This window comes from Solanum stenotomum, chromosome 12, assembly GCF_019186545.1.
Source record: "Solanum stenotomum isolate F172 chromosome 12, ASM1918654v1, whole genome shotgun sequence".
In the NCBI taxonomy this organism is placed as follows: Eukaryota; Viridiplantae; Streptophyta; class Magnoliopsida; order Solanales; family Solanaceae; genus Solanum; species Solanum stenotomum.
This window is the reverse complement of record NC_064293.1, coordinates 36411672-36481255: the sequence shown is the minus strand read 5'-3', so window position 1 is coordinate 36481255 and position 69584 is coordinate 36411672. Positions and strand designations below refer to the sequence as shown.

General features: G+C 34.5%; 9 protein-coding genes and 1 non-coding gene across 19 annotated transcripts in view; 4 read left to right on the top strand and 6 right to left on the bottom strand.

Annotated features, from left to right (window-relative positions):
- Window positions 1–2805, bottom strand: part of LOC125849027 (uncharacterized) — a 6003-nt gene extending 3198 nt beyond the window's left edge. The window contains exons 1-3 of one of the 6 annotated variants that reach the window (XM_049529006.1): window positions 2309–2796; window positions 1649–1799; window positions 501–638 (exon numbers count right to left, since the gene is read on the bottom strand). In XM_049529006.1, the coding sequence (XP_049384963.1) occupies window positions 501–638; window positions 1649–1799; window positions 2309–2494 (475 nt within the window). In that variant the 5' untranslated portion in view covers window positions 2495–2796. Of the gene's footprint in view, window positions 1–500; window positions 639–1648; window positions 1800–2308 lie in introns of all 6 variants that reach the window. The other 5 variants (XM_049529008.1, XM_049529007.1, XM_049529009.1 and 2 more) reach the window with 5 other exon arrangements.
- Window positions 2806–4376: 1571 nt separating this feature from the next.
- LOC125848060 (DNA-directed RNA polymerase II subunit RPB2) lies at window positions 4377–11605 on the bottom strand. Its single transcript, XM_049527854.1, has 19 exons — window positions 11162–11605; window positions 10026–10247; window positions 9639–9929; window positions 9332–9529; window positions 9089–9153; window positions 8915–9001; window positions 8677–8797; window positions 8544–8588; window positions 8320–8457; window positions 8163–8235; window positions 7658–7734; window positions 7402–7509; window positions 7157–7273; window positions 6563–6718; window positions 6332–6436; window positions 6122–6247; window positions 5960–6037; window positions 4671–5873; window positions 4377–4504 (listed from the first exon to the last, which is right to left on the bottom strand). The coding sequence occupies exons 1-19, from the start codon at window positions 11405–11407 to the stop codon at window positions 4385–4387; spliced, it is 3576 nt and encodes a 1191-aa protein (XP_049383811.1). The 5' UTR covers window positions 11408–11605; the 3' UTR covers window positions 4377–4384.
- A 6856-nt stretch (window positions 11606–18461) lies between these two features.
- On the top strand, window positions 18462–20009 carry LOC125848065 (CASP-like protein 1C1). Its single transcript, XM_049527858.1, has 3 exons — window positions 18462–18823; window positions 19243–19345; window positions 19635–20009. The coding sequence occupies exons 1-3, from the start codon at window positions 18669–18671 to the stop codon at window positions 19863–19865; spliced, it is 489 nt and encodes a 162-aa protein (XP_049383815.1). The 5' UTR covers window positions 18462–18668; the 3' UTR covers window positions 19866–20009.
- A 379-nt stretch (window positions 20010–20388) lies between these two features.
- LOC125848064 (probable 2-carboxy-D-arabinitol-1-phosphatase) lies at window positions 20389–23042 on the bottom strand. Its single transcript, XM_049527857.1, has 7 exons — window positions 22856–23042; window positions 22529–22680; window positions 21677–21796; window positions 21497–21596; window positions 21185–21324; window positions 21031–21110; window positions 20389–20768 (listed from the first exon to the last, which is right to left on the bottom strand). The coding sequence occupies exons 1-7, from the start codon at window positions 22995–22997 to the stop codon at window positions 20642–20644; spliced, it is 861 nt and encodes a 286-aa protein (XP_049383814.1). The 5' UTR covers window positions 22998–23042; the 3' UTR covers window positions 20389–20641.
- Window positions 23043–29411: 6369 nt separating this feature from the next.
- Window positions 29412–40278, top strand: LOC125848059 (callose synthase 11-like). Of its 4 annotated transcripts, none has more exons than XR_007444486.1 (3): window positions 29412–34869; window positions 39005–39176; window positions 40006–40278. XR_007444486.1 is itself a non-coding variant. In XM_049527853.1 (2 exons), the coding sequence occupies exon 1, from the start codon at window positions 29568–29570 to the stop codon at window positions 34866–34868; it is 5301 nt and encodes a 1766-aa protein (XP_049383810.1). In that variant the 5' UTR covers window positions 29412–29567; the 3' UTR covers window position 34869; window positions 40006–40277. The 4 variants fall into 4 exon arrangements, 2 of the variants coding, with proteins under 2 accessions (XP_049383810.1, XP_049383809.1); XR_007444485.1 differs by having other exon boundaries at window positions 29412–34874; window positions 40006–40277; XM_049527853.1 differs by lacking the exon at window positions 39005–39176 and having other exon boundaries at window positions 40006–40277.
- On the top strand, window positions 32539–32618 carry LOC125849625 (small nucleolar RNA J33). The gene has a single exon (XR_007444700.1). It is a non-coding gene; the product is annotated as a small nucleolar RNA J33 (small nucleolar RNA).
- A 499-nt stretch (window positions 40279–40777) lies between the features above and the next one.
- Window positions 40778–43809, bottom strand: LOC125848061 (uncharacterized). The gene has a single exon (XM_049527855.1). The coding sequence runs from the start codon at window positions 43776–43778 to the stop codon at window positions 40938–40940; it is 2841 nt and encodes a 946-aa protein (XP_049383812.1). The 5' UTR covers window positions 43779–43809; the 3' UTR covers window positions 40778–40937.
- Window positions 43810–44995: 1186 nt separating this feature from the next.
- On the bottom strand, window positions 44996–54338 carry LOC125848062 (probable ubiquitin-conjugating enzyme E2 24). Its single transcript, XM_049527856.1, has 9 exons — window positions 53901–54338; window positions 50743–51579; window positions 48864–50346; window positions 48309–48449; window positions 47706–48134; window positions 47543–47606; window positions 46438–46577; window positions 45848–46159; window positions 44996–45495 (listed from the first exon to the last, which is right to left on the bottom strand). Exons 3-9 carry the CDS (start codon window positions 50319–50321, stop codon window positions 45259–45261), a joined length of 2781 nt encoding a protein of 926 aa, XP_049383813.1. The 5' UTR covers window positions 50322–50346; window positions 50743–51579; window positions 53901–54338; the 3' UTR covers window positions 44996–45258.
- A 6766-nt stretch (window positions 54339–61104) lies between these two features.
- Window positions 61105–66319, bottom strand: LOC125848916 (50S ribosomal protein L21, mitochondrial). Its single transcript, XM_049528879.1, has 5 exons — window positions 65717–66319; window positions 65327–65407; window positions 62028–62129; window positions 61546–61620; window positions 61105–61458 (listed from the first exon to the last, which is right to left on the bottom strand). The coding sequence occupies exons 1-5, from the start codon at window positions 66155–66157 to the stop codon at window positions 61348–61350; spliced, it is 810 nt and encodes a 269-aa protein (XP_049384836.1). The 5' UTR covers window positions 66158–66319; the 3' UTR covers window positions 61105–61347.
- Window positions 66320–66961: 642 nt separating this feature from the next.
- On the top strand, window positions 66962–68111 carry LOC125846645 (V-type proton ATPase subunit G 1-like). Of its 2 annotated transcripts, XM_049526203.1 has the most exons (4): window positions 66962–67046; window positions 67474–67569; window positions 67636–67736; window positions 67897–68111. In XM_049526203.1, exons 2-4 carry the CDS (start codon window positions 67482–67484, stop codon window positions 68038–68040), a joined length of 333 nt encoding a protein of 110 aa, XP_049382160.1. In that variant the 5' UTR covers window positions 66962–67046; window positions 67474–67481; the 3' UTR covers window positions 68041–68111. The 2 variants fall into 2 exon arrangements, with proteins under 2 accessions (XP_049382160.1, XP_049382159.1); XM_049526202.1 differs by lacking the exon at window positions 66962–67046 and having other exon boundaries at window positions 67457–67569.
- Window positions 68112–69584: the final 1473 nt, after the last annotated feature.

Here is a 69584-nt window from a genome sequence, read left to right as displayed (position 1 = left end):
ATGAAGCCAACATCTAAGCACACATGAGGGCATCCATAACACAGAAGATACTAATGCTATCACAAGCCGTGCATAGAATTACTTTCAACTGATTATATTAATCGTTTGGCAAGAATTAACTTTTATTATCTCTTGATTATTCTCTTATCTTAAATATAATAATTCATCACTTATCTTTTCGACATGTTCTATGGAATTAATTTCTTCTCAGTTTGGCACACCTTCAATCACATCCACCTGCAGTTTCAATCAACACAAAGACACTGGGGCATGTCATTTCTCATACCATACTGTTCAATAAATATGAACTTACACTGAAGGTCTGTCACATAAACGAAGCCCGATTGGTATTGTGGACTAATTCAGAAAAAATGAAACACACAAGTACGCATGTACATATGGCAAGTAAAAGAGATTAGTGTATTTTAGCATATACCAAAGCAAAAAGAATTGCACTTGTGAACATGGATACTCATCTGAGTGAAAAGGAAAGGACTCACCTTCAAGAGAAGCTCCTTGTGTCCCTGATGGTGGTGTAGATGTTTGTAGCGGCGGTAGTTTAGGGGTCAACTGCCATCTTGGTGGTGGACCATTATCTTCATTTTTAATGATTTCTTCTTCCTTCTCCATTTCTATATCTGAAAGTCAAAATGTTAAATCTTATGAACCAAACAAATAAAGAAGACTCATCCATCCCGAAGTTCCTCATTATCTTGCTCAACAACTAGATGAAAAAATCATCTAAGCTCATTCATATAAGAGCATCCTTAATACATAAGATACTAATGTGGGACCATAAGCCCTGCATAGTAATACTTCCAATTGGCCAAATTAATTGTTTCGCAAGAATAAGCTAGTGAATTGCAAACCTTGACATTACATAAGAACCAAAAAGAGCATATTATAGTAAGCTTATACTATTTTTTAAAAAACTGGTAATGTTTATTATAATAAGCTTACAGCTTATATTAATTTTCTTTTGAAAACAAATAAGCAAGGAAAAACACTATCAGTATATAGTTAAGTAACATCATAGCAAATGTGACAACCAACAAGCACATAAGTGCAAAAGAAGCTACATAAAATGGTGGTCAGTACGAATGAAGTTACAAGAACCAAATAGTGGTCCCACATGATTATCTCTATAAAACAACAACAACAACAAACGCAGTGTAATCCCAGAAGTGGGATCTAGGGAGGGTGATGTCACACAGACCTTATCCCAACCTTGTGCAAGTGGAGAGGTTGCTTCCGATAAACCCTCGTCTCAAGTAAAGCATTTCAAAATGATTATCTCTTTAAAAGAAGCAAAAAAAAAAAAAAATTGAAAGAAGGCGTCACCAACAGTCTTTATGTTTCCACATGGTTCATGTTCATTGCCTTCCAAAATTACATCTACGCATAATTTGAAGAGTTAAGTTTCAAGAACCAATCTAGCATAGATCTGAAGAAGGCCGACCACTATCTTTTAGAGATTTGTTTACCAAGAAAATAATAGAGGCATAAATCTAGTGGAGCTGACAATTCTATTTAAAAAGCAATTCCAATGCTTTACCTAAGTTGTTTGTGTGCAAGGGGGAAAAGAGAGGGAGCCAGCAAGAGAGGGGGCAGGGAAGAAAGTAATTTGACAGTAAAGTTAACGACTTACCACAAGTAACTGCTTCTATTGTTGGCGGTGAAGATGGCAATTTTTTCTGTGGGATTACAGTGTTCCACCCGGGTGGCGGACCATCTTCATCGTCTTCCAATTCGTGCTCTTTGCCCCCCATCTCTACATCAGTAGTCTGTTTACAAGTTACCTTTGTGTACATGTAGAATCAAATAGTTTTGTATTCACTAAGCAAAATACTTCTTCATTAACTATTTCCTCTTTTATTTTTCCCTTTCAATGTTTTAATGATAGTTATATATAGCCTCAAGTTCTAAGAAATTCCAACCCTTGAGAGCAATCAATTTCACGAGAACAAAACAGGTAATCCATGAAAGCCAATAAAGATCAAATTCAACTATATAGAGAGTCTTCAAATAAATCAAAGACAAATTCCCACAAAATTAACGACATAACTTCAAGGAAAATCTTAATGTTCTTTTCATGATTGACAAGTACTCATATGGCACCAAGACTCAACCTTTCACTAATTTCCCATCTTTTGACAGATGAATGTACCTCTTTGCATACATAAACTAAAAGGGGGACAGCACTGAAACTGAATTTCATCAACACAACACAGATAAATCAATACAGATGACTCAAGAGAAAAACAAAATTAAATTGACACCCATTTTAGTGTTTTATGATTAATCTCACCTGGAGATTGAGTTGCTGAGGAATTGATGGCCAACCTGGAGGTGGTCCTTCATCATCATCTTCATCTACGACGACATTGGTGTTTTGCGATGGTACAGCTAATGAGTCGAAACCAGGTGGTGGACCCTCATCTTCTTCTTCATCATCTACTTGCTGATTTTCGATGTTGCTCAACTTTTCTTCCATTTTTTTTTTTTTTGCTCTTACAGCGATTTGGGTTTAGGGATTTAGCACTAATTTACATCTGATGAATATAGGTTTTTACAGAGTAATACTTTTTTTGGTAGAAAACTCAAGTGCTTAAATACATACTTTACTTGTCATTTTATAAACGAGGATCAAAACTACCCTTCAACTATTCGAAATATATTTTTCAGCTTAAAATACTCTTCTTGTGTTACTATAGGACCAGACTTACCCTTCTGTTTAACGGAAGAGCTATGTGGCCTTTCATGTGTGTATTAATATGCCACATAATCCTCCACATGTGCACGTCCACCCGACCCACCTCCACATAGATGTTTTATGAGCCCTAATTTCATCATTTTCTTAAAAAAGACCCACGGAAGATTCCTTTCACCAATAAAAAAGTTTAGATGTCATTTTTCCTTGCTTGTCAATCATCCTTCTTATTTATGAACACTAGTTGCCTCATTTAGTGCCATGCTTTTGTTTACTTTTCTATTTTTTGCTCGTCTTCAGATAAGTTGAAAGCAAAGATTTCATTACGCATAAAGAAAGTTGATAAAGAGGCAGGGTCCAACCAAATTGCAGCCAAAACTTTTATATTTCGTGATTTATCAACTGCAACAAAAACTTTCCAAGGTGATTATCTTCTCGAAGAAGGAAGCTTTGGTAGAGTTTACAATGGGTGATCGAGTCCAATCAGGTCGATTCTCATCAACTCTTTTTGTTTTTTGCTAATAATAGAATGTAACAAAGAAATCTATTAGATTCTGTTGCACACAGATTCTGGTGAAAGGAAGCTTCTTTAGGTCTTTTTAAGAAAAGGATGACATGTGGGAAAAGGGTAAAATTAGGGCTCTTAGAACGTCTATGTGGAGGTGGGTGGGGTTGAGCGTGCACACGTGGAGGTCTATGTGGCATATTAATACACACATGGGATACCACATGCTCTTCCATTAAATAAAAGGTAAATCTGGTCCAATAGTAAGACAGAAAGGGTACTTTGAACCGAAAAACATACTTAATTCATTTTGAATAGTTAAAGGGTAGTTTTGAACCTTTCCATTTTATAAAATCAAGATATTATTAATTATTTTTATATTATTTTTGTTTTAGTATTAAATATTTTTTAAATGAAATTAGTTTAGCGTTATTCATAAATAAAGTATAATTTCTTGGGGAGAGATAAAGAATAAATTCGTAGTAAATAGTTAGTATTTTTCATTTATAACTCTTAATGAATATACAAAGGAAAAGTGTGTCAACTAATATAAAACCAACGACGTAGTTGATCTGTTAATAGATTATTTATAAAAGATAAAGAGAATGGGATTAAGCTCCATTTTGTAATCAAAACTTGTAATTATACGACATCCCAATCCATTTTAACTTTGCTTGTTTCCCATTTTCTATTTTTCATTCTTATGGTTTTATCATATGATATAACATATCTTGTTCACTGTTCATACATGTAAACTAGAAATACATTCATGTGCAATAGTCATAACATCTCTGGACTCTAATTACAGGATTTAGTAAAGCAAAAACAGTTGCATTCATTTTTCATTGTCAAAACTGAAAAGCTTCAACTCATTCAATTTGATGCAAGACTAACGAAGAGCCTCTTATACATGAAAAGCAGGAGTTTTTCGAAGAGAAACTTCAGATATAAATATTACTTATATTTTACATGTGAGAATTACTCCGTCCTTGAAACCACAGTACCTGCTGGGTCCATAAGGATGTTGTTCTCACTAGATACTACAACCATTCTAAAACCAATAAGTAGTAGTAGATCCACATATTGTGGATGAAAAACTGACTACTGGTAAAGTAAGACCTTTCAATCTATAAAATAGGTAACTTTTTTCTCGGAATGGACTAAATTAATCAAGCTGCTTTCTTCTTTTGATCTTTGGCTAGCTTGACATCCTTTGTAAGCATTCTTGGAGCTATAGCCATAGCCATTAGCTCCTGGAAAAGCAATTTGCATGCATAGGGAATGTGAACCTGCACCAACAGAGGCGACCGTAAGTTTTAAGACCACAACAGAAAAGAACGACTATTTGACATGTGAGGTGTAAACTGTAAAGAGCAGAGCATCCCTGAGCCAGTCCAGTGTACATGTATCCGTGTTGTGGGTGCGCAAAAGTAGGAGCAGAGAGAAAATGTTTACCTGGACGATATCAGTTTTGTTCTTGCAACCTCTGCATTCGAAAGAATTCTTCTTGAGGTTGGCAATGGCTATCAGCCCACAGCGCTCACAAACGTGAACTCTGTATGCATCGCTTTGGTCAAATAACCGCTCCTTGAGAAAATGAGCAGCACCGTGAGCAATCATACAATCTCGCTCCATCTCTCCAAAACGAAGACCACCATCACGTGACCGACCTTCCGCAGGCTGCCTTGTGAGGATTTGCACAGGGCCTCTGCCTCTAGAATGAATCTTGTCATCAACCATATGCTTCAGGCGCTGGTAGTACGTGGGACCAAGGAATATCATTGCACTAAGCCGCCGCCCAGTATGACCATTGTACATGGTCTCAAAACCACGCATCTGGTAACCACATTTATGCAGAGCTTTGCTGATGTTATCGACAGTAACATCTGTAAAGGGAGTGGCATCGCCTTCTTTTCCCATGTGTGCAGCAACCTTCCCCATAATACATTCAATCAGCTGACCAATAGTCATTCGAGAAGGAATAGCATGAGGATTCACAATAATATCAGGACTAATGCCTTCCACGGTCCATGGCATATCTTCTTGTGTATATGTCATGCCGACTGTTCCCTTCTGACCATGTCTACTGCTAAACTTGTCCCCAATTTGAGGAATACGGACTGATCTGACCCTCACTTTAACAAATCTGAGCCCATCAGCATTTGTAGTTAATAGAACCTGATCCACCATTCCAGTTTCACTATGGCGAAGACTGGTACTGTGATCTTTCCTCGTATAGCGAGAGGCTTGCCCTTGCGCATCATCCTGAGAAATGGGAGTTGTCTTCCCAATGATAACATCCTCACCAGAAACTCTAGTTCCTGGAGGGGCAAGACCATCGTCATCCAACTTATCGTACGAACCATGGCGCATACCCATAGTAGTAGCTCTATCAGGACGTCCAAAGTCCTCCTTGACCAATGTCCCCATCTTTTTCTCCTCGTCCCTGTACGAACGGAAAAATAGAGATCGGAAAAACCCACGATCAATCGATGACTGATTCATAATGACAGAATCCTCTTGATTGTATCCAGAATAGCAGGAGATAGCGACAATTGCGTTGATGCCCGCAGGTAGTTGCCTAAAATGCAAGTGTTCCATGGCTCGTGTTGTGACAAGAGGCTTCTGAGGATAATAAAGCACATAGGCCAATGTGTCCTGCCAGAAGAAAATAAAATTGTTACCTTGTCATATTGAAACAAAAACCTCCCAAATATTATGGAGAGAAATAAGTAGCTACCTACCATCCGAAATTGGTAGTTGGTGACATAAATCCCCATGGCTTGCTTACCCATAGCTGACTGATAAGTATTACGGGGAGACTGATAAAACATCAAATAAGCACATTAGATTAGAAGATCAGAGGCAACTTTGACAAGAAAAGTCACAACCAAAACATGACTCACCTGATTATGATCAGGAAACGGAATAATTGATGCACAGACACCCAATATTAGTGATGGATGAATTTCGCAATGAGTATAGGTATCAGAATAAGCGTCGCCAGGATTAAGGCGTGCTTGCACAAGATCCTGGAAACATTAACATATGGTTTCAGTATCTCAGCATAATCAGCAGAAACTGTTAGAATAGGAAGACCTCTGTTGACTTCTCACATTTATAGTCATGCTAATCATCGTTGTCTCTTCCTCTTCAGTGTCAATATACTCGATGTATCCCTTAGCCACCAAATCGTGCCAGCCACCCTCGTCAGGTGATTCCTGAAAAAAGAACACTGAATATGTAAGTACCCGAAGCAGAGAGAAGTTCAAACTTCCAAGCTAACTTGAGTGTGATCGAAGCAACAAAAGATAGCAATGAAGGGGGCAAGAGAGCCATTAGCATACCCGTTGTTGCAATGTTTGAATATCCTTCTTCTTGATCATCAGCCTTTGCTTTTCCACAATAAACAATGGACGACTGCACCTGCCATAGTCGGTATAAATTCGAAGTTCTTTCAAACGGATATCACGGACCACCCCAACCTCAGTATTGACGTCAACCTGCATAAATCAGAATCATGGGCACTTACGCAAAAAAAAAACCCCAAAGAAAATGTAGTGATAATATTTACAAGACCATGAGTGTTTAAAGAGGGTACTTAGGGGTGAGACCAGAGAACTCAGTAGAAGCAATTAGATAGTGTCAGTTTGTAAGGTAGAGTAGCCGCGAGTAGTACATTTCCAAGATCTCTGTTATATCAAAATACATACTTCCAACTCATATGTTTAAAATGGTTGGCCGGGAGCATTGCTATAATGTAAAAAAAATAATCAAAGGTATGTATAACTGACATCATATGGATGTTTTCTAGATTACTATGTAATTATTTTTTTATCAAGAAATTACAATGTAATTATAACACCCTCCGCTATATGCTTTGTAGTTTGTACTGCACAAGTAGTGTCATCCACTCAAAATTAGTGTAGATTGTTTCTTACCCGTCTCCTAAGTCGTCTCAATGTTCTCACCAACATGTCAGGATCACGATGAATTCCCACCCAGGTACCATTGACAAAGATCTTTGTAGCCTGTGGAATAACTGCAGGAGAAATTTCCTAGATTTACAGAAAAAGCAATGGTGAGCAAGGAAAGACCATATCATCATCACACTTAAAATAGTAAAGAAAATACAGCATAATTAAGCTGAACCACAAACATCCTGACACACTGAGATCTTGCTCACCTCAAAGTTCTCAGTACCCCACTCTTCCAAAAACTCCAAAATTGGATATGCCGCTGAACCAACTGTTATATAAACCATTAAAGCTAGATTCTTCACCAGCCCACATGCCTAATAAGATCACAAGGATGAATCAGTCTACGAAGAATCTTATTCCTATTTGCATTATACAGGTTTTTATTTGGGGTGGTAGAAAGGGAGGGGCTAATCTAGCCACATCCTGGCATAACAGAACTTCCACAGGAGAGCAGTTACTTACTTGGCCCTCTGGTGTTTCTGCAGGACACATCATTCCCCACTGTGAATTATGCAATTGCCTTGGTTTGGCCAGTTTCCCTGGTAAACAAACATATAAAATCTAAGTAACAAAGAAAAAAATAAAAGGAAGCTGAACTTGTAATAACTAACTAAAAAAATAATTGACAGGAGTAAGATCCCATGTAAATGAATATAGAGGAATGGGTAGAGTGGGGCAGTGGGCTCTCTGTTTACCACCAACCCACAACTCAACACTTGATTCTTTCCAAATAAACCCACTACTGCTCCCAAGTTCCTTACACCCCTATTGTAACTTCTCCATTTGCTTTGGTGTGTTCTTTGAAAGATTAATAGGACGTGATTTAGCAAAACCCCCTACTAGCATGAGATTAGGTCACAAATGATTGATCCAGAGGAAGCGAGTTACATCAAAATACTATCAGAAAGTAGAACTAGAACCACATATTTCATAGGCAAAACAGTGGTATAGAGGAAAAGTCAATAACCTTCTCGTCCAATAGGGGAATTCAACCGTCGCAAGTGAGACAAAGTAGAGGCATAAGTCAGACGATTCAGCACCTGGGGCATATCAACAAACAAAATTATTTGTCGAGGAGAAGGTTGATCAAATAATGTTGTCAACCAACTGAATAATTAGCTGACCTGCGAAACACCAGCCCTTGTACCCGCTGCATTAGCTTGCCCCCAGTTTCCAGTAGCAAGAGAGTATTTCAGCCCACTGGTAATGGTCTTAGCTTTGATTGCAAATTGGAGATTTACATCTTTTCCATTGTCAACACACTGAAGGACCCACAAACAATAAGAACAGTCGGCACAAAGAAAATATTCACCCAATGACGCCGTAAACAAAAGGTCTGTGCATTTACCTTTTGCACATAGCCTCTAACATCCCTTGTCAACTTTCTAAAGAGCTGCATCGAAAGACGGAACCCAAGAAACAGAGATAAGAAACGATGTGCATAACAGTGTAAACCAAATTATAAATAAGAACAAACCTACCATCCGAAACAGCCCACCAAGCAAAGGACCAGCAAGATCCAGTCTCTTATTTCCATAATGATCCCTATCATCCTCAGCCCTTCGGCCAAGCGCACATAACAAAAGCCGGTGGATGATATACCTGAAATGAGTAGGTTCAAGATCCTGAGAAACACTTCCACTACTAACTAAAAAGGGGGAAAATCACTAATGCATCATTTCTTTAAAAATATGGCTACACAGAAAAAGGATGGCCTACCCAAAATAATAAGCTTTCTTGGTTTCACAATACTCTCCAACCCCAACATGAGGAAGCATTTCTTTCTGAAGAATCTCTTTGGCATACCTACAAAAATTGATTGGGAGCATTTAGTCTCATGCTTCAAAAAGTCAGAAGAACAGTTAGAAGTTTAGGCAACTTCAGTATACATACTTAATCCTTTTTTCCCTTGTAACACCAACTGTAGCCCCTCTTTTCCCGATGTAGTCAAGAGCAACCTAACAATATCACATAATTAAGGAACGAACTCAAAGAAGAGAACAGCATCAAACAACAATAGGTAGAATCGAAATAGCCCATCGTCATATAAGCTTTCTATTTTAGCAGCAACATCATCAAAAAAATGAAAGAGCTTGGACAGGTCAATGGAAGAACCACGAGCACCAATAGAAGTACCTGTTGGTTTTGAATAACAAAAGCTTCTTCCAACGACGGACGTAACAACTCCATCATTTGAGTATCATTGAAATCATAACAGATATGTTCCAATATATCCTTATCAGCAACAAAACCTAGAGCTCGAAACACGATGATAATAGGAATCTCTGTACGGATATATGGAAGTGTCGCTCGAATGTATTGGCCCGAGGAACCCTGAAGCATTAAAAGCAACAGAGAACAGTTACATATATAAGTTTAATCAATTGAAACAAACAACAACTAAAGAGGAATGAAATTGCTTGTCTCAGGCAGTGCCAATTACCCCTTTTGCGCTAGTCCTTGAGAGCATCCTCACGAACATAGTACTTGGCGGGCGGTTTTGAGATTCTGCCATTGACCTGACTTCCGCAACGAAGGCATATTTGTTAGGTTGCCTCTTCTTAAAGACATACACATGGTTCGTGCTCATCTTCTCCTGAGCAATTAAGACCTTTTCACTTCCATTTATAATGAAATACCCGCCTTGATCTAATGGACATTCTCCAAGCTCTGTTAGATCTTTCTCAGAATTTTGATATAATGTGCAGTAACTTGACCGCAGCATTATAGGAACCTGCAAGTGAAGATGATACCAAGTTTAATCATCAATAACAATTTCACAAAACCTCTCAGCATTTCAAATATGGATCCAAAACTACAGTATATTCACCTTTCCAATAAAGACTTTTGTGAAGTCCTGAGTTTCAGTAACTTCTTCACCATCATGTCCTTTCTTGATGACTCGTTTCGTGACATCCACATACAAAGGAGCAGAATATGTCAGATTCCTCAACCTTGCAGCCTTTGGAAATAGGGTAGCAGTTTCACCATCTGACTCTGTCATCATTGGCTTACTCAAATAAATCTGACCAAAATTGATTTTATAGATAGTCTGCACAAAAAGAATGATTAATAAAGTCAAAACTGTAGTCTTTGTATAAAACTTTTGCCATAAGAGACAGAACTATGCATGGCTTGAACAGACTTATTTGTTTACTAGCAGAAGATATATTGCGTTTAGGTCAAAAATCACAACTCTCACCACCATGGTTTGCAATTAGCTAGTACAGGCTGTACCCTATCTCAACCAGGAAAGTATTCACTCAGTATCAAAAAGTCCAGAGTTAATGAACCACATCCGACTAAGCTCAATAAGCTTCATTAGATAATGTTTAACGATTCTGTTGTCAAATAGAATTTAACCTGGGTAAAACATAACATCAGATATGTTGGACAAATTGCCACATCAAATACTTGTCCAGAATTGTTAGAAAGAATGCACTAGTTCATACCACAAAATTCAACTGCAACTAGCCTCACCAACATAAATCACAGAGTTCAAATTTAATACCACAATCAACCTTGATAAAGACTTTAACTTCCTGCAAAATAAGTGCAGTCCTATGTCTAAATTGTTTCAACAAACCCCCAAAACCACTAATGCCTTATAGAGCTGAACCAACACTTTCATAATCCATCCGACCATGTTCTTCTACTTCATTTTCATTAACCCAACTATTTTTCATGTTTTTTCATAGAATGGTTAGTTCTCTAACTACCTAGTATATCTTTTTCCAATTTCGATCAGTTAGTTCAACAAATACTTCCTCCAAGAAAACCCTAACAAAAACCTAACGCCTAATTGAACTGAACCAACAGACAATTCCAGTAAACATAAATCGCCAATCCAAAACAAAACAACACAAACCCTCTCTCCTCACAGACTACTTCCACTCCCATCACTCTAAACCCCTGTATTACTCAGTTTCAAAATTGTTCAAAGAATTCCCAAATTCAAATACGGACCTCAGCAAAGTCAGATTGGTGACCAGGGTTATGCTGGGACTCAGGTCGGATCTCTATATCAGCAGATTCATCAACAATTTCTTGCATCGTGTTCTGAATAAACTCATCAAACGAATCTAGTTGTTGACGAACAAGACCCTTCTCTTCAAAGTAAGCACTAATCACAGCCCAAGCATCTTCTTGGGTTATCTCCTCTTCATCATCGTCAACATTGTATTGGGGTTCATATTCATCCTCCATATCCATCCTGATTCAACAATTCTTTCTCCCTTTTTCAGTTCAAAAATTGAGTCTTTTTTCTTGTTTTTAACAGTTCAAATGGAATCAAGATTCCAAGAAAATCGGAACCCAGATCCTGTCTGCTTTGTTTTAGTAAGATAAATACTGGTTCAACTGATTTTCTCTCTGAGTCCAAAGGGAGAAGAAGAGAAGAACAGAGAGGCAAGAATGAAGAATGTGAAGAATGAGAGGAAGCAGTGCTTTTATATTACTTTTTAGTCCTTAGAGGAGAAATAGGTCAAACCGTAATACGGGAGGCGGTTCTTTTTTTTTCTTTTCTCTTTATTTTATCCGAAATAAAAACGTTTTTGAGAGAAGTCAATTTTCTGAAACTCGTCAGGATATTTTTACTTAGTTAAAACGTGGGAAGAAGGTTAATTATTGGGGAAAAGAATTACCTTTCGTTTCATTATCCAAATTTGAAAAGTCGTTATTATCTGACAGTTCGAAAATATGTTTCTTCTTTAACGGTCATATATCATACAAAAAGATATTGGTAGTTTTTTCACGTGTTGTGTTATGTGAGAATTTGTTAGAAATACAATTATTATTTTTTACGCTAAGAAGGTTAATTATTGAGAAAAAAATAAATTTAACTTTTTTTTATTATTCAAATTTGAAAAGTCGTTACTATCGAAAATATTTTCCTTCTCTAACGGTCATTTGTGGTGGAAAAAGATGGCGGTAGTTTTTTCGCGTGGCGTGCTATGTGAGAATTTGTTAGAAATACAATTATTATTTTTTACGGGACAAAGGTTAATTATTGAAAAAAAATTACCTTTTTTTTATTATTCAAATTTGAAAAGTCGTTATTATCTGAAGGTTCGACAATATACTTCTTCTCTAACGGTCATCTGACGTGGAAAAAAATGTCGGTAAGTTTTTTATGTGGTGTGCTGTGTGAGAATTTGTTAAAAATACCATTTTTTTATGGTAAGAAGGTTAATTATTGGGGAAAAAAATTAAATTTACCTTTTTTTATTATTCAAATTTGAAAAGTCGTTATTATCTGAACGTTCGAAAATATCTTTCTTCTCTAACGGTCATCTGTTGTGGAAAAAAATGTCGGAAATTATTCCACGTGGTGTGTTTTGTGAGAATTTGCTAGAACTATAATTATTATTTTTTACGGGAAGAAGGTTAATTATTGAAAGAAAAAAACTACCTTTTTTAAATTATTTAAATTGGAAAAGTTGTTATTATCTGAAGGTTCGAAAATACCCTTCTTCTCTAATGGTCATCTGATATGGAAAAAATTGCCGGTAAATTTTTCACGTGGTGTGCTATGTGAGAATTTGTTAGAAATACAATTATTATTTTTTATGGGAAGAAGGTTAATTATTAGGGAAAAAAATTAAATTTACCTTTTTTTTACTATTCAAATTTAAAAAGTCATTATTATCTGAAGGTTCGAAAATATCTTTCTTCTCTAACGGTCATCTGTCGTGAAAAAAAATGTTGGTAATTTTTCCACGTGGTGTGCTATGTGAGAATTTGTTAGAAATACAATTTTTATATTTTACAGGAAGAAGGTTAATTATTAGGGAAAAAAATAAATTTACCCTTTTTTTATTATTCAAATTTGAAAAGTCGTTATTATCTGAACGTTTGAAAATATCTTTCTTCTCTAACGGTCATCTGTCGTAGCAAAAGATGTCGGTAATTATTCCACGTGGTATGTTGTGTGAGAATTTGCTAGAAATACAATTATTATTTTTTATGGGAAGAAGGTTAATTATTAAAAAGAAAATTACCTTTTTATTATTATTCAAATTGAGAAAGTTGTTATTATTTGGAGGTTTGAAAATACCCTTCTTTTCTAACGATCATCTGACGTGGAAAAAAAATATCGGTAATATTTTCATGTGGTGTGCTATGTGAGAATTTATTAGAAATACAATTATTAGATTTTATGGGAAGAAGGTTAATTATTGGAGAAAAAATTATATTTACCTTTTTTTAATTATTCAAATTTGAAAAGTCGTTATTATCTTAACATTCGAAAATATCTTTCTTCTTTAACGGTCATCTATTATGGAAAAAGATATTGGTAATTATTCCATGTGGTGTGTTGTGTGAGAATTAGCTAGAACTACAATTATTATTTTTTACGGGAAGAAGGTTAATTATTAGAAAAAAAATTACCTTTTTTTATTATTCAAATTGGAAAGTTGTTATTGTCTGGAGGTTCAAAAATACCCTTCTTCTCTTACGATCATCTAACGTGGAAATGTCGGTAATTTTTTCACGTGGTGTGCTATATAAGAATTTGTTAGAAATACAATTATTATTTTTTACGGGAAGAAGGTTAATTATTGGGGGGGAAATTAAGTTTACCTTTTTTTAATTATTCAAATTTGAAAAGCCGTTATTATTTGAAGGTTCGAAAATATCTTTCTTATCTAAAGGTCATATGTCATGAAAAAAGATGTCGGTAATTTTTTCACGTGGTGTGTTGTGTGAGAATTTGCTAGAAATACGATTATCATTTTTTATGGGAAGAAGGTTAATTATTGAAAAAAAATTACCTTTTTATTATTATTCAAATTGGAAAAGTTGCTATTATCTGAAGGTTTGAAAATACCCTTCTTCTCTAACGATCATTTGACGTGGAAAAAAATATCGATATTTTTTCACGTGGTGTGCTATGTGAGAATTTATTAGAAATACAATTATTATTTTTTACGGGAAGAAGGTTAATTATTGGGGAAAAAATACCTTTTGTTTTATTATTCATATTTGAAAAGTTGTTATTATCTCAATGTTCAAAAATGCAGTTCTTTCCTAATGGTCATCAGACGTGAGAAAAAATATCGATATTTTTTTCACGTGATATACTATGTGAGAATTTGTCAGAAATATAATTATTATTTTTTCTTTAAAGATGCTTATGATTGCTAAGCTTAACTATTCGACTTGATATTTCTTTTTGGCGTGCGATCTAATAGCTATACTATTTAATTTGGAGCAATTTTATGACTCTACTGTTTCATTTAGAATATTTTTGTCCCTCAAATATTTGAAATGAAGATAATACTAAACCATTTTTTTCTCCATATATGCAATAGGGAAGTACCACATTCAATTTATGAGTTATCATTTTATAGTTATGAACAACATTGAAATTAAAAAATTAAAAAATACTTAATGAAAAACATAAACAATACTGAAATGTTAGTTCTTACTAAATACTTTACAAAACTTGATTGGGATAAGTCAATCTTCTATAATTCGTTATGATATCTCTACTAGTTAAAACGAAGGAAGAGAGTTAAATAAATCTCTTAATTATTGAAAAATAATAATTAAATTTCCTTTTGTTATATTATTCAAATTAAAAAGTCGTTGTCATTTTTTGAAGGTTCAAAAACATCCCTCTCTCTTAATGATTATCTAACATGGAAAAAGTTTCGGTAATTTTTTCACATGGTGTACCATGTGAAAACTTATTAGAAACGCAATTATCTTCTTTACCTTAAAGCTACTTAAGATTGTTATACTTAACTATTCGACTTGATGTTTCTATTTGCGGTGCAATCTAATCGCAATATTATTTTATTTGGAGCAATTTTACCACTATACTATTTATGATAGAACATTTTTTATATTCCTTGAAAAGTCGTTGTCATTATCTGAAGGTTAACAATTATCCCTCTCTTCTAACAGTCACCTGATATAAAAGAAGATTTTGACATTTTTCCATGTGGTGTGCCACGTGAAAACTTGTTAGAAACACAATTATATTTTCTTATTTGAGGTGCAATTTAACCGCTACATTATTTATCCCTCGATCTCCCAGTGATGATTTTAAGATGAATTGAAGATAATATCATATTATTTTTTCTTAATATATGCCACAGAAAAGTACCTCATTCAATTTATGAGTTACCATTTTATAGTTATTGCATTTTAAAACAAACAAAAAATTGCCAAATAGATTACTTTTTATTTCAAAAGCCAAAATATGTAAATTTAATATTTTTAAATTTGAAAATATTTATGAACGAATCAAATTTTTAAAAGTTAGACAATAAGTCAAACTCAATTTCAAAACAATATAGTTAAGTCACAAAGAAGAACCTTAATATTGTAAGTATCGAAGAAGCTCGAAAAAAAAAAATATCTACCCAAAATGATACAATAATTTTGATGAATGATATCAAACTTATTTTTATATACAGCGAGAAAAAAAATAAACGAATAAAAAATATACTTAATAATTATATAAACAAAAATAACTTTTATATTTTTTCCAAAAGAAATCAAAACAGAAAATTGCTTACAAAACAAATGCTAAAACTTTACACCCAAATACTGTGAAGTGCTTTAGCAACAAGGAAGACGGGCTTAATGGGCCTTTCCAGTTTGCATTTGTTTCCAATTGGGCTTTTGTGTATCTCAGATTGGGCCAAGGGTTCACTTTCAAATAATCAAATTTCAATTTGGATCAAGTATCATGTGTACTACGAGGGTCGCATTTTTGTCCCTATTTTGTGTATATGTCGTTAATTTTTGTCCATCAAGAGTTAAAAATTATTATTTATTTGCATGACATATGTTTATACTTTCGTAATATAATATCTGATAAGTTATATCTATATATTTCAAGAATTTATGTGTCGCTAGATATAAGTGTGATTTTTGTAGGTAAAAATTAAAGACCAGTCTGTTTGAAGAGAAAATAGTTCAATCAAATGGTACTAAGAAGAGTTTATGGATTTGAAAATATAGACCTAATTTCAATTGCAGCAAATATAGGTAAAATAAGGATATATATATATGACAAGGTCGTGGTTTGAAGCAAACTTTAATGGAATAGCAAAATTTACGATTTTTTTTTTTTTGGAAATTTTCCTTTACGGTAAATTCAAGTCCCCATAATTTGTAATGATATAAAAAATTAGGGGTGCGTTCGCTATGAAAGAACATGTTTTATAGATAAATAATTGAATTTCTTATTTATTTTTGTGTGGATATGTATGAAAAAATATATGTTATTCTAAAATTATTTACATACCGTTTAGATAAATATTATGATAGAATGGGGTTGGGCGGTGGGGGATATATAGGGTGGGGTGAAGATAAGATGTGTTGAAGTGTGAGGATGACATAATCAATATGAAATATCACTTATAGAACATATTTTTCCTACTTTTATTAAAAAGTCATTTACTTTTCTAATAAATTTGACCAACGAAATATAAGAAAATAAAAAAATTATTTTCCTCTGAATCAAGACTTCCTTAATAATAGTGCTCACTCCGTCTAACAATAGTTGTCCACTATACTATTTTGGGATGTCCAACAATGTCGATACTTGTTCACTTAATGAAATCAATAGATAATTTTACATTTAGTTCTTAATTTACCCTTATCATTAATTATAGTTATTTCTCTATTATATTTTTCAAGACATTGTATTTATTATATTCAAAGGGTGATATAATAAAATGACTCTTTTAATTATAGTTTTTTAAGAAGTTTACAAAGTTAATATTGGACAAGTATTGTTGGACAAGGAATAATTTTGTAATATTATTGGTCAATTTCGAGATATTACGGCTTCACGTCATGAAGCGGCTATGGCCATTTACTATAATTCCAATGGCCACCCCAATTTTGTAATGTTCACATTATAAAAGTTTGAATTTGAGTGTAATATATTGAGTGGATAAAAAAAGGTTACATTATCACTTCATCCAAATAATATTCACATGTAAGTCTCTGCAAAATGTAAGATTTATAATTTTAAAAAAGAAAAGGGTCTGATATACCTCTCAATTTTACCATTTAAAGCTAATATGTCTCTCGTTAGGTAAGTGGCACATATATATCCTTATCGTTATACAAACAACTCACATATATCCCTACCGTTACAAAATAAGCTCACATATACCATTAATTTAATGGAAGTACACAAAAATAGTTTTAAATATATATTTTTGACTTTTAATTTGAAAAAATTCATGTAGGGGTATATATGATCCTTCTAGCAAAGTTTAAGGTATATTTTAATTTTTTTTATACATAAAATATTTTTTGACATGTTTGATTATCATTATTTGAGTTTCTTATTTTATTTTTTTCTTTCATTCCTTAGTGTAAAGAGAAAAATTTAAAACTATTTTTTTGTGGCTATATTATAATATAAAACTAATTTTTTCAACTATATTGTTATTTAGTTTTTTGTATTTGAAAAAAAAATTGGGTCATCTATAATGAATTTTACAAGAATATTAGTGAAACATAAATAAATTTGACCATCAAAACAATAACTTTTAAATTAGTCGCTGAAACACAAAAAAAGAAGTCAAAAAGAAATATATGTGAGGAGGATTAAATATACTCATATGGGATTTTATTTTTTTAAAAAAATAATTAAAAAGTTAAATTAAAATTAATTTTTTCACTTCCGTTAGAGGAAAAAGGTATATGTGAGTCATTTGTATAACAATAGGGACATATATGAGCCACTTTCATAACGAGGGATATATAAACTCTAAATGATAAAGTTGAAGGGTATATCAGACCCTTTTCCCTTTTAAAAATACAAAAATTATCTATTATAACAAGTAAAGACAATTTGATAGTGTAAAGCAAAATAATTAACACAAACAAAATATATCACTTAAACTTGAATAAGAAAAAACCAAAAAAGATTGTCCACGTTAGTAACAAATATGGGAGGCGCCGTACACATATATATTAGTTAACTAATTGGTAGTTCAACTGACGATTACACCCCAAGTTGTAACCTTTTTTCTATGCATCAACACAATACAAATTCATATTAAACTTTGCTTATAAATTAAGATTTTAAATAATCTTCTTCCAGCCTACAATTAGAAACACTTATATATTGGTAGATAGAGTCAATGATTTTTTGTCCAAGTGTGCCACTGGAGGTACAAATCTTCCATGAAATTAAGAGGATTAATTAAATATTTAACTCTTTGTTAGTACTAACACTATAAATAAATGTCATTGAGTTTATTTTGTACATTCATTAGGTAACCAAGAACATGACACTTTGTTCCTAAAGAAGACAAGTTTACCACCCACTTATCTGCCTTTTCCTAACACAAAAAAAATATCCCTCTTTATTATTCTACCTATCTTGATCACTTTCTTTAATTCCCCTACACCAATTTTTATGCCTCATTTCTTTAAAAACTAGTGTTTGATTTTGTTAATTGATTATCTCCATTTATCACTTTTCCTATTCATAATGACTTTGGCAAATAGGATTACCATATTTCTGCTTAGGTTTTTGGCCTTGGGGGCTAGTGTTACAGCCATTATTATTATGGTCACTAGCCATGACTCTGCTCAAGTTTTGGGCATGACCTTTGAAGCCAAATTTGCTAACACACCAACATTCAAGTAAGTTCATCGTAATCTTCGGTACTTCTGAAATAATTATTCTTTCTATGGAACTAGAGTTTTCAATAAGGGAATTCAAAATATAAAAAGGTAAGCACACGAAGGAGTCAAGGGAATTCAACATCTACTAGGGATGAACGTGCCATCATCACACATGTCCAATTGATTGAGAGACAATAAGGACAACTGATCCAATCATGAGTTTGTTGGTTCGACAGAACTCAATACTTCACAATCAAACTCCATTTGTATGCACAAAAGAAAATATGATAAGAGTAAAAAAAAATTATATGTGAATATATATATATATATCAGAACCAATTCTTTCAACTTGAAATTCATAACGTCTAAATTTTGAATCAAACACTAGTAAACATGACCTGCAGGTTAAGATAATTAAGTTGTTGATGATGTTTCAGGTACTTTGTTGGAGTGAATATACTAGCAAGTGCCTATTCCCTCATAGTTCTCTTTTTCCCTACCAAGAAGATGCTGGGACGCATTCTGCTTATTACAGATATAGTATGTTCTACTCCCTCCGTTTCAATTTTTTTGTCTTACTTTCTTTTTTGGTCTGTTTAAAAAAGAGCGTCTCTTTTCTTTTTTGTCAACTCTGACATGTTTAAGACCACAAAATTAAAAGACATTTTGATACATTCTACATATCTTTAGTTTAAGACCACAAGATTCAAATGTCTTATAGACTTGGTGCCAAATAAAAACCAGACAAACAAATTAGTATCTTTTCTTGATAGTTTTACATTGATTTTTGTGACTTGAACTGATTTCAACTTTTTAAATTTTGGAGTAGCTTATGACATTGCTTCTGGACTCAAGCATATCAGCATGTTTGGCAATAGCTCAAGTGGGGAAAAAGGGAAATACTCATGCAGGTTGGCTACCAATTTGTGGCCAAGTTCCAAAGTTCTGTGACCGTGTTACCGGATCTCTTATTGCTGGCTTTGCAGCTGCTATACTCTATTTTCTTCTTCTTCTTTTCTCTTTTCACAATGTTCTTAATCTTTACACACTCAAAGCTTAGACTTATTATATCCTCCTCTTTCAATGGAGAGGAGATTTTACTTATTACCCTTATCGCCTTTTATTTTCGTCATTTTTGTACTCATTTATGTGTTTACTAATGACTGCTATAAAATATTATAGTATGAAAAGAGGATTTCAAGACATCTTTGTTGTGTTTTGTATGATTATCTCCTTACTATATACTGCGATTCTTTGTTGGTCAAGATCAGTTTAATGTTGTAAGTAATGCTTTTCAAGATGGTAAAATCAAGAATCTAAGTTGTTATTAGAGTAGTTTATCTAATTCTTGTTGTTACCTCATAAATACCAACAAAGATCTAATCTAATCATGAGAACTTGAAAATATTTGAAGATCAGATTCTTAAGTTTCATTGGCCAAATGGATTTTTGAAGATAAATCTTCAAATTCTGATGTAAGCTCTATGGTCAAACGCTAGCTAAAATGGATCTTAAAGAAATAGTCTCAGTTTCGGTCTGACTTTACCTTCCTGAGTAATGATAGCTGAGAACATAAACATGTAACAGAACAACCTAAATTTCATTCAGGAAGAACTGATGAACTCTGCATTTCCAATCAATTTCATAGTTGTTTAATCACAAGAACATGCTACAACTTCTTGGTGTTCTTAACCTATGATGCTGTTCTAACTAAAAAATTATTTTCGAGAGTTCAACGATTCGTATACTACACAGACACAGTTCTGGTTTATGTGGTTCTATGTCGTTTCAATGGCAGAGTACACAATTGCTGTCCAGTCATTGTACCTGTCGATTTTAATAGTGGTAGACGTGATCAGTATACATATGTGCTGTCATGTTCAGGGATTGAAGCATGGCTTCTCCTTCTTTGTTGAATTTGAATACACACAATCCTCCATTATGTATATCCACTGAACGAAACCTGAATCGACACAAAATTAGACATGTCAAGAATAGTGGCTGAAGAACCCAACTTTTATAATGTAATTTACATAATAATGAAAGAAAGTTTTATTAAATTATCATGCTGATCAAAGCAAGTTTACTATACTCTAGCAATGTTTTAACATCCTTACATTTGCCTAAGTCGGCTGTCATATCTAAAGGGTTATTTTAATGTTTATGTGCCTGAAATATCAGAAGATTTTGGAGATAAAAGTATGGTCTTAAACATTATGACATACCGTTCTGGTCCTAGTCCAAGAGCTGTGCAGATCAATGCTCGTAAAATAGATTTGTGTGTCACAACCAAAAAGTGCTCTCCCTGATGAACAATGATCTATATCAGTATATTTTGTTGCGCGAAAAAATCCAAATTAAGCAGTATAAAGAACATACCGGTGTCAATAAAATTTCTTCCCATGCTTCATGTGCTCTTCCCCACAGTTTTTGAAGAGGATATACACCATCTACACAAAAATTAGATGGATCTTCTCTCCAAGTTGTATACTCCTTTGGATATATGCGCTTAGCATCCTCTGCCTCCAAACACTAAACATCATTTAGAAAACTACTAATACTGTTGAGTAATCTAAATGGATGCACAAGCTAAAGTTGATTATACCATCCTGTTTTTGCTATATTGAGGTTATAGTGACTCAAAAGTGGTAATAGTAAAATCACATTATTTCAGCAATGAATGAAACAGACCATTTTTCATGCCTTCAAGAAAAAATAGATGGGCCTCCTTCAGGGAATCAAGAAAAACCAGAGGCTCTTCCTTTCCTTTCCATATGATTTCAGCGGTCGTCTGCAGAAGACATTGCTGATATCACTTAATAACTGCATATGTAGTAAGCAAAAGAAAATTACACAACATCATATTCCAACCTTGGCGCGTGATATCGGACTAGAGAAACATTGGTCAAAGTGCATATCAGACAAGGCCATCTTGCATCTTTCTGCTTGCATTGTTCCTTTTTCAGAAAGTATAGATAAGTTTGAGCTTCCCTACATGTACAACCAACTTGGTTACTGGCTATAGAACAGCCCAAGTCACAAGTAAAAAGAGTAAGTTATGAGATGTGAGTTCCTTACCACAACAATCAGGATTAACATTTTGAGTCATGATAGAACCCGAGTCATTTAGTGAGAGAGAATTAAAAGAAATTGTTAGAAGAAGTGGATGGACTCAAGTCCTAATAAGTAATAAATGGTATTAGAGCTGGGATAAACCAGCTGGAATTATGGGAGTCAAGTCCCATTTGGAGTTAAGTACTACAGTATATAGGCAATAGGAGTTGATCAAAAGTGCGGGAGCCAAGCCCATGCAGGACTAAGTGTTTATACTATGTGAAGCAGGAATTGACTCTAGAATCTTGGATCAGGCCTGAGAGGATGTCAAGGCCTCAAGCGGGAGAATGTTATACCCTGTCCAACATCAGATTAGTACACTTGAATTATTAGCCTTAACATGCTTCACTATTAACACTCCGGTTTTAATTAGAAAAATGTAATGTTCCATAAGTCTTGCATCAGTAATGTAAGATGAATTTGAAGTCCTTAACAAGGCACATGTGTTTAAAACCAATGATAATAAAAACTCTCGAGTGTTTGTAGCTCAAACTAGCAACATCACTCTTGTTACAGAGCCTCCCGGCTTTATACATAACAGCATGGCCTTACACCAGAAAGGAATTAAAAACTTACTCGTAAGAATAAAAATGAGTAGATGAAACAAACCTGAACTCTACTTTCTTCATTCCAAGAGCTGAGACCATGGCGTACAATAGTAACTTTCTTGGGTGAATCTAGCACTTTTTTAGTTAGAGAAGTAGTGGCTTTTTCAAAATCAAATGCTCCACCAGTCAAAGGAGTATCATTCCTAAGTCTTTCTGTTTAAGATTCATGCTAAAAGTTAATTAGTATTCAATATTAATGTCATATACAAGTACTACACCATGTACACAAAAGACTAGCAATAAGTATAAATACTAGTGTTTCCACTTACCCTCCAACACATTCTTGTTTCCTAGTACACAATAACAAACCGAATTTCAAAGATTTTACCTGTTGTAACTGGCAATCCAGGAGTTGAAGTTGAGCAACAAATAACATAATTAATGCCAGCAGGAATAAGTTTAGGGTATGGGGATTTATTGGAAATGGAAATGGGAGGGAAAGAGAAATAAGGGGCCCCAGAAATCATCATACCGAACAACAATAGTTAACAAATTCTCTTTGCTATTTCAAGATTGTTTCCAGTAGTTCTGTTTTCTCATGAATTTCCAGAGCTATTTTAAAGTGACATTGACAGTTGTAACAACTTGTGGTGGGAATTTCACTGGCTTTGCCTTTGCTACCATATAAAATTGTGGATATACTCATTCAAGGTGAAAACAAGATTCCTTTTTTTTTTTTCAAGTAATATAAAAAAAAAAAAGGTCCAATTTGTTATTTACTTTTTTTTAAAAAATTGTATACATAACTTCTATATAAATTATTGAGTAAATTTTAGGTTTAGCAAACATAAAAATTATATTTGTATACTATGACTATAGTTTGTATAATTGCGCTCCATAGCAAACAAAACATCAGATTTGTATAAATCGCAGGCAGACATTCGTTTGTATAAAAGCGCAACAATTATATATGTATATCGGTTAGATAATTGTATATATGTAACTACTATGTATATGTATCAATGATTGTGTTTGTATATCTGCATAAAATTTGAATTTCTATACAATTGAATAGAAATAAAACATTTGTATATCAAATTTCTCTCTCGTGCGCTTTATACTACACAAATTATACATTGTAATTTGTATAATTTGTGTTTGTATAAAGCAAGAAAGAGAGAAAGGCAAAGAGAACTAGTAGGGGATGATCTGTATTTGTATAATTATAAGTGTATATGACGAAAATATATGTATTTGTATTTGTATATACAGTTTTCTCTTGCATTATACAAACACAAACACAATTTATACATTTGTGTTTGTATAAAAGTGAGAGAGGCGAGGGAGATTTCTGGGGAGAGATGTAAACGACAAGTGTTTGCTACATATTAGAATTAAATGAAATTGTGGTTATATCATTTAATTTGAATTAATAGCTTGCTATTTTATACAATTTTTCCTAAATTATAATATATTATACATCTACCAAATGTTTTTAGTTTAAACGGTTGAGTGAGTAGCTATTTGAATTTATTTTTTTTCAAATGTATTTTTACAAATGATTTAATATATAAATAAGTGGTCTTTTTTATCGTTCGGGTGGTCCAGTGATTTGGGCTTGGGACTTCCATGTTGGAGGTCTCAAGTTCGAAAGCCCTTACCAGCGAAAGCAAGGGGTTTACCTTCTGGGTCGAGCTCGTCACATCGGACTTGCCTAGTATGGGTTACCTCTCCTATGTGGTATGCAAGCTATTGCATAAGAGCAAAAGTTTTACCCTGTACGCATCCAAAAGATAGCGACTGTGGGTTTCCCTTATTATAAAAATAAAATAAGAGGTCTTTTTTTATTATTTTTTTCATCCCAAAGTAGACATTTGGGCTTATCAGAAGGTTTTTTTTGCTCATGTGTAATTCTTCTGTTGTTCGCTCAAAAGATAGTGAATCAAACTCAATCCACGTAGTTTATTTAAATTTTATTGACCTGCCCAGTTATTAATTCAATTCATTTTAGATTAATTTATTTCAACTCATTAAAAATTGGGTTGAACTCAAATTGACTAATGAGAAATCTTGTCATAAAATATTTTATTTTAAAATTTGATATGTTATACTATATAATCATAATAAAGAAAAATAACAATTCTATTAGGTACTCAATTCTTTTAAAAAAGCAAAGGAAATAATTAAAACTTACTAAATATTAAACGATTGAACTATGACCCTTTACTTGACCCAAACAATTTTTGATTAGGTTAGATCTTGATCCGTTAATTGTTTTGATCCATTTTAACCCCATCAAATTTAACTTAACCTGTCGAATTACCATTCCAATTTCGAACCAAATTAATTAAAAGGTTGGGAAATCGCTCAATATGAACCAGTGGAAGTGTGTGGCATTAACCTACTCTCTCTCTCTCTCTCTAAATGAAAGTCATGCTTTATGTAATATGTGGATTTATGACTTACGAGAACTTAATAATTTTATTTTTTTAATTAAGATTAAAAATTCTAATAAATAACTATTTTTTTATTTAGTTTATTTATTTTTTGAGAGTCGAGGTATAGGTTGAACTAGGAGGGTGATGATGTTGTTATGAAGTCAGCTCCTGTTTTAAATGTGCATAAAGCAAATAAATTCGCCTATTTTTAAATTATGTATATTAAAACGGACTAATTGCGGTGGCCGTTACATTTCCTCTTCCCCATGTAGCATTTTATATTTTTATCTCTCTCTTTACTTATATTTTTTATAACAAAATAAATTTACACACACCATTTGATATTGTATTATTTTATTTGATTTAGCTATCTTCCCATTGTTTTCAACAATAAGGATGATGAAGGTTTAAGTGTTATAGCTAGACAATGGCACGAACAATAACCACGTTCGTTAAAGTTTAAAGATGAATTTAATAATTTTACATAGTTTAGAAGTAAATTTGAACCGTTTCAAAATTTTAAGGACGTAATTTAATCCCTTTTCCCATTTTAAAAAGGAGGAGAAAAAGGGTGCCTAAAAGCCTTTAATTTTTTATGACACTGATTTATACCGACAGCTAATATTGTCAAATATTGATCATCATGAAGTGTATAATCTTAGATTCTTTTTGCCAGTAGAAAAAGAAACACACTTTATTCTTTGGGTTTGTTTGGTACGAAGGAAAATATTTTTTAATTTTCTAATGTTTGGTCGGATTAAATATTTTGGAAAATATTTTTCAAATCAATTCATTTTTCTCAAATTTAAGGAAAATGATTTCCCTTCAAAACTTAAGAAAAATATTTTTCAAAACTCTCTTCAAACTTCAAATTACAATTTTTTTTTGTTGAAAAAATCAATTTATTTTGTTCCTACCCTCAAACCAGCCCCTAACCATCCCAGAAAAAAATAAAAATAATTTAAAGCTTGTTTTTAACTTCAATTTTTTTACCCCACCCTCACCCCTACCCCAGCCCCCTACCACCACCACCCCCAAAAATAAATAAATTAAAAGTTATTTTTAAAAGATATTTGTTTTCAATTTTTTATTATTTTATCCCCCCCACCCTCTTACCCTCCCCATCAGCCCCTCACCCCTTTCAAAAAAAATAATAATAAAATTTCTTTTTTTAAAAAATATTTTCTACTTCAAATTTTTATTGTTTCACCCCTACGTACCCTCGATCCTCCCCCGCCAACCCCTCCCCTCCTCAAAAAAAATAAAATTAAGTTTCTTTTTAAAAAATATTTTCAACTTTAAAATTTTTTTATTTTTTCACTTCAATCACCGACACCCCCCACCTCCCCAAAAAAATTGAGTTTGTTTTTAAAAAATATCTTCAACTTCAAAATTTTATTTTTTTACCCCTACCCTCGACCCCCCCAACTCCCAAAAACAAATTTTAAGTTTGTTTTTAAAAAATATTTTCAACTTCAAAATTTCATTTTTTCACTCCTATCTTTGACCCTCCACCCACCCACCCTTTACCGGCACCCATTCCCCAAAAAAGTTTTAAGTATGTTTTTAAAAATTCTATATCAAATCTAATTAGGTCATTAGGAGTACTAAAATTAGTGTTGGAAACATTTGTACTCGTGGCCATAATTTTTCATTCATATTTTTGATGTTGTCTAGTAGGATCCACGTCAACTTACATACTACCCACGTCTCCCCCATTCGCTGCTACTGGCGCGTCATCTACATCACCACATTCCGTGATAGTAAATGCTCAAAATAGATTGAATTCTAAGTAGATTAATTTTTAAAAAATAATTCAATTCTTTCAAATATAACATCTTCACGTAAAATAAAATAGAAAAAATAACAGATAAGCTAAATTTATGCAAATTATCCTTGCATCCAAAAACTCTTTGATGGAATGAAACTCTACCATTAATGAATTATTATGAAGTACTCATAGAGGAATGCTTGCAAGTTGCAAACATTTTAGATTGACCTAATATATAAATATAACATTTAACTTAACGTCAACTGACAACTATTTTACCTTTAATTTTGGATTTAATAAGTAGATACTTAAATTTGTATAAAATTGAACAAATAGACATATGCATCTTACATGACAATTTTATGTCCTATTTATATTATGCCACGTAGAACACGTGTGTCTACTTGTTTAATTTATACAAGTTTAAGTGCCTATTTATATACACTCAAACTGAAAAACATAATTATCCACTGAAATTAAATTAATTAATATATTTATGTATTATGCCTTTCAGATACAGTGTGTTAGTAATGTGTTTCCATGTAGAATAAGAGAAGTATATTTGCTTTAGGAATTGCAAACATTGAAGACATACTTATTAAGGGAAAAGTAGACATGCTAAAATTCCAAATTAAGATCCCTATAAGCCTCTCTTTTCCACATCATAGACATGATAATCACTTGATTGTTTCCCTACAAATATGAATTCCCTTATATTTGTATAAATAAATTGATTTAGCTTTTCGATATGATTTTTTTTTTTTTTTAAATAAATACAAGATTTTTCAGAAGCTACTTATAAGCTATTTGTGTGAATTATTTCTTTTTTAAAGCTATACTTAATTGCAAATTCGAGATTTTCTTAAAAAAGATTGTCCGCTCAATTGCAAATTTATCCAAAATTCTATATTTAACTGGACATTCACACTAAGATGTTTTTGATAATGATAGACTATTTTTGTTGTTTTCTCATATATGGACATTCATTTCCTATAAATAATTTGTCCAGTCTTGTGATATTATCCTTTTAGACCTACTTATATTAAAGTTCTGATTAAATTTAAATGTGCACTGTAAAATTCATATGAAATGGTATTCTCTACTTAATTTTTTTTATATCAAGATTTCAAATCAAAATCTCTTATTAAGAATAAGGCCAAACACATATACAGCCCCTCAAACGTGTTCTCATTTTTCATTTTGGCACTCCAACTTAACCTTGTTCCATTTTAATCCTTAAACTCCATTTTTTCTGTACTATTTAAACACTTATACTAATTTTTATGATTTGTTTTTATTTATGTTCTTCAATAGCAATTTCTTATTTTAAAAAAATAGACGTGTGCCTGTTAATTAAAAAAATTAAACATTCGCGAACAAACATAAAAATTTTCAAACAATAATATTATTTTTTGATATTTCTCTGTATTTTTGCATGAAAATAAATTGATGAAAGTTCTTTGATTTTCTTTCTTAAACATTCAATCAAATTAAATAACACTACTTATTTATTTTTTCTTATCATCTAGGCTATCTAAATTTAACGCAAAACTCACTTTTAATTTTTAATATAAATCAATACGAATAAAAAAACCCATCTTCAAAAAGACTCGACTGACTTAGTTAATAACACTACTAAAAAAATACTCTTGTTCATTGCTAATAACACTACTAAACAATGTTAAAATTCGACTGACTTTGTTAGGTTGTCAGTGATTTTAAAGAAAGAAAATCAACACAATTTCGTCGGTTATTTTTCACACAAAAATACATAACACTCTTAAAAAGAAATTATTATTTTTTAAATAGAATTATTTTTTGTTAATTTTTATATTTTAAACTAAAATTAAATGACACATGTCGATTTAAAATAAGAAGTTGCAATTGAAGAATATATATAAAAATAAATAAATCATAAAAATAGTATTTCGTGTTAAGATGGAATATAAAAAATGGAGTTCAATGGTTAAAATAAAACAAGGCTAAGATAAAGTGCCAAAATGAAAAATGTGGACAAGTTAAAGGGATGGTATATGTGTTTGGCCTAAGAATAAATTAGTCCTATCACTGCATGGCCACTCAATCTTAGATATCCCCTTTTGATTTACTCCCTCTGTCCACTTTTATTTGTCATGTTGCGCTTTTCGAAAGTCAATTTGACTAATTTTTAAAGTTAAATTAGATTACGTTAATTCGATATTTTTTTTAAAAAAATTAGATATTCAAATACTATACGAAAAGTACTATAAGTTGCAATTTTTTGCATATCAATATGATGAAAATATACATCGTAAAATGTTGGTCAAAGTTCTTATTGTTTGACTCTAAAAATGGAAACCATGATAATTAATTGTGGACGGAGGGAGTAACAGACATTATGCCTTTTAAGTCATTTTTCTGCATATTTTATTGCCTATTTAAAATTTTATTCAATTTAATGTTAATTTTAATATTTAAAATTTGCTCTTATCCCCATAATACTTGTTTTGAATAATAGCCTTGTCATGTTGTCTTGTAGGTTTCTCACAGAAAGCTGCAACTTCCAAACTTTCGTCCTACACACAAACTCCCACAACCGCAGTTGTTGGCGCGTGGTCTACGTCACTATATTCCCTTTTTTTCTGCAACTCTCTATAAGTTCCTCCGTTTTCCTCTCATTAAAAATCTCACCTTTTACTCCATTAATTAAAGTTACACTGTTGATTCCCTTTACCACTACCCCACGCCCCCTACCCAGAATTCGAATATACCCGTTACTTTATTATATATTATAGTATATGCATATGTGTTTGTTTGTTTGCAAGTGGCAACTTTTGCTGTTTGAAATTTTGGGAGAAAAGTGGTTTTGGAGAGTTACCCATTAGTGAAAAGCTGCTGTAAAACCAAATCCAATGAAACTCCGGCCAAGGCCACAGTTCACGCGCGGTAGTGGTTCTGATGACGCGCCGCCGCGGCAGCAGCAACCTCGAGTCGAGCCATTCAACATTATACCCATCAATAATTTGTTGGCTGACCATCCTTCTTTGAGGTATCCAGAAGTGCGTGCTGCTTCAGCTGCTCTACGCGACGTTGGGGATCTCCGGCTGCCGCCGTTCATGTCATGGCGTGACACCATGGACCTCATGGACTGGCTTGGGCTCTTCTTTGGGTTCCAAGATGATAACGTGAAGAATCAAAGGGAAAACTTGGTTCTCCAGTTGGCTAACTCTCAAATGCGCCTTCATCCACCTCCTTCGTCCCCGGACCGCCTTGACTATGGTGTTCTCCGGCAGTTCCGGCAGAAGCTATTGAAAAATTACTCATCTTGGTGTTCATATCTTGCGAAGAAGTCACAGGTTCGACTACCGAGACGCCAAAATCCTGAAATTTCTCGTCGTGAACTCTTGTATGTATGTCTGTATTTATTGATTTGGGGTGAGGCTGCAAATCTCCGTTTTACTCCTGAATGTTTGTGTTATATTTATCATCATATGGCTATGGAACTAAATTACATTCTTGATGGTCACATTGATGAGAATACTGGACACCCTTTTGTTCCTTACACTTGTAAGCAATTTGGTTTCTTGGATAAAGTTGTCACTCCCATTTATATGACAATTAAAGGTGAAGTTGAGAGGAGTAGATATGGCACTGCCCCTCATTCAGCTTGGAGGAATTATGATGATATTAATGAATTCTTTTGGAGTAGGAAGTGTTTTCGGAGGCTGAAATGGCCGCTTGACTTGTCAAGTGCTTTTCTGGATACTACTGTTGGTAGGAGAGTTGGTAAGACGGGGTTTGTGGAGCAGAGGACCTTCTGGAATATATTTAGGAGCTTTGATAGGTTGTGGGTGATGTTGATACTATTCTTTCAGGCTGCTGTTATTGTTGCTTGGCAAGGTACAGATTTTCCATGGCAGGCTTTGGAAAGGAGGGATGTGCAAGTGCAGTTGCTTACGATCTTCATAACTTGGGCTGGTTTGAGGTTTATTCAGTCGATCCTTGATGCTGGAACTCAGTATAGTTTAGTTACCAGGGATACAGTTTGGATAGGTGTGAGGATGGTCTTGAAAAGTGTAGTTGCTGTGACATGGGCAGTTGTGTTTGGGGTGTTCTATGCAAGAATTTGGATCCAGAAGAATTCTGATAGGAGGTGGTCATACGAGGCTAATCAAAGGATCTTCACATTTCTTAAGATTGCTCTGGTGTTTATCATCCCAGAGTTGTTAGCTCTTGTTCTTTTCATTCTCCCATGGATACGAAATGTGATTGAAAACACAGACTGGCCAATATTTTACTTACTAACATGGTGGTTCCACACCAGGATTTTTGTGGGTCGCGGACTCAGGGAAGGGCTTATTAATAACATAAAGTACACAATGTTTTGGATTGCTGTATTGGCGTCCAAATTTGTCTTCAGTTATTTCTTTCAAATAAGGCCGCTGCTTGGTCCTACACGGGCTCTTTTGAATTTGAATAATGTGAAGTACAAGTGGCATGAGTTTTTTGGTAGCACAAATGAGGTAGCAGCTGTTTTGTTGTGGATTCCAATTGTTCTTATTTATCTAGTTGACCTGCAGATCTGGTACACTATCTATTCTTCTATTGCAGGAGGAGCAGTTGGGTTGTTCTCACATATAGGTGAAATTAGGAACATTAAACAGCTCAGACTCAGATTCCAGTTCTTTGCAAGCGCATTGCAGTTCAGTCTGATGCCCGAGAATCAGCCTATTGATGCTAAGGACACCCTGGTTCACAAGCTTCGGAATGCAATACATCGGATTCAGTTAAGATATGGACTTGGACAGCCATACAAGAAGATTGAATCGAGCCAGGTGGACGCAACTAGGTTTGCCTTAATATGGAATGAGATCATCATAACTATGAGGGAGGAAGACCTCGTGAGTGATCACGAGCTGGAGCTGATGGAGTTGCCACCGAACTGTTGGGATATTAAGGTTATTCGTTGGCCGTGTTTTCTCTTGTGCAACGAGTTGCTTCTTGCTCTCAGCCATGCAAGTGAGCTGGCAGATGCACCTGATAGATGGGTTTGGTTTAGGATATGCAAGAATGAGTATAGGAGGTGTGCAGTGATTGAGGCTTATGACAGCATCAAATACTTGCTACTAGGGATCATTAAACACAACACTGAAGAGCATTCAATAGTCACTGCACTTTTTAATGATATTGATGTTTGCATTCATTCTGAAAAGTTTACTAAAGCCTACAAGATGACCCTCTTGCCACGCATTCATGAAAAGTTGGTATCTCTTATTGAGCTTTTGCTCAGGCCAGAGCCGGATTTGCGTGATATGGTCAATGTATTACAGGCCTTGTATGAGGTTTCAGTTCGGGAATTTCCAAGGGTGAAGAAGAGAACAGAACAACTGATGCAGGAAGGTCTTGCTCCTTCAAATCCAGATACCAATCAGGGGCTTCTTTTTGAAAATGCTATTGAGTTTCCTGATATCCAAGATGCTTTCTTCTTTAGGCAGCTGCGCCGTTTGCAGACAATTCTTACTTCCAGAGATTCAATGCACAATGTTCCAAAAAATAAGGAAGCAAGACGGCGTATTGCTTTCTTCAGTAACTCTCTTTTTATGAATATGCCACGAGCTCCTCAGGTAGAGAAGATGATGGCCTTTAGCGTCTTGACCCCTTACTATGACGAGGAAGTTCTGTTTGGCAAAGAAAGTCTTAGGAGTCCAAATGAAGATGGAGTATCCACCATATTTTATCTGCAGAAGATTTATGATGATGAGTGGGAGAATTTCATGGAACGGATGCGTACAGAAGGAATGAAGGATGAGAAAGAGATATGGAACACTAAAGCAAGGGAGGTTCGTCTCTGGGCGTCGTACAGGGGGCAGACTCTGTCCCGTACTGTAAGAGGCATGATGTACTATTACAAGGCTCTCAAGATGCTTTCCTTCCTTGATTCTGCTTCAGAGGTTGATATAAGGCATGGCTCACAAAGTATTGTTTCACTTGGTAGGGATGGCTCTGGCATGTTACAAACTTCTCGAAAACTTCACAGATCGAGTAGCAGTGTCACCCTTCTTTTCAAAGGACACGAGTTTGGTGCTGCTCTAATGAAATTCACTTACGTGGTGACATGCCAGGTGTATGGTTCTCAGAAGAAGAAGCGTGATCCACGTGCTGAGGAGATCCTAAATTTGATGAAGGATAATGAGGCTCTCCGAATTGCTTATGTAGATGAGGTCTACTTGGGAAGAAATGAAGTAGAATACTTTTCTGTTCTAGTGAAGTATGATCAACAGCTGAAGCAAGAAGTGGAAATTTATCGCATAAAGTTGCCTGGTCCTCTGAAACTTGGGGAGGGTAAGCCGGAGAATCAGAACCATGCCATTATCTTCACCAGAGGTGATGCAGTTCAGACTATAGACATGAATCAAGACAATTACTTTGAAGAGGCACTTAAGATGCGGAATCTATTGGAGGAATTCAAGGAGAATTATGGTATAAGGAAGCCCACCATTCTGGGAGTTCGTGAAAATATCTTTACTGGTTCTGTGTCATCTCTTGCTTGGTTCATGTCTGCTCAGGAGACAAGTTTTGTGACTCTGGGGCAACGCGTTCTTGCCGATCCTCTCAAGGTACGGATGCACTATGGTCATCCAGATGTCTTTGATAGGTTTTGGTTCTTGTCCAGAGGTGGCATCAGCAAGGCTTCCAAGGTGATTAATATAAGTGAGGATATATTTGCTGGATTCAATTGTACCTTGCGAGGTGGCAATGTTACCCACCATGAATACATACAAGTGGGTAAGGGAAGGGATGTTGGATTGAATCAGATCGCCATGTTTGAGGCTAAGGTTGCTAGTGGTAATGGTGAACAAGTTTTGAGCAGAGATGTGTACAGGTTGGGTCATAGACTAGACTTCTTTCGCATGCTTTCATTCTTCTACACAACTGTTGGCTTCTTCTTCAACAACATGATAGTGGTGGTAATGGTCTATATGTTTTTGTGGGGGCGCCTTTATCTTGCACTCAGTGGTGTTGAGGAGTACGCCAGCAAAAATGCCACCAGCAACAAAGCACTTGGTTCAATTTTGAATCAGCAGTTTGTTATCCAGCTTGGTGTGTTCACTGCCCTCCCTATGATTGTCGAGAACTCTTTGGAACATGGTTTCCTTCCGGCAGTCTGGGATTTTATAACTATGCAACTGCAGCTTGCCTCACTATTTTTCACATACTCAATGGGAACCCGTGCACATTTCTTTGGAAGGACCATTCTGCATGGCGGAGCAAAGTATCGAGCAACTGGACGTGGTTTTGTTGTGCAGCGCAAGAGCTTTGGTGAGAACTATCGACTGTATGCTCGCAGCCACTTTGTCAAAGCAATCGAACTTGGAGTGATTCTGGTTGTTTATGCTTCACATAGCCCCTTGACTAAGGATACCTTTGTGTATATAGCTATGACTATATCAAGTTGGTTCCTTGTTGTGTCATGGATAACATCTCCCTTTGTGTTCAATCCTTCTGGGTTTGACTGGTTAAAAACTGTGTATGACTTTGATGATTTCATGCATTGGATTTGGTACAATCGAGGAGTTTTTGTAAGAGCAGATCAAAGTTGGGAGACATGGTGGTATGAAGAACAGGACCACTTGAGAACTACTGGTCTCTGGGGAAAATTACTTGAGATTATTTTAGATCTTCGTTTCTTCTTCTTTCAATATGGAATTGTGTATCAATTGCGCATTGCTGGTGGTAAAACCAGTATTGGTGTTTACTTGCTGTCTTGGATTATTATGGTCGCCGCTGTGGCAATTTACATTGCCATTGCATATGCAAAGGATAAATATGCCATGAAGAGGCACATATATTATCGCCTGGTGCAGTTGCTTGTCATTCTGGTCACGGTATTGGTGATTATTATATTGTTGAGGTTCACCCTGTTTACGCTGTTTGACTTGATCACAAGTTTGTTGGCATTTATTCCAACTGGATGGGGCATAATCCAAATTGCCCTAGTGCTCCGGCCCTTTTTGCAGTCTACTTTGGTTTGGAGCACTGTTGTGTCATTGGCTCGGTTATATGACATGATGCTTGGGTTAATTGTTATGGCTCCCTTGGCATTTCTATCATGGATGCCTGGTTTTCAATCCATGCAGACAAGGATATTATTTAATGAAGCTTTCAGCAGGGGCCTTCAGATTTCTCGTATCCTCACAGGCAAAACTTCATAATGTGAGGTGATACTCTAATTTTAGGTGGTTGTTTTTTCTATTTATTGTATGATTGGAAGTGTAGCTTTTAATTCACATGCTACATTTATCTGTTGGTACCTTTTAAAGTAGTTAAATGACTTGTTTTTTTGTCCAAATTTATAGTGATCTGATTCAATTAAACCAACTTTAAATTCATAGTGGCTTAGATGAAATCCAATTTAATTAACCTTTATTAAAGGTGACAATAATCTTTCTGTATGAGAGGCCTTTGGTGCACTGTTGCTTATGAGGCCAGCAACATGACTCTATCTACAAAATGATGGAACTGACTGAATTACTTAAGAAAGAACCCAAAAAAAAGCGGACGTTCTTACTTTTGACATTTTGTCCACTGCTTGTTAGGCTGTTTTGGACTGATTAATCTGCAGTGCTTTCTTGGCAGAGATTTAATAGTTCTGAATAGTGCTGATGTAGAAACAGGTCCATTGAGAATATATTTGCTACCTTTATATCTGCTGGACTTAAATGCTTTTAAAGTCTTTGCATTTCAAGAGTATAACATGCAGATAAAGTACTTCTCCCTTTATAATATCTTATGTGACACTATTTCCTTTTTAGTCTGTTCCAGCTTCCAAAGAGAATGGCCTATTTATATATTTGGAACAGTCTAACTTTAAACTTTCTATTTTATCCTTAATGACATGATTTTATAGCTATACAAATATCAGGACATGTTTAAGACCACAAGTTCCAAAAGTCTTATTTCTTTTAATTCACTTGCCTAGTCCACATTTTAGTTTACCCTTATTTTTTCTTATCACATTTCTTTCTTAATGATTTGAATAACGCCTTCCCTGACATGTTTTCTGCTGTGAATAGCAAAGCAAAATGTTGATGTTTATAATATCAGTATCCTGTTAGTGGAACCCCCATCCCAAACCTCCCATTCTTTTCTAAGCTTTTGTAAGATGGGCTAAAATTATACTTGTAGAGGGATTTGCATTTACTGTGGAAATTCCTTTTTCTCTACAATTAATATCTTCTTTCGAAGGCAAAAAGATTTTCAAATCTCATAATTTATGATCAATTCATTCATCATTTCCATTTTTAGAGGACATAATTTTCACATCCAAATTATGTATTTGATATACCAAAAAGAGTATTAAGCAAGGAATTTACAATATGGTGTCACTAATGTTCACCATTTTGACTTGTTTGAAAATAACTCTTGAATTTACACCTTTCTCACCAAAAAGATCAAGAATTTACACCATATTGAGTGATCAGCTCCTAATGTTCAAGTCATTCTTTGCTTGATGATAATGTCATCAAGAGTTAGCAACTTTGACACCATGATACTCAACAACCTCTCGGTTAGCTAGAAAGTTTGAGGATACTACTTGATAATTTATTGTTCTACCATCTTTTCTGGGCTTGAAAGCTGACAATGAATCAGATGTCTTACCAATTGGTTACACACTCATTGGTTGCCCTGTGTCTTCTATCATATGATATCGACATTAGTTCTCCATCTTACCTCTAAAAGAACTACTAGACAGTGTAACTCGTTTAGTTTTCTGGTTTCCCTTGCAGTCACGTGTAATTATTAATTAATGAACCATTTTGTTGTCGATTTGCTACCTGAAGCTACAAATTTTGAAAGTTAAAACATCTCAGGACCTAACTTTTCCCCTTTTCGCTCTTAATAAATTCTGCTATACTACAATCTTTCTTCTTCAATCAGCTGATCTACATGCGGAAAACACAGCACTTCCCTAAAAAAAGTTTCACAGCTGATTCTTCTCAACAAGTGCACACCAATAACTATGAAGGGTCTCTTTTTATGTGTAACAATTTGCCAGTTTGTTTAGGAAAATTGCAACTAATGAAGCCTGATGTAATTCAGTTACCACTTATGACATTGCTAACTGGTGTCAAGTCACTAAGTAAGGAATGACTTGTTTGGAAATAACTCTTGAATTTTCACCCTTCTCACCAAAAACAGAGAAAAGGAACAAAAGAATTTTTTTTGATTGAAGGTCCCAGGATGGGTGGGGTATTGTTAGGGGCCTAAAGAGATTATAATTCCATTGTTAGAATATGAATAGGTTTATACAATCCTGTTAGAATATGAATAGGTTTATACAATCCTATAAGAATAGGAATAGGTTTATACAATCCTATTAGAATAGGAATAGGAATAGAAATAGAAATAGGAATACTAAATAGTATCCTACTTGGTAAAGGATTGTATTCTAGGGTCTATAAATAGGGTCTCAATGTAATAATATAGAAATAACAACAATTCAATAATATTTTTCCCTATATTTCTCACATGGTATCAGAGCCTCTACGAACTTGGTAGAGAATTAAAGAGTTTCCACTGCCGGCGGGTGGCACCCATATATGCTGCCCGTCCGGCCAGTGATTATGTTAGCAAAAGTTGGGTCACCATGCATCATTGTAGTGACTACTTTCTTATATCTAATTTGTGTAGCACCGTGCCATCATTCCGGTGACTGCTTTTTCATATTTAAGTTGTGTAGCACCGTGCCATCATTCTGGTGACTACTTTTTCATATCTAGTTTGTGTAGCACTGTGCCATCATTCCAGTGACTCCTTTTTCATATATAATTTGTGTAGCACCGTGCCATCCTTCCGGTGATTACCTTTTTTTGCATATCTGATTTGCGTAGCACCGTGCATCTCTCCGGACTACTTTTCATATTTAATTTGTGTAGTACCGTGGATTTTTTCGAACTATTTCTCATATCTGAGTAGCATAGCATCATGTGTCTTTTCAGTGACTCCTCAGATTTGATTTGCACAGTTTCATTCGTCTTTCCGGTGACTCCTTAAATCTGATTTGCATAGGGTTGTGCCATCATTCCAACCCTACCCGTATAATTTTTCTTTTTCAGTAGGGTCGTGCCATCATTCCGACCCTACCCATATTATTTTTCTTTTTCAGTAGGGTCGTGCCATCATTCCGACCCTACCCATATTATTTCTCTTTTTCAATGGGGTCGTTCCATCAATTCGAACTATCCTATATAATTTCTATTTTCTAGTTGGGTCGTGACATCATTCCGACCCTACCCATATAATTTTATTTCTTAGATTGTGACCACTTTTACCCATCAAATCTAATACTCCGGCATATGAGCATGTTTCGGGCAGTTTTTCGGTGACTTGTTTAATATCGACTGTCTATTGATTCCAACATGAACCATGTACTTTATACTAGATTTTGAGCACTTACAACGTTCGCTGCATTGTGAAGAAATCTATATGGAGTAACCACCTATTTATTGTCAATTTTGTGAAGTCGAGTGATCAACTTGCAGATATCTCACCAAGCCCCTCATCGGTCCTCGTGTTAATTACATTTGTAACAAGCTAGGTACATGAATTGTATGCACTAGCTTGAGGGGGAGTGTTAGAATATGAATAGGTTTATACAATCCTATTAGAATAGGAATAGGAATAGAAATAGAAATAGGAATACTAAATAGTATCCTACTTGGTAAAGGATTGTATTCTAGGGTCTATAAATAGGGTCTCAATGTAATAATATAGAAATAACAACAATTCAATAATATTTTTCCCTATATTTCTCACATCCATGAATTCTGATTTGAGGTAAAAGAATTAGGCATCTTAGGCTTTGTGGTGCCAAATATATGATGCACACCAAGCTGAGAAAATGTTAGAAATAGTCAGATTCTTACAGCAGTTTAGAAGCTAAGTTTTTCCTTTTTGTAAATGTCCAGATGTTGCACATCCTCAGTGCGCTAAGTACATCAATTAAATCATTTGGTACACCTCAATAGGTCATACATTCAAAGATCATGTGCTATTTTTTATTTTTTTTGATAACCGAGAAATCTGTCTGTGACCCGCCGCCCTTTGGACCAATCACAGCCTTCTAAACTCGGTGGATAATGGGCCCACCCCTCTACCCTTCTTCACTTAAATACCGGGCTTCGCTTTGCATGGTGTGGGGCTTGAACCTGCGACTTGAGTCACAAATCCTCCACCTTTTGCCACTCAAGCTAGGCCTTGGGGGCTCTTATCAATATATTTTTTAATGCTTGAGATTATGATTTTCAATGATCATGCTTGTTTTAGTTAACTTTTCTGTTGATTGCAGGAACAAGTTAATTTCAGAGGCATGTGCATCTCTTTTCTAGGTAGATTATATAGGCTGTGTTTCCTGATAAACTCCTTCATTTTTTCGTGGGCTCTTGGATGAGGAAGCTGATTTTGTGCCTTCTACTCAGCCTGGGGTACCCTCTTGTTCTTCAGTCTACCAAGTTGACGAGGTTAATACGACTTCTTTTGTGTATTCTCCTTACTACTTACAACTGTGGTTATTGCTTTATTTATTTTTGGGTTGTATATATGGGTAATTTTGGGTTATATTAATTTTCGGTTGGCTGGGAGGGAGGATGGTCAAAATTTCTACATTGACGGCTAAAAATTTTGATCTGACTGATCAGCTCCTAATGTTCAAGTCATTCTTTGCGTGATGATAATGTCATCAATAGTTAGCACCTTTGACACCATGATACTCAACAACCTCTCAGTTAGCTAGGAAGTTTGACGATACTACTTGATAATTTATTGTTCTACCATCTTTTCTGGGCCTGAAAGCTGACAATGAATCAGATGTCTTACCAATTGGTTACACACTCATTGGTTGCTATAGGTTTGGAATGTTCTTGTGTCTTCTGTCATATGATATCGACATTAGTACACTCCATCTTACCTCTAAAAGAACTACTAGACAGTTAACTCGTTTAGTTTTCTGGTTTCGTTTGCAGTCATGTGTAATTAATGAACCATCTTGTTGTCGATTTGCTACCTGAAGCTACAAATTTTGAAAGCTTAAAACACCTCAGGACCTAACTTTTCCCCTTTTCGCTCTTACTAAATTCTGCTACACCACCATCTTTCTTCTTGAATCAGCTGATCTACATGCGGAAAACACAGCACTTCCCTAAAAAAAGTTTCACAGCCGATTCTTCTCAACAAGTGGACACCAATAACCATGAAGGGTCTCTATATATGTGCAACAATTTACCATTTTGTTTAGGAAAATTGCAACTAATGAAGCTTGATGTAATTCAATTACCACTTATGACATTGCAGGTTTGCACCAGTTTAACTAAGCGGATGTGGAGCAGTTGGGGCTTTTCTTCTTAGTTTTAGTCTTAGTATGGATAGTAGGTTCAGGAGTCATGGTTAGATGATACCACGATTCCAATTTTGTAGTAATGTACATATGGCCGCATGTAAATGGCATAGTTGCTTCTGATAATAACACAATAATGCGTATTTTTGATGGGCTAATGGACCACAGTGGACCGTTCACTAATTATGGTTTGGCTACTGAGCTTGCAGCTGTTTGTTTTTTCAGTAGTAAAGAGACATTGAACTGTACGTGCAAATGTTAGTTGGCTAGCATAAATACGGAGGCTTACTCCATTTTGGGCTAATCTACTCAGTTGCACTAACATTTTCCAAGTAATCAAACTCTCAGACATATACTGAGGAGAAGAGGGGCCATCTAATCTCTTACAAAAACAAACGACTACTTCAGTTTATTCCTACTATGTGATAAGCCTGACTGCGCAGTGTACTGGAGAAACCTGCCGATGCATCGGCGGCGAAACATACAAGGTCAGAGATTGTCACGATTATCTCAGCAAGGCCTAGACTGCAAATGAGCTCACTAGAAAAAGAAATTGATAATTTTGTTGAAGGGAAGAAAACTTTAAAGGATAATATGAGGGCCAAATCAGAAAGCTTAGAGAGATTCCACAAAATTAGAGTATTCTATATATACAAGTCCCACTTAGATTCAAAATGTTTATAGTGATAGTATCTGAAAGAAGAGTTAACTAACAATATGTAGAAACACAGAGTCTTTGCCAGATGTTCACTCTTTAGCAGGCTTAAAGTAAATACTTCATCTATACAATCTTTGACGTATAAATCGCTAGTGTTGAAAGCTAATGAAACTGGTGACAGGAGAAATGAAAGTTTCTTCAGAAATCAAGGATAAAATTTCTACAGACAGTTCATGCTTCTGTAATTGACTCGATGCTGACTACGGGTACTTTCTCATACGTGGAGCTATCTCTATATCTTCTGGGAAGAAAACAACGGCCCCCAAATCTCTGCTGCAAGAAAACGAGAACAGCAAGCAGCAGACCCCCACAACAGATAATGATGTCCCAAGCAGTGGAATAGTAATCCATTTTCGGGTTTCCATATATGTAATCATACGACCACGCATTGCTGTGACTTCTGTAAAGATCATATACATGTGGCATTAGGCGCACAAGGGTAGTTCCTATATAGAAACCAGGGGTGAGAGCCCTCTCAGTGGTGTTGCAGAATAAATTGAACAGAATCTGAGGAAGCAAAAATCCATCCAAGATCAAACCGGCATATGATTTAAGCTCAACCCAGAAAGTTTGCTGTTGGTAATGAAAACGAGGCGACAATCGAAGCTTCAACTGGTGAGGCATTCTTGACAGATGGATAAAATAAGCAATCAATCCACCACAAATATACATTGGCAAAGACAAATACAGAACCTTTTTATCTGATATCCAGTAATTTTTGGGGCTCTCAACACCTGCTCTTGCAGACCATGTGAGTTGAAGAAGACGGAATTCCAACAAGAATGCTATCATCGTCATGATTCTAATTAAAATCTCATTTACTTCAAGCCATCCATCACTACCAAAGTAAACATTCTGCTTCTCCCGGTTGACCAAGAACAGAGCTTCAAAGTTCAGCAACAGAGGGATCATGTGTGCAAGTGTGAGTACAACTAGCATGACAACAGAGATAAATGGAAGCACAGTTGGGTTTTTTCTCACATAAAATAGCTGCAGACCCACAAAGATGCATGCAAGTGTATTGGAAATTAGAACCATGGTCATTTCCAGATCCATTCTCCACATGGAATTTTTGGCTTGGTCAATGTAGACGGAATTTGATATAAGCTCCAAGGGTTCAAAGTAAAGAGGATCAGACTTTTTCCTCAGGCACTCAATGGTACCTCTAACACCACGGGCAACTTTAGCATTCAAAGGAGGATACTGAATATTAACAAGAATTTCACAGTCTAACGAAGAATTTCTCTGTAAAATCTCATGACGTGATGAAAAATACATACAGCCAACCATGCAAAGATGTCCACTCTTCGAATCATATAATCCCTCAGCAGAAATTTCAATTGTCAAAGGAGTATGCTCATCACTGTACAAGAACTGAGATGGAGCAACAAAGTGCAGCACATAGCTTATATTGACCACAGTGCTTTGATTGTCATTCACTTGAACAGTAGAACCAGATACATCCCGGTAAAACTTATCCCCCACAGACAATGGAGATGAATAACTGAAAATATCAATTTTTTTCCTGTTCCTCACCGTCATATCAAATCTCATATCAGATGAATGCACATCGGGATACTTCCCTCCCTTCCCTTTATAAGTCAGTGCCTTGGCACATGACCTCGTCACATTATCAATCACAGTATACTCATATGTCAATCCATCAATTCTGTTAACCAGATTTCTTACGCTGTGCAAGACTACTTTACCATAATTACCTGACTGATTTGAGTCTTTTCCTTTCCAAATCTCCCCAACAACAACACTTCTCTCCTTCAAGGTCCATTGCTTAGGCAACCTCAAACTCAGCCTCACTACACAATCCCCCACAGAACCCTTTTCAGCTGCATCACTTCCATTGAAAATCCGGCAACCAATCATGTCAACTGTTTTAGTCTTCTCATTCCACTTCCCTTCAGCAACTATTGTTTGATTTATCAAATTAGTTGGCCGGGTGTGCACACCATCACCAAAACTTAACAAGAACCTCCCTCTTCCATTATCCCCACACTCAATCGCATTAAACCACATCGAGGTCGGCCTAAAATTTGACAAATTACCACCAAGAAAATCGCAATTCCCATTGCTACAATTACCCAAATACATCATTTCCATAGTCCCGGCACGACCTATAACTGAACACAAGCTGCTATCCTGATCTATTCCCAGCGAAACATCAGACCAATCACCAAATTCACTAAACCCATTATTCTCAACCTCTTTATCAATCAAAGTATAAACATAATTCCTCAAAGACGTACCAAATATTTCAACAGGCTTAGTATATGCATTTTTATCATTCACATCAATTCTTTCCAATGCCCCATTAACCACACTATGCAAAATATCAGATGAATTCAAATAATTCAACTTAAGAACAACATTAATAGAACTTAACCTCCTCAAACCTGATCCGACCATACAAAGCTTTCCAGTACCCGAATCCCAGAAACCGGAAACCCGAATCTCCCTCGAATTCCCGAAGCCTCCGGTAGGAAACCTCGGTGGCCGGTGATAAACTAGCCGAAGTTGCCGCCGGTGTACAAATTCACCGAAAAACTCCGGACCAATTCTTCCTGCAAACCTCAAACCACCCTCAATTTTAAATATTTTACCATTTTGGGTCGGATAAACATTCTCTGTGTAGTAATTAAGGGTTTTCGGCTTGAATTTCCCGGCATTATCAGCCGGCGCGTGTATGTACGCGTTGGTAAGAGTGAGGAAAAACGATGTAGCGTTAAAAGGGGTTAAAGTTTGGGCTAAAGGGGTGCTCGGAACGACGTCGTTACAGTATTGTGGGTATGGGATCTGAGGAAATTCAGGAGGATATGAAACTCCACCGATAACGGAGGAGTTAAGGGAAAATACGAAAATAAAGAGAATAAGATGACCATATTGGAATTTGAGAAATTGGGTTCTTGAAAAGATGGAAAGTTTGAATCTTGAACTAGGGGTTTGTAATGAAGATGGAGCTGACGAATTCTCCATTGCTATGGAGTGCTCAAGGAGCATACCGATACCGTAGAGACTTTCAATGGTTGATCAATATATATTGCAGAAAATAATACACGTAATTCTTTTTCCTTTTTGTCTCCCCTTTTGGAATTTTTTTTTGGTTCCATAGTATTAATTGTCATTAAATTATAAAATTCTAATGTGAAAGTAATTATGACCCACCGTCAAAGATGTGGTGAAGTGGATGTGGCTACTAGAATCGCTATCTTTCAATAGGGGGCTTTTATCTGATGCGCATTTAGAATAGTCGAACTGATATATATCGAACACTAAATGAAAAATTAAAATAAAAAAGTAATTATGGCACTACCTTGTTGTTCATGATGTAGTTGCTATGTTTCTATTTTTTTTTTTATATTTGAATTTGATGTACGCAAGTTGAAGGTCTTTTGAAAACAACTTCTCTATTCCCACCTCCTTAGATCTCACATTCTCACTTATGAAATTTTATTAGATAATGAATATGTTATTGTTGTTGGTTAGAATTTGAATTTAATAGTAAATAAAAAATATTATTATTTTTTTCTTTCTTTTGCGTAATGCTTGAATTAGTCGATATATTTATATAGGTGAAATGATCCAATTTCCAGTAAGATAATAGCAGGACACTTTATTGTCACACCAAAAAGAAAGACGGCAATAACGTATAATTTCATCATTGTGCTTATATTAGATACATGTTATTTGTCATAGTCTTTTGTAGTATTATCATAAGACACATTTACGTTTGTGTAGAGAGAAGCGTGAACAATTTTAAAAGATTGTTTATTCCAAAATATTTATCATGTTTCATTTTTTTCGAGAATTAATTGACATTGAACAATTTTTAAGGAAAAAATATTTTGTGATTCCTTACCTCAATTGACAAGTATTTATTATGGTTAAATTTTTGTTACGATTAAATGTTATATATACTAGAAGGTAAATTATAGTTGAAAAATTATATTGTATGTCACTATTGCCAACATGTAAAATTTTAATCTAACAAGATAAGGGGAAAAGAGAGTAGAAGCTTAGGAGTTCTCAGCCACTCTTGTGAGTTGTGACAAGGAGTAAAAGGGCATCCCTGTGCCCAAAGCATCTGGTGTTAGCAGGGTTGCACTCCAAAGGGTGTGATGTAGACAGTCTAACATAGTGCGAAAACAATGCATTTTTTTTAAAAAGAAGCAAAACACAAAATGGAGACCTGATATAAAACATGTTGAAACAAGAAGTTAAAAACAACTGGAGAACATAGTAAACATCACTCACAAGGTTCAACCATTTATTCAAGCTAAATAATATGTTACAATTGCAATGCATATGTACACAATTATGGTTCAAATAGTCACCCCCACCCCCCTCACTCTCTCACACACACAACACACATCTGCACACTTCAAAATTAACATAGCAACAGCCACATCAAGGCCAGTTCAAGTACTGAAATTGTAGACATATTGATAAAGTTTTTATTACAGAGGTGCATAGCTTACTCTTAATCGGACAACTGACTGCAATCAATACCTTTGTCGGAAAATGCCTCCACGAGTTTAGGGTAAAGCTTGCCAAGCATAATCTTGAATCCAGTAGAGCTTCCTTTTATCGGTTCTTGGTCCTGGCTCTTGGGTTGGAATGCTGAACCAACTGGGGCACCATCCATGTACGCCTTACAAGCCAACAAAATGTTTTTCCACCGGTTACCAAAGTGCTCTTGCACAAGTGCCTCAAAATGCTGCAGAATAATTGACCAAGCAATTCAGAAACTTTCAGAGTAAAAGGAAAGTGCTTCTATAAAAAATTCTTGGTGGTAATTATAACTTTGGGTTGATTTCTCATATGGTCAATCAACTAATAGTTATTAGATCAGAAAGTCATTTTTCTTCTTGTTCCAATTTTCTTCAACAAAGAAAGTGACTTTCTGAGATAATAAGTATTAATAGAGTGAACATATGAGAAATCAACTCTTGGAATTTTATGTTGCCGGAATCCAAATTCCAGCTCTTAACATGTCTCTTCTGTACATTCTTTTATCTGAAATCTAAACATGACATGAAAAAAATTAGAAAACTTCAGATGTAAATTACCTTGGGTGGCTTGTGGAGCAGGTATAACATGGACTTCCAGGTAACGAGGAAAGCATTCTCATTATAGCTGACTGAATTCTTTTCACCGTCAGCTTTTCCAATCTGTGCATCATATCCAGCCTCATTGAAATAAGGCTTTTCGTTGAGCACAAGAGCTTGAAGAGAGAGGAGAACTTGTAGAATCGTGGAACTTTTGGGGTTCCACACTTCATTTCCAGAGCCTGTCCATGTGTTTAAGAGGCTAAGGCAAACCTTACCTGACTCATACAGGTTTGGATTGACACGAAGCCCGCCAGAGTGATAGTAGACCATCTGCACAATTTCATTTTTGCAAAATCTAAATAAGCTCTATCTGGAAAGTGTATGCCTGATCTTATAACACACGAAACAGATGGATTTTACAATTGGATGGTGGAGTTGGATAATTGGATGCCTAACAATGCGTAAGATCTAATGAATACATATGATATGAGTTCAGATTCCAAATGAAGGGCAAGGCTCATGTCTATCAATCAGAACATTGCGGAAATAGGCAACTACTTGTGCATCATGTTACAGATAAACACCACAAGCTATAGAGATTTACTTACAGGTGGCTCATGAGGATAGTCCGGAGGTAGGTAAATATCAAAGAAGAAGACTCCATCATGATACGGAGTCGCAGGTGCACCAATAATGGCAGCTCGAATCAAATCGGTTCTTTCCTCATAGATGCGTACATAGATAGTCTCTGTTTTAAGTTTTAATAAAGTCAGTGGGGATAAATAGCCAAAGAAATGCACTGTAAACCATATATTCAATGATAAAGTGGTTTCTTGTTGATACAATCAGATATTATGCAGCTTTATCCCAAAAAAGAAAAAAGATTTAGCACAGTCGAGTTGTGGTATATTTAGGGTCTATATCTCAGCCCCTCCCCCAAATGTTTTCCTAATTGAGCAATAATTTGTTTGTTTTTTCCAAACTTAAAGTTGGAATTTTTCAGTTGGTTGATGTTCATACCACTTATCATCACTCGGAACTTTCTCCCTTCCTGGGTGAAAGTCATTAACTTTTAACAGCTATCAACCAACATTGAATTAAGGAGAAGGGAACTTTCGTTTTTGAGAAGGAGAAGGGAGCTTTCTTAAGAAATTGATATGTGGTGGAGGGGTCGTTACAAACAGCAAAAACTAAACAATTGGCACATAATATCAGAAACATCAAATAAAAAACTAATTTGTTGGCTGTTCTTCTTGCAAAGATCTGATGGAATAACCCACACAATGAATTTTGAATAAAAGATCAATCATTTTGCTCTGATGCACAGATAAAACACAAAACTTGTGGACTGCCCTACCAAAGGAATTACCATTTGCCTTCAGTACATGAAATCCAGAACAACTGATATTTTATCATATTCCATACACTACTGATGAACAATATTTCAGGTATTAAAATTCTAGTCGCACATCTTGCAAATTCTCATTGAATGACAGGCTAATAGCTTTTCAAAAATTTCCCTTGTTTTCATACATTTGAGTAGCTTCACAATTCCCAATGTTATGACATTCTATTCCCCATTCAACCATCTTTTAGATTAACAAGTATGACTTATACTTGTCAAAAACATCAGTAGATATAGAAAACTATAGCAGAATGTAGATATCACATCATTAGACATACTTGAGCAGAAAAATAGGTTGAAATTCTCACCAGGAAGATCACGTTCCAAAATGCTCCACTCTTGCTGGACCTTCTTCAGCCAACCTCTTCTCACCTGTGAAGTAATAGAAAGATTAAAGAACGGAAAAGAGAGTCGTAATAAAGAACACTGAGCAGACATGTTCATTTGGGAAAAACAAGAAGTATTTTGAACCTGGGATAACTGGGCCTTTCCAGCACCATCTGCAAAATGGTGGTCCGAGAAATCGGTGACCACATCAAACTGTCTAAAATGTTCAGGCAGCTTGCTGGAAGATGGCAAAGCATCATCTTTTTGGCCCTCAGTTGTTTCCTGTCGTTGCTCTAGTTCCATTTCAGGTGAAGCCTTCAAGTCCTCAAATGTGGGAATTCCTGCATTCAGATGGCTAAGTTCTATGACTTCCTCCTCATCGACAATCCTTGATTTCTGGCCTTCTTCTGATATAGTTTGGTATGCACCAAACAGTGAAGTGCTCAAGGAGCCAAAAAGACTTGAGGTGATACTAGAGAAAAAGCCAATAGCAGTTCGAGAAACCAAACAGGAACCAGAATCCCACAAGCTCTCATTGCAACTTTCACTATTGCCACCAAACTTCAGCAAGCCCTGAATATAAAAAAAATATGAACTCTATCAAACTTTCACACAAGAAGTTGAAGAAAATAAGGATACCTAATATCTAGTGAAAATCTATGCAATATAAGCTGCTTTTAGTGTAGATGCCAAATGATCTTGCAATCACAGCGAAGGCACAACACACAGGGAGGCAATTAGACTGACCTTTTCCTCCTCATGCTTTGAGAGTTGACTTTCATTTGAACAGATCTCCACACCTGATGGCTCAGCATTTTCAGCATTGGATGCAGTAATGGAAACAGCAGCTTCACATTTATCTATCCGGTAGATCTCAAAGGGTGCAACCTGATGAGCATATATTAATAAAGACAAGATTTGAGCCAGCTCAAGGCATAAACAAAAGATTAGGAAGAAGTTTCTCAAAATATTTTAGCCCTTGATACATTATTTGTTACTTTCAACATTTACCATGTGAACAATACTCAAAAAATAAACCCTTTTGGTTACAAATTTCAAGCTCTTTCGTCTTATCAACTTTAAGCCAAAATATGTCGAATTTCAAAAATAATGTAAAAAGACAATAATCAAATGATTGTAGGAAAGCGTGAGTGCTAATGTCAATTAACAGTAAGTATCCTTTTGAATTTCCAAACAGGTTAAAAGTCATGCTCACTTTCAGCTTTGGGAAACAAAGTGACAGAAAAATAGATAGGATTTAACCCCTGAAAAATAAAAGAACAGAAAGAAGAGTTCCCTTACCATGCTTGTAACACCAGTAGCCCATTTTACTTCAATATCGCCATCTTTGAAGCCAACAATAATACCAATGCAAGATAAATGATCATATTTGGGGAAATCCAAATTATCCTTTCCAGTATCAACATTCTTAAGATCAGTGTTGCTGTCCATGCCAGTCTCAGAGAACATGTGCGCACTTAAACTCTTTCCCTCAAGACTGAAAACCTGATCCTCACAAAACTTGCAAACCGCATCACCCAAACAGTATGAGTAGTCTGGATGATCCATCAGTTCATATGCACTCACAATTTCTTCACTTTGCTCAACCCTAAAGTTATTTGGTTCATTCAAGGAATAAGTTGTCCATTTTACCTTCACAGTTCGCTCCTTTGCGTCAACGCATCTCACCACACCCCAGCGTTTTGGACTGGGAACAGATGAGTCGTCACCCATTCCCTTCTCAAGCACGAACTGCTCAGGCCAAAACTCATGAGCATCTACAATATTGACAGGGAAAACAGAATGCGAGTCCAATCCAGTAGTCACACTTCCATCCTGCCATAAAACATCAACTTTTGTCCTTGTTTTTGAAATTACAGCAACTTGCAAAAAAGTTGAGCTCCTATTACTTTTCTGAGATGCCTTGTTTAGTTGCCTATCCTGTTCCATTGGTCCACAGGGAGGTGAGCTTTGAATACTCTTTCGCACAATGTTCTTAGAGTCAGCAACTGGAAGTACACAGCAATCTCCAAGTTGCCACTTTGCATGGGAGTAGCAAGACAACAAGGTCAATTTTTCTGAGTCCTGAAAAGTTGGAGGACTAGGCATCTTTTCACAACCAAGACTGCCACAGCCAATCCAATCTACATGCACCACTCCAGCCTCCACAGCATAAATGGTACCTTGCTCTCTTTTGCCACTTCTTACACCACATAACCAATTGGTTGACCCGGAGGCAGATACAGACTGAACTTGCACCCTTTGACCCGGATAGAAAGGATATTGGGGGTCTTCAACTAAATCAGGGGAAATGGGTGTGAGTATTTCTGAACCTTCTGCTGAAAATTCAGACTTTGCACCATCATCAAAGAGAACTTTAATTTTATCGACAATCTTTTCAACTTTCCCTAGCCATGGGCCCATCACTACATAATCCCCAACTGAAATTGGACGTATTTTCACAAGATCTTTTGAGTTAACATCTTGTATTTTGCTTCCATAAATACTTTCCAAGTCAACAATCATCTCGACGTTGACCACTTTTCCCATCTGTCCAGATGGTTCTTTTTCGGAACATACTATGTCCCCATACATGAACACCCTCTCAAAAGAGAGGAAATCATCGATCTTACCGATGCTTTCCTCAAGACTTGAAAGAATAGAACATGCATGCCCACCATACAGATATTCAACATAATCCTGATCATCATAACTGCTGCTCTCACTGAAACTGTCGAAGTCACTTAGAGATGTATCCATAATGTGGAATCTAGAGAAATATATTCTGCAATTTGAGAAATACCAATTGATAAGTCAAGAAATGAGGGTTAAAAAACCATAGTGTTGGAACAAAAGTTGCAGTCAGTGATTCTTGGTGCTTAAGTAGTTCAAATAGTTTGTATAGATACAAACAACTGACTGAAAATTTGACTTGAAAGATTAACACACACTTTTAACAGTTAACATTACATTATATGCTTCATAATTATTCAGTGGCTCATATAAAGTACTGCACTATACTTGTTCAGAACCAAGAACAATTGATTTGGATGACTTGAATAGGAAAAAATGGCAATCATGATCAGCTTAACTAAGTTGAACTAAGCCAATCTCTATTGGTTTTAGACAATATAACTGAAGATAAATTACATGGACAAATAAATGATGAGTAAAGACATACCACAAAAGTCACTTCCAAATCCCTGCTGCGTGATACAAGCTTACAAATTGATATGGATCACCTGCTGATGACGAATACCAATACTGCCAACGATGACTGATGTATATTTCCAAAGATAATAAGATCTTTAGGTCAATCTGTTTTTTAAACAGAGACCAAGATAGTATCTCCAAAAGGAGATAATGCCAAAGGAGATTTGCCCTAAAGACAAAACGGTGGTGGAGTCTAACAACTCCGAAATGCCAAAGGAGATTTGCCCAGAGAAACGAAATCCACTAGAAGGGTTGTGTGGAGAAGAAAGTTCCAATTAATTGTGGTCCTAGTAGAAGTGCCACTTCAGCTCTTCCTAACAGGTTGAAGAGGAAGTCCAACTTGCCAGAAATATGGATCAATTTTTTACCAACGAAGGAAGATGACACCTAGAATATAAACACGACAAAGAACCACCAAACCACGGAACTTACAATTTGCCAAAGGAGATTTGCCCAGCAGTGCCAATAGAGAGACGCATATGTAAATATACGCTTTGCTTAAAATAATTTGCTCCTCTCAAAGGCCAGGGGAATTTTGCCAAAAAAAAGATTTGCCCCAAAAGAGATGTCTTGGACAGTTGAATCAACCAGAAATAGACAGATGTGTTGGCTAAAGTGCTTAAAATGCGAAAGATATATCCTTTCTTGAGTAATGTTCAGCAAAGGAAGCTTCTTAGAAAATGTTGGTTGATCTGACGGACAGAACTATCAGGAAATCCTTGCAAGAAATGTTGTAGCTTGACCGTGAAACCCAACTTTCTTCCGAGTCAAATCAAACTGAGCTGTTTCAAAATATTCATGAAACCTGAGAGCAGAATAGATATTAATTTCAACACAATGTTTTTTTTTGAGATAAGGGTAACTATTAATTTCAACAATATGTTATTTGATATGTAAAGCAGCAAAGGACCAGTTCTGCAGTTTTCGGCCAACAGATACATAGTATGCATTGCAATAGAGACACAGCAAGAAATTCTAAGATGATAAAGGACCACTTTCTAAGTGAAACTTGCTACTCAAAGATTAATTGAGTGATGGCTGAACTTGTATGTACATTTATTCATTTAAGATGTTGTTTGAACCTACAATAAGATCAATTAAAGCTCTATAGTTAATTGCTTCAGCGTGCTTTTGTCTGACCACAATTTTTTTTTAGCTATAGCTAATTCTAAAACCCAAATCCATGACCCTTCAACACCTCAAAATGAATTGAAGACCATATAAGGATCACAGCTCTCCAGCTAACAACACTAGTAAAATCAACCACTTCAATGAGCAGGACAGAAATACCTCCAAACATCATGGTACTGGGAAAATGATCATCTCAAGTTTGTACTCCCAATGATCAAAATATGTTGCACAACTATTAAATAAGAATAGGCCTATAATATTTCCCTTCAATAAAGGCCTCAAAGTGATGAGTTCCAAATTGAAATTTGTTGAGAAGTTTAGGTCTTTGAATTATTACATCAATGACATTAAAATATATCTCTATACTGGGATTTATTTTTCTATCTGTGTGAACACTTAGTTTGAGACTTCCAAGGAGAAGAGATTCATACAGGGTGTTTCTATCCTGGTAAACAGAAAGAGTTCAAGAAAGAGAAGATATTGTAGTTTTTCTTTATAAATGGGATCTCTTAAGATCTAAGATCTTAATAGTGGAATAAGACTCCAAGGCTTTTTCAATCATCAGTCACTGTATTATCTGTGTTTTTGTCCAGAGTCCACCTCTTTGACATTGAGTATCTACTCTAAGTGAGAGCAATGAGTTTCTTGTTCAGCTTTAACTCTGCTTTTTTCACAATTTAATCCAATTTATCAGCCTAACTTTTATTCACATCATACCACACCCTTATCCTTTCCCAGTTCATTCGTAAAACTTGAATATTTCTGTGTGCCCAAATAATATTAAGTTTCTGATTATCGATGATTTTGCTTCCTTGGGATCAGGTGTTAAGCTTTCAAATGCATTAATACATGAGAAATGTCTAAAACTCTATTATCTTCTGATTCCAGTCCTCACTTCAGAAGTAGGACGAGCCACACGCTAGTAAACAATATTTACTCCTAGATATAAAGTATATGGTGCATCTAGTTTCAACAGAGATTTTTCACTGGTTTGACAATAGCTTGTACTGCACAGATCCTTGAAGACCTTAACCTGAAGACCCTCTATGATTTTTCTTATTTATCCTCTCTGACGATATAAACAACATTCTAGATGTAATTCCCTGAACCCCCATGTGTTCAGAATCAAAGTTAACGGCTACACTCAACAGTCAACATCTATCATGTGACTCCTTTTCCATTTAATTAATGGATGCACATCCCAAAGCATATCAAAAGTCAAACCTAATCTTATCCTTGCATGTCCGTAAGCACAAACTAGAATCATCCTCTATCTAAGGAGGAAAAAAGAAGAACAAAACTAGTAAATAAAATTCTCTCAACAACTTATCAAAAAAATCTCCCAACTAATACAGTAATATGGAATAACTAATAAGAGACATGTGCAATTACATTCCTTTTTCCTCCCATTTGATAGCGGTGGTGTCTGGGCTAGCTTATGTGCACCTTGACTAAATGTGTTATTATTATTCTTAATCAATCTTGAGGCAGTTAGTAAAACTTTACCAAATCACGAAACAATATTTTCCCTTGTGATATCAATTTTCCTTTCCTGATAGTGATGGTCATAAAGACACCAGGCACAGTGGATAAAGCAAATTGCATCTCAGAATTTTATATCGAGTTCTACTCTTTTCACTGTCCTAAACTTTCAATGAAAACAAACTTTTTCATCTCTGAATCAGAACCCCAAAAAAAGAAAAACTTTTGAATTGAATGAAGCTGCTAGTATCCCTAAAAGTTCAATAAAATTCAAACACAAAATACACCTTCACACAAAGAACACAAATAAGAAGGAAAATTCCATCCTTTTGTTCATTGCATATCACACACATAAAGAGAAGTTTCAGAGACATTTTCATCAAGGTGAACAAATATAGATGTTAGATAATTCAAACAACAAAACAGCCAAAAAAGGAGAGAAAAAAAGGCAAGACAGTCTTAGGAGAGAAGGGAAACCAGATTATATAAGTAGCAAGAAGTTGAGAAAGTTACCATCTTTTTTCCCTCTTATGGTTATATCAACCAAATACTCCTCTAAATGAGTAAATTGAAGCAACCCCAGAAGAGAGCCTTTGACAAAACACACTAAGCCCACTCCAACCAATCCTTTTCTCTTGCAAACTTCTTTACTTTCCCGAGAAAAATCCTTTCTTTTTCCTTCCAAACAAAAACAGTGATGACCCTCAACCAAAAAAATCCAAGAAAAAGAAGGATTAAGGGAATTCAGAGAGGCAAATGACCTCCCTAAATTCCCATAATCCACTCATATTCAAATCTTACAAACATGGCAGCATTTAAGTTGCAAAATCACCAACCCCTTTTTCTCTAATCAACTCTCTTCCACTATGTGTGTGTTGAGTGTGAATAAAAATGAATTCTTGAATGTTAAATGGAGATTTCTGTGTAGTGTTATTACTGTTTTTCAGAGTCAAATAGGTAGAGGGGTATTAAAACCCCATATATACTTTTTATTAAGAAGAATATACCATAGTATCTACTCCTTCTTTCTGTTGTATGTATTTTCTGCCGTACAAGCTAACAGTCAGCATCTCATATTTACAAAACTACCCTCTGTGCCTGTAATAATCAATTGTCACATTGATCCCAACTTGGATTCTATTATTAATTAAATTAAATAATTTATCACTTTTGTTCTTTTGAAAAAGATAGTGCTGTTTTAATATATTTTAATTTTTATATGTGATGATTCTATAATTTCTAGTTTATGGTAGGTGTGAAAGACTCAAAAGAATGATGTATCACAAATAGTCTATCTTAATATAAGCATGCCTTTCACAGTTTGAATTCCTAACTTACGGATCATACATAATTATTTTTGGTAAAGAGATTCTATCTAAAACAACATGAAAACTTGTCACAGATGCATGATTGTCTGTTTCTCTATATCCATGATCTTCATATTTGACACTGTCATTATTGAAAATGAGTGTAGTGAAAAGGACCAAAATTTTAAGGTTTGACTATTTTCTATATATATAATTACTCTCTTTGGACTTTGTTTTAATTCATAATATTTGAAGAAATCTGTTTTAAAACAAATGTCATTTTCTTATAATTAAAAATAGAATTTTTTTTATTTTTTTTAATAAAATAATCAATTCAAATTATATCAAATAAATTGAGACGGATAGGAATTATTATTCAACTTATTATACTCCACATCCACTAACATCTTGTACTATCTAAGTTCTAATAACATCTTGTGCTATCTCTTAAAATAGATATCAAAGTGGGATTTGCTTTGGTGACAGAGTAAAAAATCTTTCTTTATTTGTAAAGGCTTGACAAATGGCATTACAAGAAGGGGTTTTCATGATTAATAAAGTACTATATAATAATATAATTCTTTATAGACATTTCACAAAAGTCGCCATTAAAGTAAGCATACACATTTTGAAAAGAAAAAAAAAAAAAGTAGCACGACACACTCAATATTTACGAATATTCCATCATAGCTTAAGTAATAATCTAAATTTAATTCCGAATATTCCAAAATCATCTAATAAAATTAGGTTTGCACCTTCGAAGTTTGCTCTAGTCGCCTGAAGCCTTGTAAATTGATTGCGAGGGATTTAGGTTTTATCTGACAAATGGCAAGTAAACTCTCTCCATTTGAAAGTTTTTGGAAATGGGATAGTTGTATATCTTTCGACTATCTAATTTTTTAAAAATAACTAGAAGATATCAGCTCAAAAAATATCATATAATAATTGCATCCCCCACCCCCACCCCCACCCCAAAAAAAAAACACATATAGTACTAATATATGTTAACCTAAGTTATGCGACTCTTCAATTTTGATTTCGCAATTCGTGTCGAATTCTCTAAAGATATATTATTTTTTAAAAAAATTGAGATGCACCTATTGATATTTTTAAGGAGTTTGAGCAACATATATAGATGCTAACACAACGAGCAAATTAAAGGGTGTTGGATAAAAAACTTTAATTTTTTTTTCTAACGGACACACAAGCCAATGGAAATGTGGGCTTTTCATATCGGATGTGATGACATGCTAATGTTATGTCAATTAAATTTAATACGATACTTATTTCAGTAGTATGTTTTTTTTAAAAAAAAAAGATAAATAATGCATCAAATAGAGCTTACGTAAACATTCATTTGTCATATACATAAATTATATAGATTGTGGCTCAAATATTCTATAATGACAAGGAAGAAATCCAAAAAGCAAATAATATAGTGCATAGGTGAATGTTCTTTATGTATGACCGTTAGATTCAATTAATTAATATAAGAAAAAAATTTCAATGCATTGATAAATGAGAAAACGAAATTTCTTGATCACTTTCAAGTTACAAATTGAATAAAAAAAATGGCATATTCAAATCTTTTAAATATAAAATAAAAAAATTTATAAATAACCTATAAAATCAATTCTCCCGATGGCCAAGAAATATAGCCATCCATTCAACACTACTAAGAGACGATATTACTAAAAAAAAAACAAAAACAATCACTTTTTGCCTAGTCATAATTTTATTTTTTAAGTTAATACGTAACACTTTTCTTGAACAAGTTTGGTGGTGATGATTCAGTGTTGGATTACAACATTTTCCACCACATATAATCAACCAAACAAGAGTTGTCTTTATATATTATGTAACAAGTTAAAAAACATCCTAGGTTTTTTAATTGTCTTAGTCTTCTAACTATATATATACATACATATGTCAAATTGTCAATGTTATAAGAATATTCTTTTAGAAATCACTTTTAATATTAGAAGCACATGCATCCTAATTTGTCTTGCTTAATAAGTTTATTCCTTCTCTATCTATCATGCAAAAAAAGGGAAATGCATTATCTACTATCACTAGCTTATTATTCACTCATATTATAACTAGGTGTGATTTAATTTGCAAGAAATGACCTCATAAGAGTGGTCTTGAATTCTTGGTCCACCTAAAAAATACCTTGTACACATTAGTTTTGCATATGAGATAGTAATTTGTGATATTTTAATAAGTCAAAGACAATAAATCTGTTCAATTAACATCAAATTTTGTCTCATATGTAAACAAACAGTGTGTTTTGCTCCGTTATTTATTAAGTCAATACAACTTATTTTTTTGTCCAAACAATATATATACTAACAATCTATATGAATTATTTTATATACGACAATAACAACATATTTAGTGAAATCCCATTAAGTGAGATCTAAAGAGAGTAGAGTGTACGCAGACCTTAATTATCATTACATCGAGGAGAATAGAGAGACTGTTTGTGAAAGATCATCAGCTCAAGTGCATATGTATTATTCTATGGAGAGAGATATACATAAATTAAAGGCCTACTTAATTAACTTTTACAAGTCATTTAATCACTATTATGTGCTTACTTGACTCTTTCCAAGTTATACGAAATGATTAGGAAGGTGTTGTTAGATGATTTAATTTTTAAGTGATTTACTTATTTATAAATATATATGTTGAAGTAAAGATGGATTTATTCTTTTTAAAGGTGCAAAGTTGGAATTAGATCCAAAGATAACAGTATTATGCACTAATCTTTATTGGAAAGACATTTTAACAAAGTGGAAGTTTTTTGGGGTTTGAAAATGACATTTTCCTAACTTTCAATCTATTTCCACTTCAGTAAGTCTTAGCCAACTCTTTATTTTTTAATTTTAAAAAAACAACTCTTTATTTATTTTTGGTGGGTTTCAAATTCAATGGTCTTAGCACTTTACATGATTGTGTTTTTTCCCTTGAATTAATCCTCTTTTTTTTTTTTTTTTAATGTGTGTGTATTTGCATTTGGTTTTATACTTAGTTCTTATGCACATGCAGGGACCACGAATCACTAATCACCAATAAGATCTAATTACAGGCATAATTAAACACCTTTTTTTATTATTATTATTAGAGATACATAAACAACATGGAAGTAAGTATATACTTTTTACGATTTAATTTTTTTGTCTGATTTTGATTTGTTATGGAGCTTAAGAAAGTAAAAAAAAATAAAAATGAATCATGTGATATTAAATTAAAGATATATAGAATGTACCTAATATTCTTTGATCTTATGCTCTTAAATATGTCACGTGAAACATTAAAATTAAAGATTTTTAAAAAATGGAGAGACATATTTTTTAAAATGAATTAAAACAAAAATTAGACAAATAAATTGAAACAGACGAAGTAGTAAAGGCAATGTTGAGTTTTAAAGGTGTGAACGGGAAATGAAGGATGGTGACTCTCTTGAAGGGTTGTGACTTTTGACGAAGGAATGTGACCTTTATGAAATGTTGTATCTTTTCTAAAGGGTTGTGACCGTTTGAAAGGTTGTGCATTTTCCAAAGGGCTGTGACATTTCTGAAAGGTTATCCTTTTTTCAAAGAGATGTGACTTTTACCTTTTGTTGGTTATAAATAGAGAGACTTTCTCTCATTTTTCTGTATCGAATTATTCCCTTCTCTTGCATACATTTCTTACAAATCAAAATCGATCGATCGTGTCTCTGTGTGTGATTCGTTGCTGTTATTTTGAGTTCGTTGAAATTATTGAAGTTTGAGGTACCACTACTTCTTTAATGGTTAATCCGTTTTATCTTGGGAGGAATTAATCTACAACCTCGAGTTCTTGAGGGGATTAAATTTCTTAAACACACATAGTGGGTTCTGTGGACACGGATTGTTCTTTGTTTTTTCTTTTCATCTTTTATTATTTTTTGGTTTGCTAATCTGAATACATGAGATAACAGACTCAGTGGTGTAGATGGATATCCTTGGTCGAAAAATTATATTATGCATATAAAAAATTGTATGAAGTATCAAGGTCAAAAAATATTTTCAATACGTATATATTAAATCTTGGACATCCTTAATGAAATTTATGACGGAATAGACTATTGCACGTTTATATTAGGCGGTGTGTGCGCTTTGAACTAATCAAACACTTTCTTGTATTTAAGAATGTATGTCATCCAAATCAAGAAATGTGGTGTGTCTATAATAAGTGAAAGTGGTCACAAATTTCGTAGTAATAACAGTTTTTTTTTAATCCATCAGATTAAGTTGAATTATAATGGCAGATAATCTAATCACCAAAAAGCAAAAAAGATGCATTCAACAATCAACGGCAAATCAAACCAAACTCCAAAAGTAATTGATTTTGTGTACACAAATAAACAAGACTATTACTTGTTTGGCTAGAACGTACTTTTTTCTAACCTATTGCTTTTGAACGTGAGACCTCATTGATCACTACGTCACAGGCTACAACCATTAACGCTAGTTTGAGGTTAATGGAAGGAGGAAAAGATGGTGGACGATGAACACTTTGATCATATTAACATTATTATTTGTGGGAAGTCATGTTGTAGAATTTAAAAAGAAAAAAAAAATCATTTTTTAATTCAGAAAAAAGTAGCACAAAGTGCTCATGCCATGTGTTTTAATTTTGGTGTTGATCAACTGGTCAATTTTTCAAGATTTTTGCTTCTTTCACAATGTTCTATCACTTCAATATAGTTATACCCACAACTCAAAAGGACACTAACACATATACATTACCATCATAAAATACAAATCTTGAGTTGGAAAGAATACATAAACTGTAAAGTGGAAACAAATTTATATATAATAGTATGTTATTGCCCACTTAGAAATTTTAATTATTCATTTTTCTTTAACTCTTTTTTTACACCATAGAGATATTGAATAGAAAAAGGATGAACTTCATGGCCACAAAGTAATTTCTTCTTCAATTGATTAGTAAGTGACCAATTTGATGTATGATCATCTGGTGTTCAGTATTCATTGATCCGACTGATTCAGATTCATATAATGTAAGACTCACTAGAAAAAGCGTTTACTATCAAATTATAATCCTACATTATAGATACCAACTAAGATATTAATTATGTTTATTTTCTGTAGAATATGGTTACACATGCTAATGAAAATGAAGTTTTGTGAGTGGAGTGGGAGGCTAATAGAGTCGTCGTTAGTGGGAGGGACTATTTTATATTGACACAAAGGATTCCATTATTAGTTCTTTTTTTAAAAAAAAAAAATTCAAATTGGAGCACTAAGAGGTCTTATTATTCCTTTCCTAGCTTTAATTTGTTCATCAATAATACCTAGCTCTAATGATATCCACTTATTTTTTCAAAAAGAGAAAAAATGTAAAATAAATAAATAAATCAAGGTCCACTTCAAGTACTTTTGTATTTATGGGGGAAGCTATATCCCAAAAGCTTAATCATTAGCACTAAAGAGCACAACTTAATCATAAAGAAAGAGAGATTAGATAAGAGTTTGAGTTTCTAAAGAGGAAATATGATTACAAAGATTAGAAAGGGATGTTCAATGAACTTGTTTAGCCAGTTAGCACAGAAAATCTCATTCGTGTAAGTTTTGATGGATAATGTTATGTGATACCTTGGCTAATCGAAAGTTGAACGTACCCAATATAATAATCGAAAGAAAGAAAATGAAAAAAATTGCATGGGATAAAGTAAGATGCTTTTAAAGAAATGGTAGGGCAAAATTTACAAGTGGAGCAAAAGAACTACTATATCATAGAGGTGACAGAAAGTGAAGAGATAGAGAGACTTCATCCTAATCTTAAGTATTGTTTTGGAGTCAACTAAGAAGATATAGCTGCAAGCTAGGCTTTGCATACACCAAACATCTTCTCTTATCAACAAGTGGGACAGTCTGTAGACTTAGGAAGTGTCTGTGGTGGCAACTGTTTGAATCTGTGTTTATCAATCAGATATTGATAATGCCACATGTGTTTGTCAAATATTATCTAGAACTTAAAAGATCAAAAGCCATATGATTGATACTTCATGTCTGTAGACTGATATGGAAATATTTAGACCTATTCTGATTTCTGTTACTGAATAGCTTTACAGGTTTAGCTCAATCAAGGTCACAATGCTAATGTTACATGTCCCTTTGGGGACATCAAATAAAACTGGAACGAAACAATGCTAATTTTTTATACAAGTCAATGCAAAAACCAAACATTCAGTGTAAGCTGATACAAGGCAGGCAGAAACCAAAGAAAACACGGTTTAGTGTAAATATTCGGTGCAGTAGGTATTTACTGTCTGACAGTAACACAAGGAAAGGGCATACCAGAAAATAGATGAGAAAAAGTCGCCACTGCTTTAACAGTAGGAAATACTCCTTTGCAAGAAATATTATTTTCTTTAGCTTCGATGAGCTATATTCTATCATCATAACCAAATACATATCCTCAAGATTTGACTATGTTAAAGCCTACAACAAATTCATTCCCTTCCATCTGACCTCATGTGGCATCTGAGTTCTAACACAATTTATAAGAGAAAACGAGAATGGAAAATGCCGACTGTGTCTGCTGTATATGCCAAAAATCCCCTACACAAGCAGCTTTCTTTAACCATCTCACCATTTTTAAGCTGCTACTGCTACCTTCTTTGCATCTTTCTTCTCTGTCTTGAGAATTGGTGCCACTTCAGGCTTTTCAACTCCTTGAATATCCGTAATCCTCAACTTTGTTAATTCCTAATAAATAAGAAAGAAAAGAGGATGACAAGTTAAAAGTTATAAACATATTTCTTTAACCTTCGTATCGATGAATAGATGACTAACCTGTCGATGCCCTCGTGTTCGTCGATAATTCTTTCGTCTCTTCTTCTTGAATATCAGTACTTTAGCATCTAATGCCTGGACCAAGACAAGGACAGATTAAATTTCTTAATCTATCTGAATTGAGATAAAGCTGTACATATACATATTTTATCTTAACGAAACTAAGTTAAACAGCCAAGCTCGGAGCCTGAAAATCTGCATCAAAGAGTGGTTTGAGGAATTTCTATATCCAACCAAACTTTACGAGAATGAGAGTATATCTTTTTTTAATGACAGCGGTGACCGCGCCAGTTTACGCACACTTCAACTATTTTTTTGGGTACCTGCTACCTCCTATTCTCAAAGTACCGGGTAACTCTGACCACCAAAGCTTAGGCAGATGAGAATGACAGTATATTAAGTCAGAAAGGATTAGAAAATCCACAAATCAATATGCAAAGAGGCTGAAAAAAAAGGTAAGAGTCATGACACAACTATCTTACATGCTCCTCAACAACAGCATGAACAGCTGCATCGGGCAATATAGGCCTGCCAATGATTGTCTGTGTCTTTGAGCCCAGAAGCAGAACCTTGTTTAAAATCAACTGAAAATAAAACAATGGCATGATAAATTATGTATTCAGTCAACAGAGCTCTTGTTATGAGAAAGATATTCACACAACAGAGATTCCAATGTACAAGCATTTTCTCACAAGTCCAAGGCAGTCAGGCCAGGCACAAACTAAGAAGTAGATAAGGAAAACCAGAGAGCACGCTTCATCAGGGTCAAGCACAGGCCATACAATCCTACATTATGTAGCTTATAACCTTTGGTAATTTAACTTCTTCTTTTTTTATAAGATAAGTGGTATTAATAACAGCATCAAGAAGATGCAAAATTTACAAGATATGGCATTTGAGCTTACAAAAAAATCTCTGGCTAACTATACAAACTATCTAAGCCAGAGCTAATGAGTTAGTAAAATCCTGAAGTTGTTCTGCATTAACAACAGGATACAAGTTGGACCAACTAAACAAATTTTCAATGCACCTAGTCTTCAAAATGCCTAAAGCAGTTGACTCTCCATCAAAACATCTCTTGTTCCTCTCTAACCAAATACACCAAAAAATACAAGCAGGTATCATAATCCAGATCTTCTTGATGGTTTTGTCAACTTTCCATAGACTCCAACTTTCATATGCATCCTTAACAGTGAGGGGTGTGGTCCAATTGATGCCAGAGAGACAAAAAAACATGCTCCATAATTCTGAGGCCACCTCACAATGAAGAAGGTGTCTGGGGGTTTCAGCCTCTTTTTTGCACATATAGCATCTGTTTGGGAACTGGATTTTTCTTTTCTTTATGTTGTCTTGGGTGAGACATGCCTCATATAGAACTATCCAAGTAAAAAAAACTACCTTAGGTGGTAGCTTGGTCCTCAAAATGAGTTTCCAGGGCCAGTTAGCTATCACGGGGTTTCTAGAGCACAGCTGTTGATACCCTTCCTCGACTGTATAAACTCCTTTCTGGTGTCCCCATTTGAGCTTATCAGCTGCCTGGAGATTAATGTGACAATGTTGTAGTCTAGCAAAAAGGTCTACCAGATCATTCACTTCCCAATCGTGCATATTCTTTCTAAATCTCAGATCCCAATTGATCCCTTCTCTATTAGCAGCAATAACAGAATTGGGATCTTGAGCAATTCTAAACAGATCTGGGAAATCCTCCTGAAGAGTGGTATTTCCAAGCCATTAGTCTGTCCAAAATTTTAGGAGTAAACCATTGTCCAATTCAAAGTTTTATTACTTACCAAAGTAAATATTTGCAAAACCACAGCTAAATCTTAACTCATTAAGTTGTCCAGAACAGCCTAACAAACAAATACAAAGTATATGTCTTTACTCAAGGCTTTGGAACTGAACTCACCTCCTAGGGAGGGTATCTTGTAGTCCCTAAGCAGACACAGAAAACACTAGGACACATACCCACTCAACACCTAGACAAATAAACTATAAAAGGAAATACTGCAGTGCACTCCAATTTTTAACAGTTCCTCTGATGTTGAGTATGCAGGCTATCTCCCTAGCAATGCTTTCCCAAGTCTCTTGCTTTCTTCTAAAATACTATTATCTGATTTTCTCACTATCCAGATAGAATGAACAGTTTTAGCATACATCAATTTAAAAATATGAGTTGCTTGTGAGTATCCTTTTCCATTCTGAATAGTTCACTATAAGTGATGATCCCATGTGTGTGCTAAATAGCTTCGACTGTGAAGCCAGTGCATCGATATGTTCCATAACTCTCTAGTATCAGCAGTTCAGCATAGTCAACATACAAATGACCCCTTGTTTCAGAGTGACTATGGCAGAAAACACAAGATGGATCAACATTGATTCCCCATTTGGTCTTGCATCATTTCTGAACATTAGACTTTTGCTTCAGATTGTACTAGAACTAATATTCTCTCAAGAAAACACGAACCATACTATACTTATTGGTGATAAGGTTGTTTCTCACTTATTTTTGTTAAAACTGAGACATAAGATTGTTTGTAAAGAATGAATATGTTAGTAGTTATTTCCAACAGAATTGGAAAACCAAAAAAATGGGCTTTAGTATGAAATCATATCAAAAGAATCAGTTTCAAAGGGAAACCACAAATTCTTATGATTTAAAAAACAATTAGTAGTTTTAAAGGGAAACTAAGACTTCTAAGCAAACACATCTCAAAAGATGTTCATTTTCAACAACAGAATGCAAGTCTCCTTTTTCTTTTCTTTTTACTGTAGAACAAAAATGTATATTACCCTTTTTTTGATAATAAAAAACTTCTTAATTCTTCTCCATTGAAACAAATAGTGTCATGAACCCTCCCAATGTCATTACACCTACATATTACATCTTGTAGACTCTTCTTCTAAAGAATCTGATTAACTGATATGGTATACTGAACTTTTGGCATGGCACTTAATAGGACATGAATGGGTCTTCAGAATCACAGAAAAGGCTACCAGACTTCGTAATCAGTATAATAGAGCAATTGGAAAACTGTAACATGCATTTATATTTCACCTTTAAAAGAAAGGTGAAGATTTAAAGAATAAGTCAATGACAGGGACTATTTGGATGGTTTTCAAGATTTTTCATCTTAGTTGCATGTTATTTTTTATATAACTAAAGAAAAGCTGCATAGCTTCTTCTTCTTCTTTTCTTTTTTTTGGTTAAGGAAGAAAGTTGTATTGCTTTTATAAAAAAAAAAAGGTTTCTTTAATTAATAAAAATTATAGATAAATCATGGGGATTATAGTAAGTATAAAACTTCTCAAAAGAACACATTGCAATAAGAGGTCATACTGTTTATCAGACTCTTAATGAAGGTTCAGTAAGAAAAGAAGTATTTTATGCTTCATCAGTTCTGAATCATCTAACATATCCCCAGGTTGAGGCCAATAAAGCTGCAAATTATTGCTTATAATTAGCATCACCTTCCCTTTCTTTAACAAATAAGAGAGCTTAAATGAACAGGATCAAAATTCAGCCTGACCTTTGACAGCATCAACCCCCAACATTCTAATTTTTGTAAGGAATATTTAGCAGGTAACTATTGATACAATATGAAGAAGAGGGATCCTCCACTTGAACTACAGCTATAGTTGAGCCAATTCTTTCTAAAATATATTTACAGTTGTACTATGCATCCACTGACTTAAAATCCAAGATTTGCCTCAGTTAACAATGTTTATAACAAAAGGACATCAACTTTCTACACAACATTCAGAAAGTGAAAACCAAACTCACCTTGTCATTGACTTCACAGAACTTCAGTTTCTCCACAAAAATGGAATCGCCATTGCTCACTTTAAACTGGTGGGAACCAATCTACATCACACAGAAAACCTCTTCAATCCTCATACAGCTACAAAAACTTCAACAACAAAGTAGAGCTACTTCATTTTATCCCAACATGTATATCATCTTCATTGTCTATTTCACTACATTTTCCTCCCCTAAAATACTGGACTGGACTTGGCCATGCCTTTTAGGCTGGCTCATGTGAGATCAGTGTCATTAAGCAATGCCTATCAGTCAGAAAACAGCTTAATGGATATTGAGGATTCGTGTATCCCAAACCCAACTAATTTAGGATTGAGCTATATACGAAACAGCAAAATGATAGGAAATGAGAACCTGAATAACAGCATAAACGGGTTCATATGGTTTGAAAACCCGGTCCGATTTCTGAAGTGGGCCGATCACCTTATACCCAATTTCTGCCGCCTCGTGCTCTTTCTCCTCCGGAGTGTACTCTCTACCGGGCTCACTATTCGACTCCAAGCCCTCAACGTCATCATCACCGTCGTCATCATAATCTGTTTCGTCTTCACTTTCATCCTCTTCCTCCTCGTCGCTATTGCTCGGTCGATTCGAAGAGAAATGCCGGTGGAAAGATGAAATTTTAGTGCTAACTTGGGGGCATTTGGGAGACGAAGTTAGTGTGTTGATGGAATTGAGCAGTGCTGGGGTTAGTGTTTGAGGGGAAATGGAATTGAGTGAACAAAGAGATGAGTTTGGAGAGAGAAGGTATGATAAATGACGGGTTAGGGTTTGAAGGCATCGCCGATTTGCCATTGTTTGGCTGAGCTTTGAGCTGACGAAGAAGAAGGGTTTTGGAGTGATGTGGGACTGATGAAAATCTAGGGTTTAAGAGTGAGGTTGAAGATGGAGTTTCTGTCGAGTTTACTCGGTAACAATTAACCCGATTCAGATTTACCGCTAAACTTTCACCCTCAGGGTCGGAATGATTTGATTGGTAGGATAAAAATAATATTATCAAAATATTTGTTATTGAGTATGAAAGATATAAAATAATTTGATGAAATATCTCAATTTATAAAATATTTTTATTTATTTTACCTAGGCTTGTGGTTAATGGCACCGTGTAACTTGATGTTGAACTAATATTAAGTATTTACTTTCTTTCCTACAATTTCGAATTATATTTTCAACTAGTCAAATATGGAAAAAATTATTGTAACAAACTTAAGAAAAATACCCCAACACATTTGGCCATAAAAAATTTTCACTTTTTCTTGGAGTTTAACTCTGGAAAACATAGTAGGCCATAATATCTGGAAAAAAAATATTTTACTCTAAATTACTCAAACAAATTCAAAAACAACTCAATTTTATTTCACGATCAATCACAACTCCTATTTTATAATGCCATTTTTAATTTTGAAAACAAAAAACTACTTTTTTTTGTATTTTTCCCAACGAATAGGCCAAAGTGGCTTATTACATTTTGGTTGTTGACCGAGTTGTTTCATATGTTGCAACAAGAGTCCTATTTACCAGGACAAAGGACGATAAATAGGAACCCTATAATTTATCCTATTAAAATCAGATCCATGTTTTTTCATTTGAATCGTCCTTATTCCCTTTGATATCCAAATCCAAACTTTGTTTGTTCATAAAAGAAACTCTCTACAGGTCCAAGCTTTAATACAACCATTTTTAGGTACATATTTTATTTATTCGATAAGCAGACTTTTTTGTTGAAATATAAAACATTAATTGCAGCAGGATAAGATTTGTGTATATTTTATCTTTTCCGCAGCAGTATTTCTACAAATCTTTCATGTATATATTATATATATATATACTCTTCTGTTGCCCCATCAACCAAATAGTCTGATGAGATGTGGATTATGACGGATTTTATTCTTCTTGGTCTTCGTTTTTAGGTTCAATTTTTTATCTGCCTTTTTGTGTTCAAAATAATTTTTTTCCACAAAAAAGGCGTAAGAGTTTTATGTGAACCCCTTTGGATTGACGATTACACTATTTATACCTGATTAAAATTAATTAATTATTAATATATATATATTGAACACCTTTAGTAAACAAAATTCTGACTCTACCACCGCTTTCATATTGAGGCTTAGAAGTAGCGATGGATTCAATGAGAGGACAAGGAGGCATTCAAATGCTACTAACTGCTGAACAGGAAGCCCAACAAATTGTTTATGCTGCAAGAAATGGTAAATTTTTGGAAATTGAGTTGCTTTTTCTTTGTAAGGATTTTTATGTGTTTTGGTACTTTTCAGTTAAAACGACAAGATTGAGGCAAGCAAAAGAAGAGGCTGAGATGGAAGTGACAAATTATCGTTCCCATCTCGAAGCTGAATACAAGCAGAAACTATCTGAGGTTTTAATTTCTCTTTTACTTTCTTAAACTTTTTATCAAGTTAAAACCAGACAAACAAATTTAGTATTTCTCGTTACAAATTAGTTTTTAAACTCTTAGGATATTCATGTTGACATTTGATCAATTAAATACCTCATTTGTTCATTGAATTCATACACAGACTAGTGGAAGTTCAGACTCAACTGAAAAGAGGCTTGAGGTAGAAACAGAGCAAAAGATTCAACATCTGAAGAAAGCAGCCTCCCAAGTATCTCCTGATGTAATTGCAATGCTCACAAAGTACATTACAACTATTAAAACATGATTGATGCATGTTTTTGAAACACTTTTCCTCATGATATATGTTTTTGAAAACAATTTGGTAGCTCGATAAGTCCAAAGCTAATACATGAATAACATGTTTGGTTTGGAAATAGGAAAAAAGTTATTCATGTATTAATTTTGATACAATGTTTGGTTGGTAGGTTTTCAAATGTTGTGTAAAAGTTATTCATCCATTATTTTTATACGGTGTTTGATTACGTTTTTTGTAATCCTACATAATTATTACTTACCTAATTTATAAGAGAATCTATGTATAATTTATGCGGGATAGAAGATGGAACAAATTATATGAGTACTAGGTAAATTGGCCGTGCTTCGCGTGGTATTGAACTACGTCAGTAATCTACTTCTGAACATTTGATGTAAGTGTTTTCGAGTGGGTACAGCCCTACGATAAATTGTCAAGAATATTTTACCCAAAGATGAAATGGAATATTTTTTTAATCTTAAAACCAAGAAGATGTGATTCTAAGTGTTTATACATTTTGTTATCAATTCTTCATTTTACTGTAGTTATTCATCACCAAAATTTTTAGAAAAGATATGTAATTGTTTCATTCTCTATATTTGTATTTTCAAAAGTGGTACAAACATTTTATTCATCAATTGCGAGAGTTTTTCTCCTATTCAAGGCTTCTACATACAAAATCTAAATATTATACATCTTCTATAATTAGTTGTGTACTTGATAAGTTAATTAAAATTTAAAAACACATTTCTTGGAGTACAATGAAATAACGTATGTCGCTCAAATATTTGGATAAATGATGTCTTGGCAAGTCCCTTATTCAAAATCATTCGCAATCGATGACACTACTTTGATAGCCAAAAAAACATATTTTGTTGTTTATGTTTCGATCAATATGGTTCAAACTTTATTTTTTTGCGACTTTTAATCTAATGTTTTTAAGGAGATAATTATTTCTTTAATATTTGATTAATATGGATTCATCCTACTTTGATGGATAATTTATTGATTCCAATCCAATATTTGAACCCCAAATTTTTTATTAAGGTTGAGTACAATACTTACCATCCCACTACATTCCTTTATTTTTTTGGATGTCACTAATCGACTGTATGCATCGATAAGGTAGAAAGTTGAATAACAAAACCTCCAAGGTAGTGTGGAACCGCCATAACTTCTGAACAATTAAAAGTCCCTTCTTGGACATCCCATGGATCTTTTAGCCACTGAAAACTCTATAAAGATCGAAGTCATTTATTTTACAAATTTAAGAATTCTAATCTACATGACACCAATAGTGTATTGATTACATCAAACTCTTGATTAACATATCTTTACTTCAGCATAATGATCAAAAGCATAAACATAAACAACAAAGTTTAAAACATTTACTCAAAAACAACAATTAATAACATAAGCATAAATTAATTACTGTAAAAAACATATCAGGATCTGTAATAATAAAATAAAACATAAAGGAAAAAATCGAGCCCACTGAATGCACATTGTCCTCTTAAGAAAATTATTCCCCTCTAGTACCCGAGGTTTAAATGAAT

Excerpts from the sequence above, each read along its gene's own strand:
- LOC125848060 (XM_049527854.1), bottom strand. The coding sequence starts at position 11,407 with ATGGATATGGAGGATGAATATGAACCCCAATACAATGTTGACGATGAT. Across the intron at positions 8,798-8,914 it reads AAGAAAGCTTATTATTTTGG|GTATATCATCCACCGGCTTT; the intron begins GTAGGCCATCCT and ends TACTCATTTCAG. Across the intron at positions 6,437-6,562 it reads TTCAAACATTGCAACAACGG|GAATCACCTGACGAGGGTGG; the intron begins GTATGCTAATGG and ends TTCTTTTTTCAG.
- LOC125848065 (XM_049527858.1), top strand. The coding sequence starts at position 18,669 with ATGACTTTGGCAAATAGGATTACCATATTTCTGCTTAGGTTTTTGGCC. Across the intron at positions 18,824-19,242 it reads GCTAACACACCAACATTCAA|GTACTTTGTTGGAGTGAATA; the intron begins GTAAGTTCATCG and ends ATGATGTTTCAG. Across the intron at positions 19,346-19,634 it reads TTCTGCTTATTACAGATATA|CTTATGACATTGCTTCTGGA; the intron begins GTATGTTCTACT and ends ATTTTGGAGTAG.
- LOC125848064 (XM_049527857.1), bottom strand. The coding sequence starts at position 22,997 with ATGATGATTTCTGGGGCCCCTTATTTCTCTTTCCCTCCCATTTCCATT. Across the intron at positions 22,681-22,855 it reads TGGATTGCCAGTTACAACAG|AAAGACTTAGGAATGATACT; the intron begins GTAAAATCTTTG and ends AATCTTAAACAG. Across the intron at positions 21,111-21,184 it reads AAGAAATTTTATTGACACCG|GGAGAGCACTTTTTGGTTGT; the intron begins GTATGTTCTTTA and ends ATTGTTCATCAG.
- LOC125848059 (XM_049527853.1), top strand. The coding sequence starts at position 29,568 with ATGAAACTCCGGCCAAGGCCACAGTTCACGCGCGGTAGTGGTTCTGAT.
- LOC125848061 (XM_049527855.1), bottom strand. The coding sequence starts at position 43,778 with ATGCTCCTTGAGCACTCCATAGCAATGGAGAATTCGTCAGCTCCATCT.
- LOC125848062 (XM_049527856.1), bottom strand. The coding sequence starts at position 50,321 with ATGGATACATCTCTAAGTGACTTCGACAGTTTCAGTGAGAGCAGCAGT. Across the intron at positions 48,135-48,308 it reads CAAAGCATGAGGAGGAAAAG|GGCTTGCTGAAGTTTGGTGG; the intron begins GTCAGTCTAATT and ends TTTTATATTCAG. Across the intron at positions 46,578-47,542 it reads TTTGGAACGTGATCTTCCTG|AGACTATCTATGTACGCATC; the intron begins GTGAGAATTTCA and ends AACTTAAAACAG.
- LOC125848916 (XM_049528879.1), bottom strand. The coding sequence starts at position 66,157 with ATGGCAAATCGGCGATGCCTTCAAACCCTAACCCGTCATTTATCATAC. Across the intron at positions 65,408-65,716 it reads CCGTTTATGCTGTTATTCAG|ATTGGTTCCCACCAGTTTAA; the intron begins GTTCTCATTTCC and ends TGTGTGATGTAG. Across the intron at positions 61,621-62,027 it reads ATGCTGTTGTTGAGGAGCAT|GCATTAGATGCTAAAGTACT; the intron begins GTAAGATAGTTG and ends GTCTTGGTCCAG.
- LOC125846645 (XM_049526203.1), top strand. The coding sequence starts at position 67,482 with ATGGATTCAATGAGAGGACAAGGAGGCATTCAAATGCTACTAACTGCT. Across the intron at positions 67,570-67,635 it reads TGTTTATGCTGCAAGAAATG|TTAAAACGACAAGATTGAGG; the intron begins GTAAATTTTTGG and ends GGTACTTTTCAG. Across the intron at positions 67,737-67,896 it reads ACAAGCAGAAACTATCTGAG|ACTAGTGGAAGTTCAGACTC; the intron begins GTTTTAATTTCT and ends ATTCATACACAG.